This window comes from Clinocottus analis, unplaced genomic scaffold, assembly GCF_023055335.1.
Source record: "Clinocottus analis isolate CAN_PGR_092001 unplaced genomic scaffold, fCliAna1.0.p SCAF_15, whole genome shotgun sequence".
Lineage (NCBI taxonomy): Eukaryota > Metazoa > Chordata > Actinopteri > Perciformes > Cottidae > Clinocottus > Clinocottus analis.
Window position 1 is genome coordinate 4,457,985 of NW_027175876.1, and position 71,527 is coordinate 4,529,511.

The 71,527-nt window shown below is 42.1% G+C and overlaps 4 protein-coding genes and 1 non-coding gene across 7 annotated transcripts in view; all 5 read left to right on the forward strand.

Annotated features, from left to right (window-relative positions):
• mtmr9 (myotubularin related protein 9) overlaps positions 1–2,787 on the forward strand; it is a 9,256-nt gene extending 6,469 nt beyond the window's left edge. The window contains exons 11-12 of one of the 2 annotated variants that reach the window (XR_011077549.1): positions 534–751; positions 1,140–2,787. Coding sequence is in view for 1 of the 2 variants with exons in the window: in XM_068577730.1 (XP_068433831.1) it covers positions 534–697 (164 nt within the window). In the remaining variant the exon portion in view is untranslated. Of the gene's footprint in view, positions 1–533; positions 852–1,139 lie in introns of those variants that run through there. The other variant, XM_068577730.1, reaches the window with a different exon arrangement.
• A 2,292-nt stretch (positions 2,788–5,079) lies between these two features.
• Positions 5,080–11,059, forward strand: tdh (L-threonine dehydrogenase). Of its 2 annotated transcripts, none has more exons than XM_068577666.1 (9): positions 5,080–5,203; positions 6,882–7,076; positions 7,436–7,478; positions 7,627–7,697; positions 8,412–8,561; positions 8,660–8,832; positions 8,975–9,065; positions 9,382–9,651; positions 10,015–11,059. In XM_068577666.1, exons 2-9 carry the CDS (start codon positions 6,890–6,892, stop codon positions 10,152–10,154), a joined length of 1,125 nt encoding a protein of 374 aa, XP_068433767.1. In that variant the 5' UTR covers positions 5,080–5,203; positions 6,882–6,889; the 3' UTR covers positions 10,155–11,059. The 2 variants fall into 2 exon arrangements, with proteins under 2 accessions (XP_068433767.1, XP_068433768.1); XM_068577667.1 differs by lacking the exon at positions 5,080–5,203 and adding an exon at positions 6,162–6,194.
• Positions 11,060–16,447: 5,388 nt separating this feature from the next.
• Positions 16,448–35,094, forward strand: pinx1 (PIN2 (TERF1) interacting telomerase inhibitor 1). The gene is made up of 7 exons (XM_068577121.1): positions 16,448–16,471; positions 17,199–17,308; positions 17,408–17,500; positions 17,658–17,739; positions 18,606–18,698; positions 22,954–23,033; positions 33,849–35,094. Exons 1-7 carry the CDS (start codon positions 16,453–16,455, stop codon positions 34,767–34,769), a joined length of 1,398 nt encoding a protein of 465 aa, XP_068433222.1. The 5' UTR covers positions 16,448–16,452; the 3' UTR covers positions 34,770–35,094.
• Positions 35,095–37,159: 2,065 nt separating this feature from the next.
• Positions 37,160–40,336, forward strand: sox7 (SRY-box transcription factor 7). The gene is made up of 2 exons (XM_068576921.1): positions 37,160–37,665; positions 38,626–40,336. The coding sequence occupies exons 1-2, from the start codon at positions 37,434–37,436 to the stop codon at positions 39,591–39,593; spliced, it is 1,200 nt and encodes a 399-aa protein (XP_068433022.1). The 5' UTR covers positions 37,160–37,433; the 3' UTR covers positions 39,594–40,336.
• Positions 40,337–48,009: 7,673 nt separating this feature from the next.
• On the forward strand, positions 48,010–48,092 carry trnal-cag (transfer RNA leucine (anticodon CAG)). Its single transcript has one exon. It is a non-coding gene; the product is annotated as a tRNA-Leu (tRNA).
• Positions 48,093–71,527: the final 23,435 nt, after the last annotated feature.

Genomic DNA, 71,527 nt, shown 5'->3' on the forward strand with positions numbered 1-71,527 from the left:
TCTGTCATCACATCTCATGACTTAGAAGAACTTTCAAGATCTTTCTGTATATGAGAAAGAAATCCAGCAGTTCTCTACTCCCTCCCTGTTAATGCAGAAGAAGTGAAAGAGTCTGAACGAGAAGTGATGAAGTGTAATGATTCTTGGAAAAGGCCAAATTTCTTCTGATGCGATTTTTCAAAAATAGTAAACATAATACATAGCATATATATAAAAAAGAATGTATGTACTATACATAGTATTGTTTTAAATGTTATATAAGTGTTTATACAAGCATAATTTACCTCATTTGATTCATTTTGCAGTGTACCTCACCTGAGTGGCCCAGACTTTTGTATATTTTTCTGTTGGTGGCCGTCAGTGAAAAAGGTTTAGACATCCCTGGTTTAGATCTACGCGGAGCCGCCATCATGGTTGTTGTCTGCAGACTTGTAGTCTCATTGGACCATAAAAGGAAGATGAGAAACCACGTCCTCGTAATAGGTGCTCTTTTATGTCGTACTCACAGTGCTTTACTGGTTCTTCTATTACAGGAGTGTTCCTTCGTTGGAACCGCTCCTCCAAGTGTCTGGACGAGGCCTACGAGGAAATGGTACACATAATCGAATACAACAAGGAGCTTCAAAACAAAGTTAACAGCCTGCGCAGGCAGCTGGCCGAGCTGGAGACCGATGATCCTCTGCTGCAGACGCCATAGAGAGAGAATGAGAGAGAGAGAGAGCTGTCAAAGGAAGCCACGTGGAAGAAAGAGGTAAACAAATGAGAAACTATAACTAAATACATGAATGAATCAATGTCCCAGCGTTAGGCTTTGGTTAGTTTATTCTCAGACACTTGAGAACATAAAATTCAAACTGATCTAGGAAACATTTTGGTTTCCCACACAGATAAAAAAAAAATGACAATATGATGTGGAAAGACAATAAACCCAGATTAACTTCAAATTTTCCATTCCCCCGGTTATCTTTCACACAGTTCATACGACTGAATGGGCTTCAAGAGTGCCTTGATTCATAAAAACAAAAACGAATTTGACATTTCCAAAAAAAACACATTTCAAACTGTTTACAAACAAGCGTCACATTAAACAATAATGAATATAATTGTTAATTGCTTCCTTTCTGTGTGTTTGTGTGAAGAAAAAGAAACTTCGCAGCATCCTCATCAAACCCCCACGACTCACACTCGCTGACACACTCGTCTGAACATTCAGTGAAAGCCTCTATGTCCTCTAAATGTGTTTCGATAGAGCCCTCCCATATTTTTGGGGCATGGATCTTGTTCAGGAGGGAATGTGCTCCAGAGTTCCAGTTTTCACCAAAACATCCTGCTGAATGTATATACCACTGAAGCACTGCAGAGTAACTATGGCAACATATAGGATGATGTAAGGCAGCATGTGACTTTGCTGCACAATGAGATGATATAATAAGCGTGGGCGTGGTCATCACCTTCTGTGCTGTACAATGAGAGCGGAGGCTTTTTTAATAGGGACCTGAACTAAATATCTTGTATGTTTATCTGATCATTACTTGACATTCCAGCTGGAGGTACTCCACACACAACCTTATACATCTTAGCTTGCCTGGTTGTGTGTTTTTCTTTCTTCCCCCCCATCTTATTAGGCATAATAACAATGTAGTAAAATATGTTTAAGAGTGTGATACAGTAAAGAAAAGAAAAATCGATCTTGATCCCACATGACATTGGCCATGTTGGGCATATGATTGATGACACAGAGGCCTGCTTATGAAGTGAAACATTATATTCATGTCAGATATTGCTTTAAAGACCAATTTATTATTATTTATTTTAATTAAAAGTCATACGATAATTATGAAATGCACATCTGCTGTTTGCTAGTTGAAGATCCCGAATGGATGCACTTTGTGTGAAAGGCATTATATAATATCAGGAAGATCTGATGAGAATTCTTGTAGCATACTTTTTGCGGTCAGTACTCAACAGCTGTCGCCATATTAGACGATATGACGTCACATTAAATGTTAAAACATGCCAATACATCGACGAGCTTACACTCAACATTCTCTTCAGTAATTATTTTCACCATACTGTCGCCTGTGACATTAATACACTCTTGTTTCCTCCAAAGCCGCTCATGAGAGAAGCAGCTAAACCTGCAGAGTGACAATGAAGCTCATCTTTCAATGGCTGTCCACAGGCGAAGGTAGTTTCCAGTCACATAATACGATTGAGAACGCAATATGCTGCACTTTAAAATACAACATAAATGGCAGTTTCGGGGGTTTCATTAAATCCACGGTGGTCCTCCATGGTCAGCTTTGGTTTTTTTGCCAGTAATTAGCATTTTCTTGACCTGTGTCCATTTCATGTTGATACATTTAATCTGAAGGATTTGATTAACACTATGCGGAACTGATTCCAGCCACTACATAAAAATGCTTTATAAAAGGGAAAGTTGTTTATAGCTGCACTATATGCATGTTTTCCTTTTGCCAAAAGAAAAATACACTGTATACCGTTGCTTAGTGTGTGTGCATGAATGGGATAATGCATTATATGGAGGTAATGGGTTGATTTACAATTGTGCAGTTTACCTATGCTTGCATTATGCTTAAAGTTATTCCTTAAAATGATGTTGCTTTGTCAAAGTCAACAACTTTATGGTGTTTTGTGCAATGCCTTACTGCAACATCATGATTCAAAATGTACTTTTATCTACTTTTATCACTGTTTCTGTAAAATGATATTATTGTTGAAAAGATTAAATGTTGTTTTTTTTAAGTTTCAAGCCATTAAAAGTTATAGCACAAAAACAGTTTGACTTTGTAATTATGTAATGATTTCTTCTTTTTTTTTAATCTCACACCAAGATATTAAAACAGTTTAATTTGTTTCACTCTCACCATATTTTCTAATCTCTGCAACACATTTTGTCGTCCCAGCATGCAGCTGTTCTTGTGAAACAGCAAACAGTCAAAGTGAACATAGTAGAGCGTTTAGCAGCTGATAAGTCAGACAACTTGATCAGGTGATAATGTGTCAATATTGTTCATGCGCTTAAGTCGCCGATTCCAAGTATTCCTTCAAAGGGTGCCGCAATTTTCCAAAAGTAAAATATTGATATAATGTTAATACTACACTTATGATAGTATTGTGTAAATAATCCAGGGCCTTTTAAATCATTTCTGTTCATTTTCTACATGCTTTGTCATGTAGAAACACACACACTAGTATTTTGAGTATAATTTGAAAGAGACAAAACGCACAGTTCATAAAAAAAAAAAAGATTTATTAATTTTCTTCAAATTGTCTATAGATATCACAATAATGTACACAATTCCTGCTTTCTAAAGCATTTGGATTGATTGTTTTTGCTTTCAAAACAACAAACCCTACAGCAAGTGTACATACATAATGTCTGTCATGACGTAATGTCTCACTTCATTGCCCGGCTCACGTCCGCCACGGCTCAGTGACGAAGAAGCATGTTTCAACTGTAATGGCAGCTGACGCACAATTGAAATGTCCCCTTGTAGCTTGTCCAATGATTTGTAGACGGCATGCCACACAGCTCCCTAAATATGTTGCTAACGCTGTGACGCAGTGATCATCTGATGCAAACGTGATGAAATTGCCATCCGATGAGGGGACGAGGAATAAATAGCTAGGGGTCAGGTGCTTCACGGAGGCATCCGATGGCAGCCGGTGTTTACTGTGCAGCCACCGATTTCTCTTGGGTCAGTCACAACTCTGAACTCACTTGATAGCCTCCAATGAAGGACTGAGTGACCCTTAAAGGTCCAGTGGAAATATACTGTAGTTTGGTCTTTGCTGCCCAGATGTTTCATGACATGTTTCATGACTGTAAGATGTGTCGTCTCACAATCTTTCAAGCATCCATTCCCTCTCATTTTTCAAGAGAATGCAGATTGGGGAATTTAATGTGTCATCTGTGATTTTTGTTTTTCAGCAAAAGTGCGTCAGTTTGATCTTGTTTTCCTCGAGGTGATGACAGTGGAGGGTGTGCGCCCTTCCACCACTCACATGCCAGCACAGGTCGTAAGCCCACCCATTGCTCGCTCCAATCAGAGGCCTCGTCACCCCCTTGAGTCCTCCTCTATCTACTGCAAACAAGCCTCAAAGTCAAACGGGCTGTGTAACACACATCATACTTTTGTCTTGATAAGCATGAATGGATTTAGTTTCATTCAAATCAAGGAGGCGGCCTCTTTATCCTGTGAGGGTGCAAGCCGCCACAATGAGTTGATGTGCTTTTACAAACAATGTAGTTTGCTCGTCGGCGTTCTATCACAAGGATGCCTCAGGTTTTTGTTTTGTTTTGCTTCATGTGTAGTCCAGTATACGTTTAAATTACTCATTAACTTGTGTGTCAGTTTGTATGGACACGTGAGATCATTCTTGTTTTTCTGACACTCACTGGTGAAAAGTATTCAGATCCTGAAAAGTAAAAATACTCATTCAGAAAATACATTTTATGTTTTGGTTTGATTTGACTGCTGCATTTCACTTTTTATTTAGCCCGTGTCCTCAGCCTTATTTTTTTTTTGTGTGGGCGGGGGGGCAAATTATCGGCTGCAATTTGACTCTATTCATTGTGTAGTTTTTTAAACAAAATGCTAAAATGAGTGTCGTGGATTTAGCTTGATATGAATATTTGCTGGGTTTCTTATTGCCTTCTATAAAGCTATCACACAAAGTGAATCCTCAGATATGTTCCTTTTATAGTGGTACAAAAGCAACACTGTACAATTAGTGTTTAAGATGTGCTCAATCAGTCAGCATGACAAAAGAAAAAGAAACAATTAGACTAATTGACTAAATCTTCACTAATTAGCCCCCAGCAGCCCATGATCAATCACATGTCTCTAAATAAATCAGGGTGTTGGAGACGACGCCTAAAACACGTAGCCCATGCAGGGAGCTGGCAGCAGGCCGGAAGAAGCTGCCTCGGTGGGCGTGGCCTGGTGAGGGAGGACCGCACCTCCGACAGTCCACCAATCAGAGAGAAAGCCGGCTTCCTCTGAAAGCAGATGGCCGCTGATATATAGCGCGATGGCGAAGCTGATGCAACACCAGCCGGACATAACACGAGCAGCATCACTCGAGCGGCTCAAAGCAGGAAGCGGCATCTCTTTTTCTCCACGCGCGAGTTTTCTACTGTTTTTTTTTTTTTTTTTTTAGCTCTAAAGGGTAACCGGTGAGTAAACCGCTACAGTTACGTTTCCTGTATTAGTCCGCTTGGATTGGTCTTAAATGTCTCTTAAATCATCTTAAACTGATGTATTAATATATGGAATCATGTACTTAATGTGTTTATACCACGATATCTTTATTAATATGATCCCTCACCCTCCTCCCCCACGTATAATTGAAGTGTGTGGTTGTTTGTTTTTTGTTGGCCAAAGCAAATATTGGTTCCTAATTATATTACCAGACTGCTGGCGTATTGCGCTCAGGCTGTGTGCCAGGAGGCTTCACTCCGGCGCGCTGGCCGCGTTTCATCTGTCTGGAAGGCTGACTGCGTCTCAACAAATCCCCTTTTTTTTTTTTAAAAGATCCCTTGTATCTCAAACAGAGTGCGCTGGTCCCCCATTCAAAAGAAGAAGGGGAAAAAAAAGAAACGCGTCACGTTGACGTAGGCTGCTCGTCGTCCCCGTATAGTCCACGTGGAAAAGGAGATCAGCAACCCTGTGTTAAGGCAACATAAGTGCACGGGGGCCACACCTCGTGCCAAAGAGGATCAGCTCAAGACCCCTTTTACACAACGGCTTACATGCACGTAACTCCTTGCTGACACAACAGTGGATTGCACATGCTATAAGCAGGCGGAACTAGGGCGATTTTATTTAGCGCAAAAATAGCCTGAAGCATTAAGTTCTGCTGTTGATGCCTAATTTATGATCTCCCTTATTTTAGGAAGAATATTGTACACTCTGCATGATGTTTACCCCAAATGAGGATTATTCTATAAGGTGTCCAATACAAAAGTCCCCTTAAATCGTTCCAAAAATTTATTATTTCCAAACCCTGTCACAGAGATGGTCGACCTCTTCTTGGCAGTGTTTTCCTTCGCTGCTGTCCGCCCTCTCTCCCTGATTGGCTCTTGTTGAAGGCAGGGCCGTATAAATACGCTTAAGTTCTGCTCTTCCTTCCTTTTTTGGGGGGTTGGGAAGCTCGCAGCTCTCTCGGTAAGTCCACTTTGTTGTGCAAAAGTCGAGGCAAACTTATGATGAAAGGCTGCGTTTTTGTTGGAATAAACCGTCTGCGCTGTTCTTTAAATGATGGAAGGATGTAGAAGGGGAACACTTTGGAAAGCTGCTTTCAATGTGCTCACTATGTTTTTCCATCGCGTGCGACTCTAAGAAGTTAAATGCATGATATATATATAGATGGTAATGTCCCATACAGGAACACAGTGTGCGCACTCGATGAACACGTTTGGCGTTGCTCCGCTGCGCGTCTTTGGGAACAACAGCCTGTCATTTGCATTTAACTGAAGCCTACGTGTCCTCCCTGCTGGCACATTTTCTCGAACCTGCAGCCGTCTTTCATTGTCGCGTTTCCATTCTTTCTTTCTCCTTTTCTTGCCGCATATACATTTGAAAAGCAAAGCTGTCCTCTCTGACTGTCTGTCTCTTGGCGCCAGGGGTCTGGAGAGGAGCCCACATCTCTTCAAACAGAACTGTATGCCTTGCCCCCCCCCCCCCCCAAAAAAAAAAGCAGGCTCACCAGATGATGGCAGTCAAACATATAAAACAATGTGGCTTCTATTGATTTCGTGGAGGGAAAAACAGAAATTCCGGAGGCATACATTTTCTCTCATGCCCGTGGTATTTGACTGATTTGTGTGAACAAGCTGTTTTCTTCCTCTGCAGGTACCAGCATGCCTGTCATCAGAACCCTCGGCAAGGTGGCCATGCAGGCCCTGCTCAGCACCCCGGGGTGCGGCTGTCAGCCCCTAACAGTGGCTGTACGCAACATCAGCTTCTCCCCTCGGCAGGTGACATCTGACGCCAGCTTCCACTCCGTGTCCTTCTCAGAAACGGACCACCCCAAGGTGCTCATTACAGGTATGCAGCATTAGGTTTTTCTGGGGGGGTAATTTATAGCTCCTCTTAAACATCACACAGTCCTTTTTTCACACATGGAAGAAGTGAAGATAAAGGCACGTCAGATTCAAGACATCAGGATTTTTTTTTATTTTTTTAAACAAGCTTCAAAATGAAGTTTTTAAAAACAAAGTGTAGGCGTCTGGTCCTCTGACCTGTTTTCTTCTTATGGCCCACTCTCCTTCTTAGTTACTTCAGTCTCCATGGAGACCGGCACTGATGATTATTAGCTGCTGGTGATTTGTGCAGTGTGATGACACTTTGTGTTTCTCTCTCTCTCCCTCACTCTCTATCGTTCTCTCTCCCTCTCTCTAACGCAGGTGGCCTGGGACAGCTCGGGGTGGGGCTCGCCAAATTGTTGAGGTAAGATTTCTTATTGGTTTGTTTGGCGAACGCCACACATCGTTGGCGGACACCTGGCGAATGGCCAGTTTAGATTGAATCACTGTGGAAAAACCATTTCTGATTTTTAGATTTCCGAGTTGTATGACAATGACTTCCTGCTTCACAGAAAGAGGTTTGGAAAGAACAACGTCATCCTGTCCGACATCAGGAAACCTCCAAGCAGCGTTTTCCACAGCGGTGAGTCGACTCGTATACTGGACTGTTTTAGAAGCTGTAGTTTAAATGAATCGCATTCAGGAACATTTCACTTTCGAGCCCAGATGTCAGGAGGGTGCATCAGATTACACTACATCCATTCAAGTGCATTCAATCATAAACACGCAATTATATTTCTTTGGTGTCTAGAAACTCTTTCATGCGCAAAGTTGCGATCCTCCGGGGAGTGTAGCCACGACACAATTCAAGCGTTTGGAAATGAAGGTTGTTAATGTGTCACTAATGTGTCACAGCTTTATTGCCAAATAACAGGGTTGGCAAACAAAGCTCGTCCAGTTCTTATTGATTTTCTTCCGTTCATGCGTAAGAGGAAGTCCCATTTACCTGTTTTTACGTTGATGAATTCCCCGAAATCAATATGTGACGCGTGTCCTGCTAATATCCAGTAGTGAGCAGTCCAAAGGCGGAATGAATTTGATCGCGTTGAGCTTGTAAATTGAACTGGGATAATAATATTCCGGAAATTAATATTCGCTAACACCTTCAGAGCTGCGTTATTGTTCGAGAAGCGTTTTCAAGAAAAGGGGAAGGACCGATGAGCAAACCAGCTGGCACTGGCCCTGAAACACAAGGCGTACATGTTGACTTCTGCCTCACAAGAACACAATAAATACTATATACCAAGAATTGAACCGCTGATTTCATAAAACCTTCCATCCCCTTTCTCGCCGCCAGGCCCCTTCATCTACTCCGACATCTTGGACTACAAGAACCTGCGGGAAATCGTGGTGAACAACCGCATCACTTGGCTGGTTCACTACAGCGCCCTCCTCAGTGCTGTGGGAGAGGCCAACGTGTCGCTGGCGCGCTCCGTAAACATCACCGGTGAGCACTTTGGGTCACGCATAATTAGAAGCTCGTTCCCCCTACGCGTCGGTGGAGTGTGATGTCCTGACGGGATGGTTCTCCGCGTGTCCCTCAAGGTCTTCACAACATCTTGGACATCGCGGCGGAGCACGGCCTGCGTCTGTTCGTCCCCAGCACCATCGGGGCCTTCGGTCCCACTTCCCCCCGCAACCCTACGCCGGATCTCTGCGTGCAGAGACCGCGCACCATCTACGGTGTCTCCAAAGTCCACGCTGAGCTGATGGGAGAGGTTAGCGCTCGGATTTCTTTCTTTTCCTTCTTGTCGCACCAAAACACGACGCCACACAAGCCCTCCACTCCTCTGGATAAACCCGTTTTTTTAATATTTTCAATTCCTTATCAATAATGGATTCCTCTCTTGTCTTCGGCAGTACTACCACCACCGCTACGGCCTGGACTTCCGCTGTCTCCGTTACCCAGGAATCATCTCTGCTGACTCCATGCCCGGGGGCGGCACAACAGGTGAGAGAGACGCAGTTGAGATAAGGTTTCAACTTTAATGTTCGTCTATTCCTGTACCGCTCCTGTTAAGTCGCAAGTTTCTTATGTAACCGACGTAATCCAGATAGTTGTTGAAGCTTATTTATTTAGGGCAGCATATTTGTCACATTTTTTTACTTGTCAGTAAAGCTACCACACCCGTTCACACCCAAACTCCGTTTTGATAAGCATTGTTAAAGATGTTTGCCTGAGCTTTTGTTACACTATCGTTCAGCAGAATGGTAATAGTGTTTTTTTTTTGTTTTTTTTTTTAATTGTTGTTTTTGTCTCTGCCCAGACTACGCTGTCCAGATTTTCCACGACGCCATCAAAAGTAACAAGTTTGTGTGCAACCTGAGACCCGACACGCGGCTGCCCATGATGTACATTGACGACTGCTTGCGCGCCACGCTGGAGGTCATGGAGGCGCCAGTCGACACGCTGAGCATGAGGACCTACAACATCAACGCCATGAGCTTCAGCCCCGAGGAACTGGCCCGGGAGCTCCAGAAGCAGATGCCCGAACTGAAGGTCACGTACGACGTTGACCACGTACGGCAGGCCATCGGTAAGTCTCCTGTTGCACGCTGACCGACGTAGCCACTGGCGCCACATGCAAGATTGCACATTGTTTTATGTTGACAATGTAGAGTACGAAAGTCCAAAAATGACGTCAGTCACACAGCCGGATCAAATCAAAGTTAGCTACCGTTAGCCACCATAAGCTACCGGGCACAAGTAAGGCTGTAGCAGCCAAACCTCTGAGTGCATTAAGCTGAGCTCGGGTGCATTTTTATTTCCGCTGACTTGTTCTCCAGAGGAAGCTTGTGTTTCAAAAGTTGAATAATATGGCTTCACTGTAAAGAGGCTGACTTTAATCAGAAACTGATGCAGACCGTAACCCAAAACATTCTTATCTGGTTCTTTCCAGCTGACAGTTGGCCAATGAACTTCGACGATTCCAACGCACGGAAAGACTGGGGCTGGAAGCACGACTACGACCTGCCAGAGCTCGTCCAGACGATGCTTAACTTCTTTGACGCCGAGTCGCGCATGGCTGGTGCTAACTGAGGCCTCCCAACATCTTGAGTGTTCTTTGTACATAATGTAAAGACTCGCCAAAGAGAGTAGAGAAACTTTACCTGTACATAGTCGTTCTCTCGCTTCTCTCTCTAAAATCAAAAGGGCTCTGCTTGCCTGGCACAAGGCTACCGCGTCTTCAGAATGTAAAAGTCAGTGCGGGCTCGACAATCCTCCCCGCTCCTGTCTCGCTACTCCCGCTGTGCTCCTTTTTTTTTTTTTTTCCTTGTTTCTTTCTGCTTGGAGATTTGTGGTTAAGAGCAGTGTGTCCATGGGAGATCGTCATCAGGGACAACCACATGGCCTCTCGAAACTTGTTTGGATGAAAAAGACTTTCATGTTGATGAATTGTGCGAACATTTTTTTGCATTGTTGCAAAAAAAAAAAAAAAAAATTTAATTTTTTGCAACTCTATCAGGGTTTAATGTTCTGCTAAATTTCAACGTGTGGTCAAAATCCAGATGTTCTGGATATAAAGCTCCTGGGGCTGAAATCAATTTAGTTTGAGATGTGTACAAATACACAACTTGGCAATTTCTGATAAAGTGCGTCTGTATTTTGAACAGTATGACGCGAACATTTTCAGAACTGTTCTTTTTATTCCACGTGTGATTATTTATTCTGTCTATTAGTGTTAAAGTGAAAGCCTTTCTTAACACCGTTTCCAAGTACTCCTGTCCATTTTTTCACGTATGAGGTTTTTCATCAACTTTGTGGGATTGTCTTGCGACAAAAGAAAAATGTGACTCCGTCTGCCACATTTACATTCGTCCACATCTGGAGGTTTCTGTATTTCAACAGTTTGTTTTAAGAAATGCTGTAATTGATTTCCATGTGAAATCTGTTCTTTTCAATCGCACAACAAGCTTTGACAATAAAACCCTTTTTTTTCCACACTCCTCGACCCGTATCTGTCATTTGTCACTCCTTCACAACGAGTTCATCAAGCTTGTCTCTTGTAATTGTACCGCAGGCAGCGCTGCCTCAGTTCCAGCCCTCAGGGTGGTGGCTCACATACCGCAACAATCATTTGAGTACAAAATGTCCTCCAGAGAAAACTTCACTCCTGAGAAAACGGATCTGTGTGTCTTTACCGTGTGAGTTTAAGATGTGTTCAATTACTTCCTTTAGTTTTAAAGCAGCATACAGATGCCATCTTGCATCAACGTTATGCAAGTTCCGAAGCATGACATTGTTATGACTTCCTTAAACCTTTCATTGACTATTAGAACAAGTCTGCAAAAAAAAAAAATGGACGCCAGCATTTTGTGACTGGTTTAAACCAGTCTTGTCTGATTGCATAAATGAGAAAATATGCAGGAAGATGTTTCAGTGCACGGTGCAAAGGTTTGATCTTTTTTGCAGGATCAAACCTGTAATTATAATCTAGAAATAACTTTCTGACAGTTCAAATTAAAAGCGGTTCAAAGCATCGTACGACTTGAAGAGGAATCCAAGAGTTGAGACGTGCATACGTGGAGATTTAAAAAAACGCACTCAGCAGTAAAGATACTGTTTTAAACCAACCTCATATACTCATCTTTCTCCAAAAAGGTACAGCTGTGCAACTGCTGTTCAAGGTTAAAGTTTGAAGCTTTTTTTTTGTCTTGCCTCAAACTGAAATTGTTTAGTGAATCATTGTTCAGGTGCATCTGTGTTTGATTGTGCTGTTTAAGCTTGAGATAAAATGACCTGAGGACTAACCACAGGACTAACCACTGCCAATACGCTGAGTGTAAACATTTAAAAAGATAATTACATGTTTTAATGGATGAATGAACACTGAGTATTTCCAAATGTTCAGTGTGGATACAGGGTTAATTGAGCATTACCCTAAACTGCCTTCATATTTATTGCAGTGAGCCACACAGAAATTATTATACATTTAATCAAACTGTCTGTTTTTGTTCCTTTATTCATATTTCCTCCAGTGTGTGTTTAACTGATTCAAATATCCAATTTATGTATTTCCAAGAGGAACTCATGCAGTAAGGACTGAAGTTAATATTGCAAGCATATACTGATATTTAAACATACAGTCAATATAGTCCGAAGGCACAAAAAAAAAAATCCAGATGAGAAAAGTGTCATCCTCAATACATCAATAAATGCAACAAACTGCAGCTGTATTCTCTTCACGGACAATAAACTGTAAGCCTGAAGACAACAAAGTCCTTCACTAGACACTCGATAGCCTTTCTTCAATTTCTCTGTGTCAGTAATTGGAGCCGTTCCGGGTGACCTTGTTTGTTTTGCGGTTGAGTTGCAGAGAGAAAAGAGCAAAGAGGGAGAAAGGCTCCCGAGTGCAACCAGAGATTTAATATCTTAAACTGAATTCACTGTTAAGGTGGGGTGCGCTTTCCATTTCGTCTTAATCACAAACCACTCCCTCGCAGGTGTTCAACTCAACCAAATGCCAAACAAGCTCTCTCGCTAATCGGCACCTTTTCCTCTAGGTGTGTGCCAACGAAGCTGCAGGTGCGCTCTGTGGTTTGGAATGAGAAATTATAAATGTACTCATCACAAATCTCAACAAACCCATGCGCGCTTTATTACTGTTCTCACATTCAGCAGAAATTCTGCAGATAATATTCTATTTGTTTTCCTCAGATTTCACAGCTTGTATAACGTGGGAAGACATAACGATGTTAACACCTCATGGAACTGAACCCTCGAGTCCTTAATTATACTTACTGGCATGACAACAACAAAATAGCAGCATTCTTTTTTGTAGTCTTTTGTCACAAGTCAGGGAGCAGGGAGCCAAACGTTTCATTTTTGTAATTTCATGCTGGAGGGAACAGAGTGTCTTTAGCTTGACAATTAGCTGCGAGTTTGAGAAGCTCGACAAGAACGATGGGTCGCCTGTGGACGATGAGGCAGGACTGTAAAACCGACATGCAGTTTGCATAATTGCATATAGCACGGACACGTTTCTAAGGCAACACATTCCTGAATACAAATGATGTATCGCATGCCTGTGAATGTGACAGAACATGTGTTTGTGTGTTCCTCACAGACGAAGTGTTCGATTGGAGGGATGTGGAAGAAACGGAAACAAACAACCTTGTCCTCTTTCTAGTAATAGGGAACTTTGTTTCTTATGTAAGACAGTCTCCCTGGGTGTGCACACAAGCTTGCAGGCCCGCCTTCCGCCGGCCAATCAGGAGGCTTCCTCGCTCTCCCGGGCCCCCGGTGTTGTGTTCGTCATCGTGTAATAAGATTCAGCGTGCATCGGCTTACGTGGGACCCGGGCAGAAAGTGAAGGACGAGACATAAAGAAGGCGGGAGGGAGGGAGCTGGTGGGCGTTGGGCCAGAAACGCCATAACACTCTGTGCCACAGCTGTTCTTCCACATGGAGACCTGTTGCCATAGAGCCCGAGACCCCACCACCGCCTTCCTCTCACCCTCAAGCCTCAAGAGTAATGTAAAGGCCGACTGTACATCCCGCCTTTACGGTTACAGGCTGTGCAGTCTTATGCCTTCTGTATTTACTATTTTCAGATGTATTAAACTGATAAACAGAAATTTCCTCATTAAGTAACAACATTTGTTGCACTTTTAATGGTTTTGCAAACCCTTTTTATGTCATTTTCTCTGCTAGCCTGGAACACAGCCAGAATAGCCATGTTGAGGTAAGGATCCATGAGCTTCCTTTCTGAAATCATTTAAAAGCAGGACATAATGGCTGTAACTCTTTCAAGGTTAGTTGAAAAAAAAGAAAAAAACGGAGCGATACTGCACAGGATCATGATTCCTATTGTCAGCTTCTTTGTAAAAGACGCTTCTTTGTTGCTGTCACTGACCCCTTTCAGGCTCCGGACACAGTTACACAACATAGCCTTAACCCTACGCTTGAGGTGATAATTTGGACTGCGGATTTGGGGTCAGATTAGGGTTTCCCATGACTCAGCTTTAACCATTATACTAATAAACTATGGCCTGTCTCTTTAACAGCAGATGTGATGATCTTGTTTACTTTAACAAGCAAAGGTGTGCAATTAGGACAAGATGCTGTGGCTTATAAAACATACAAATGTCAAACTAACACTCCAAAGCAAAATAATTAGGATTATGATCCAACAACTAGCAAATAAACTCAAGAAAATGGATTGAATATAGTACATACATGTTATAATTATTGGTTTATTTTGAAATGTGTTGATTAGACTCAGATCTAGAGATTAAAGACATTTAAAGTAAAAGTGGACATGTCCAGTGAACATGCTCATTTAGTGGGGTGCAACATAATACAGTTTTTGCTGTTATACTTAGACACATTAATGTTTAGTTTTTGCAATTGTATTTCCCTGCAGATATCACACGTACTAACTTTCTCACTCTTACTTTTTGACAGAAAAACATTTCACACCTCACATGGAAAAAAAAAGAGTTAATTTTTTTAAATAAACATTACCTCCTTTTTCAGGCTAACAACTCCTGAAGGTGAACCGAGTCAGCCGTTTAAAAAACAACTTCTGGGGCTTATTAGCATGAATCAATATTATTGTAGGCGTTACGCACACAAGGAATGTAACTGGCAACACCATATCAAGACTAAAGTTGTTGCTTTTGATAGGGCGTCCCAAGAAAGCTTTTATAACTCATAAGTAGCTCAAGGACACTCACTTTTACAGAATTTCATGAAGCTGTAAAAAATCCGCCTCCATACTTTAACACCGTAATAGCTACTCTAAGGGACACAGACGTAACCACCATGTACCTTTTTAGAAACTACCACTGGTACTAATGTTACTGTCCTTTAGCAGCTATCTTTCTGGTAATATTGTGTCTGAAATGTTGATGACGAGAGGACAAAAGAGGACTTCAATATGCATGTTGAACCAGTCGATCCATAGTGGACGTGTTTTTGTTGGTAGCAAAAGAGCTCTAGACAACAACAAATATATTTTTCCTTTTCAAGCGAGTATGAAGTTGTGCTCAGAGAGGACAGAGTGCCTGTTTCTTTGTTCCTGTAAAAGGGTCCCGGGACAAAGGATGTTGTAGGTTGTACAATTTGTGATTTTTTACCATGAATATTATGGAGGAAACAAGTTTCAACACTAGCTTTTTCCTAAGGCTCACAACCCCTGAAGGTGAACCAAGTCTGCTGTTAAAAAAAGAAACATTCCTGGGACTTTTTAGCATAAATAAATAGTATTGCCATATCATGTGTCCTTAGACACATGATAAGACAAGACATGTAAACAAGACATGTAAAAACAAGACATGTAAAAACAAGACATGTTAAAACTGGCAGCTCTTCTTAAGGGTTTGTCTTTTTTTTTTTACCTGTTAAAGTTCCTGTATGTTGAACAATTTGTGATTTTGGGTTGTACAAAGAAATGTAATTGAATTGTATTTAATTTGTTGTGATATTTCTGTCTTTAGGCCTACAAGAAGCAGCTCTATGCCCAACAACTTTTGAAATTTGATCTCGTACAGCTGAAGTTTAGTGCATCACATGCATCAGTACAAACAGTATGACATAAGTCTTCAAGGACACTTTAAGCAATGCTTGTTTGAGTTGGGCCAATAATGGTTTGTTTTGGCTGAAACTTGGGAACAAAAATTATTGGGGTGATGTCACCTGATATTGGCTTATCCCAAATATGCCTACGTATATTAGTACAGACATATCCTGGATAATGAAAGATATTATATTAAGTCATCGCATTAAAAAAAGAAAATGATAATACATTTAAAACAATATATATATATATATATATATATATATATATATATATATATATATATATATATATATGTATATATATATATATATATATATATATATATATATATATATATATATATATATATATAATTTTGGTTCTAAATGTATTGTCATTTTCTTTTTTCTTTTTTTTAAAAACACACACACACACACACACACACACACACACACACACACACACACACACACACACACACACACACGGTGTACTGTATTACGTTATTGGGCTGTAGCTTTGGTTCATTGAACCCAGGTGACCTCAGTACACGTAGCAGGTTTTTATTCTGTAGTTGTGTGGCAGTGGCGCTCTCTGTTGGCGAAGATAACCACTCGCAGTGATAGTAATATATTATACATTATACAATATATTATACAATATACAATATTGTACATATACATTGTTACAATAAACGACTAATTAAAATGCTTTCATCCGCATGGAATATGATTTACGATAAATATCTTATCAGGAAACAACCGGTGAGGTATTCTCTTCAGGCATTTCCTGGGAAGCCTACGCGACTTACGTCAAGCTGTTTAAGGACCCCAAGATGTCCATGCTTGCTCAGCGTATGTACATTTTTGTTAGACTTTTAAGGGATATTTCCCCTTTTCTTTATAAATAACAACATGTATGTTTGTGTTTTGCGTTCGCTTAAAACAACTGCTACCCACTGTCGAGAGGCTTTGTTCCGAAAGTATTCCGTATTTCGTACTTGTCCAACTATTCGAGTCGCTAGCATTAGCATTACCACAGCAGTCTGTGGAAACCAACACGTGTTTCTGCATCTATTTCTGCCGTAACTTCTCATTTGCTTAGTTTAGCTAACTGTGTTGTCCTTATAGTCGAATCGTTTTCATTAATCTGTGTGCCTTCTTTCTGTTAAACGTGTTGGAAGCGATGACAGATTGTTCTCTCATAGCATGGGCTTACGTTGGAGTGTAAAGCTTTGCTTATGCGCTAAACGCTAACCAAAACCTTGTTAATTGCCTCAATAAGATCAGAATACTAAAAATATTTTGGAAATATACGAGCTGTATGTATTTAAATGGCATAAGGCTCTGGCTACATCTGATGTGTACATCTGATCTCTTAACTGTGTGTTAAGAGATACCGACTATCCAGCGCGTAAAAACGCATTATTTGTCATCTCTTGAATCTGCATATACACAGTGACATGTTTTCTTTTTTTGTCGTCAGCATCTCCTTTGAGTGCGTGTGGCTCGTTCTGCTAGTTCATGTGATGTTTTGTTGGATGGCAGTGATGTAGCGATGATGGTGCTGCTCTCTTTTCAGCCCGGAAGAAACAGAAGTGGTCTATTGACCCACGGAACAGCAACTGGAGTAAAGATGACTCCAAATTTGGCCAGAAGCTGATGGAGAGAATGGGTTGGTCCAAGGGCAAGGTGAGATTGATCTTTCTTGTTGGATCAACAGTGGTGATTGTTTAAGACATTTGACAGTGGTTTGATCAGTTGTATTATGTCTTCTCTTTTCATGTTAAGGGCCTGGGCGTAAGTGAGCAAGGCATGGTTGACCATGTCAAAGTCAAAGTTAAAAACGACCAACTTGGTATTGGACACAGTGTCAGCTATGAGGTGAGCATGTTTAACACTTTTTGACATATTACTTGAATATTACTTTTTTTTTCGCTTTAGATAATTTTCATAAAGGGAGAATTAGTGGTGTGGCTATAAAACTGTAAAACCATATTATTGTCAAACAATTATGTGTTAAAATCTGTCGTTTTCACAGGACAACTGGATCGCACACCAAGATGATTTCAACGAGCTTCTTGCTCAACTAAACAACTGCCACGGACAAAACAGCAGCGCTGGTATGTACGAATGGCAGATTTATTATGGAAAATGTGCATCACTGCTATCAAACAAGTTGAGAATTTATTTGTGGTGGTCAGCTTCATAGGATATTACAAACAAAAGTGTCACTTGTTCTTTGTGAACAAATTATACCTGTTACATTAAAGAAAATGTGTTGGTTGATCTTAGTTTTTACACAAAAACAAGGTCCAAAGGCCTCATGCCACATCATAGTTCACATTTTGTTTAAGTTAAGAAAGCAATATTTAAGTTAACCATCATGTTGCTTTACACATAAACAAATTCTTGTTAATTAAACAATGTTATCGCAGCGGTGCTCTTCATTGGCCGATACCCAAAGCCTCGGTATTTATCTGTCTATCAGTGCATCTCTAATTGATGTTACTATTGTTAGTCATATCTGGCCAAAGATGTGGCCAAAGATATTGTATGCAATTACAATATCTTTCACCAGATAAGCTTTATTTTTCTCTGTAATTTGTGGGTAATAATCTAGAAAAAGGTCATACGCTTAATGTGTCACATATTACTCGCACTGGAACTGCATTATCTTGAGTTGACACATGATGTATCTACTTTGTCTTACCTTCGCACGTTGGCTCTATTTCAAACATGTCTAGGCCAAGTGCAGCTATTTCTGTGTGTGTGGTCCAGCTATTGGACAGTAGAGGGTGCTGCACTGCAACATTTAGAAGAGAAAATGGGTGGATAGTCACTGTCATACAATGCACATCTTCATTGTCACTGGGAGACAAAGCACTATTTATGATGTGGTAAAGAAATGCGATGATGCTGAATGCTCATCTTAACATTTTAACTACATGTGACTATATTATTCTTGTATTTGTTTCATTATCTATAGAAGCTCCACCACCAGAGGAAGCCAAAGCCTTCAGCTTGGAAGAGAAGTCCAAGAGCTCAAAAAAGAGGGTCCATTACATGAAGTTTGCTAAAGGTGAGTTTATCTTTTGGCATCGGACAGAGCTCAGAGGGATACAAATCTCAACAGCCATTACAACGGCTACCTGAGAACCTGCTTCAGTATCGTGTAACAAGAGTGGATCCACTGTTCATGGCATCGTCAAATTTCTGCCCTGGAAATGTATCTGTATTTTTGTTAGTAAATGGTTTCAGGGCAACCATGTACTGGTTTAAGTGTGGCACTTTTTTTTTTTTTTAAGCAACTGCTAAATTGTAAGCATCTACTTCTAATCCAGCCAGACAGCCAGACAGACAGCCTCCTGAGCCGTTTGTTGAGCCATGTGCACTTGGCTCAGACCACAGTTGCTGATCAGAGCACTGTCAGGCTGTGCTGGGTCACTTGGCCCGGTCAGTGCTAGGGGAGGTTATTAATAACTCTTCCTTCTACTTTCATTACTCCTTTACAAGTCAGGAAGCCAAAATGTGCTGGTCAAGGCCAGTGCACTGATAGGCACGAGGAGGAATTTGGTGTTCAGGACCACTGGAGACCGAAATGAATAACCACTAACTCATAGTTTACTGCAGAGTTGCCTTGCTAAAGCATGGAGCATAGTTGACTGATTACAAGCACACTTTCTTAATAAGATTGGCAAGGTATTCATTAGTCATGGTGTTTGATGTTGAACTTGCAATACCAAGCTAATATTAATGGAATTAATTGTTTTTGTAGTAATTCTACAAGTCCTTTAGCAGACTAGTAGTGCAAGGTCATCAAATAACATGTGTTCAAGTAATTATTCTATAAGCGTTTTTGTTATTGGGTTCAAATGTACCTCATCGGGTCAGCATTCATGGGAAAACAAAATCTCAACTTTTGCCTCACCTGGAAGAGCCTTTTATATTTTACGTCATTCAATAGCAACTTCCTGTTTCCTGTTTGGGTCATCTGGCATGTCCATTTACTGGCCCCCCAAAGACAACACCTCCCAGAGACTGTGTGACCCATTAGATGACCCTGCCAGATAAAATGTGGCCTCCGTCTCTTCCCCAGACCCTCTCACCCTGTTTTTGTGATCTTAATTTGGCAGGGGCCAAAAAAAGACTTTGTCCCCGGTGGATTGGATCCACCATACGCACTTAAGACACAAAGCACAGATATTAATGGTTTTATAATTTTCCTCCTGAGGCTCTTTTTCCTGCCCTCGCTCTCTATACTTACCTTATCAAAGTCATACAAGTCATTCTAACAGGTAATTTGTGCTCAATGTGAGACTTTTCTGAGGCGCCTTTGATGGTGTCCCGTATTCCGAGTCTGCATCCAGCTTTAATTCTGAATCACTTACGTTTTTTTTAAAATAACATTTCAATGAAATGTTTATATTTGCATTGGAAATTAGGATTTGTGAGCAACTATGATGTTTTAAAGTTTTTCATAAAGAGGGAATATGATGCTATTTGCATAGTGCACTAAAATCCTTTTTCGTTAAAAAAAAAAGGGCATATCTTTGACAACATTTTATACCCCCAAACTAAGCTTATTGAATTGCTCCACTTCTATTTAGACATCTGTATCCTTGCATCTCTATCCACCTCCCGTCAACCGACACAGCCTCATTGACCCCATTAAAAACCTTGGAAAACAAACCCTCAAGTGCTTCTGACATTTTGACAGCCACAACTTGTTTGTTGTTTATGACAGAACATTTGTGTTGACTGTGAACTTGGGCCTCTTTGCTTTAGGATTCACTTGTGCTGCCTGTTGTCAACTAAGTAGGTCTGATCCCTCGGATTCTAATTTATTTGTATTTGTTTATAAATGACGGCGGAAACCAAAGAGCAGGTAGCACCGAACACTTGTTGCATTAAGACATTTGAGATCCACTCTCTTCATATCTTTATTTTCTCAGACTTTCAGAGAGCAGAACAGAAGGCAGTTTAGGGTAATGCAGGTGGAAATGTTTTCACTGGAATTTAATCTTGAGTAAGTTTGTTGCTCTGGAGGCATTAGTCACGGCAATAGCAACATGACACCACTTTAACGTGTTTCCACGGAAAAAAAGAGGCGGCAGCTGTTGTCATGCAACGAAACGGACGCAGGCATTACTTGTTTGTCCATAAACGATTCATAACTTGATTGGCAGCGTTACGCCTGCTATAAGTGGTCTGACGGGCATGAACTGTCAGTACAGTTTGACCGTGAAACTGTTTAAAAAGGATGTCTTCACGTTGAGAAATATTAATGGTCTTCTCAGTTGTATTGGACTGCTACCTGAAGTATTTTATTAATTGTTTTTTTTTTTTAAAAAAGCATTTTCCATTCATAGCCTTCTGTTGGCATTGTGTTCAACTCTGGATCAGCATAGGAAACCAAAAAAAGTTACCTGGCAACATAAAACCAGCCACGCCTGTTAGCATTCCTCCACCGACTGCTCCGATGCGGTTTCCCCTCCCTGTGAAGCTGTTGCCAAGTGAATGCTTGGTAATAGATTTAATGTTGCTCAGCTTGTTACATGAGAAGCTGGCAAAAAGCAAATCTGGCATAGGTCAAGCATGGAATCTACCATTTAATAACACTGATTTCATGTCCAGTCATCAAAATTCTTCTTATGTAAATGTATAACGGGCAACTGAATGAATTGCATTGCTTCTTTAAATACTAGTCTTGTCTTAATTTATTAGTTGATTGGTTAATTTACCATGAAGTTTGTAAACACATTGCTGTTGTGGCGACAGGAGCACCTGAGAACCTCCCCAACATCTCCCTCTCCGCCGCCGCGCAGGCCTCCTCCTTACTCTCTCCTGCTTTTTTATCGATATCCTGTTCGGGCTGGTTCCCTCACTGCCAAGCGCTGAGGATTGATGGCCTTTGTTTGTGGGGGGAAAGGCACCAAAATCTCCGCTGCTTAGGTCCGGGACCCTCAGCATAAACCAGTAACCCAGTTTTAATTGCTACCTCCATCTATCATCTGTCAGGGCAGCGAGGGTGGTTGATGCAGAATGCAACTACAGCTCTCCGTCCGTTGCTCTATGCGGTTGGCTTTATCGCAGTCTTGGGGCTTTTTTCAAAAATCCAAACAAATGTTTGCGTTTCAGCCGCTATGAGCGCGAAAACTAAAAAGGTTTTTGGGAAAGCGCGACGGACCAAATGCACTCCAGCATAACACCGAGCTGGAGAGCAGAGGGCTACAGGTATTGTGTTGGTTGTGCTCCAGAAACATCCCATCTACCTACAGATCAATGTTCAATACTGGTAACGCTTATTTGACCATTTATGAATTATTCTGCAGAGCCCCAGTGATCTGTTGGTCTGGTTTGGCTAGTTATCCGTACTGACAGTTGTTGTTTCAACTGTGTCCTTGGAAACCAGCATGTCTATACCAACACGTTCCTTTGCACGACAGAAGCGTGCACGCTTCCTCCTGCGTAATGGCATTCAGCCACTTTTTAAGCATTTCAGCTCCTTTTTTTTTTTTTTTGTCAGAACATTATTTGCACTTTCACCTAAAAGCCTGAGCATTTTGACAGGTACTTCCTCATCCAAACAGCAGAAGGGTCAGATTGGGCATAATTTTACATTTGACCTGAGTTCACCAAATGACAAACACAACAGACTCCCAGCCCCCGTCTTATTTCTTTCAGTTTTCTACATACTTTCTTGGTTTTACTTCTTAGACCTGCATGTGCAGTGACTTTCAAAGCCAAGAGCAGGGAAGATAGAGGTTCAAAAGCAATAAATAACCAAATGTTATCAGAGCCCCACTGAAGGAAGAGGATGCAGCTGTACGAACAGGACCTAGGCTTGAGACGGGCGACTGTGTGCTCCAGGAGTCTTTGAGGCCTGCCTTGAAAATGGGAATCCGGAGGCGTGGCGTGGCAGACCCTGTCGTTGGTTTATTTTTCTTTGCCGTTTTATCCCTGGAGCAGACGCAAACCCCGCGAGCCTCCCCTTTCTTTGCTCAAGTTATCACCTCCCCCTACTGTCTACTACCCCCACCACACACGTAAAGACACACAAACATACTCGTCCTTTCAACTGCAACCATTACAGGTTGCCCTTTTGGATGTCTTCATTTTAGATGCGTTTATTTATTTGTTGGGTGTGTGTGAGAAAATGTACGAACCCAGTTTATGCCTTGTAATATTTTGTTTTTGTTTTGTGCATTAGCAGTTTTTTCTTTATGCCTTTCTTAAAAATAAAAAATAAAAAAGTCAGAATTCAACTGCTTTTAGACAGATTTTTAAGTTGCTGTATAATTTTTTAATTATGTTTTTGTTTCTGTCCTGTTCAGGAAAAGATCTGTCGTCCCGTAGTGAAACAGACCTCAACTGCATCTTTGGGAAGAGAGGAAAACCTGCCAAACCAGAGCAGGTAAAAGGCATCAAGATAAGATTATCCACAATTAGATACAACATTTTCACTTGCCTTTTGGGCAGTCATTTTCCTAATTTCCATAAAAAAATGATTTTTTATTACTGTTTTAAAAAAAATATATGATCAGCATCCAAACAAAGGCAAATACAAAAAATAACAAACTAAATGATTTCAGTAATAAAAACCACCGAAATAAGTATTATATATATATATATATATATATATATTTCCAAAATGTGTTCAAGTGAACTAGCTTTCACTGTCAGTTCATGATCAGGCAAACTTGTCTGTATTTTGTTTTTATTATATCCGTAAAAGGAAATATTATATGCCATTAATACAAGGATTTGTCTAAGGTACAAGTCACTCTTTTTGCAGACCTGTGATCCGTCTTAACCTCGTCAATGTCGAGTATGAACGAGGGAAGGAGTCAGGTGGCTCCAGCTTATTTGCCTCTTGTCTTGATAATTACATGTGAGCATCGGTGCTGATGCCTCAATCATCGCTGCAGTGTCATGTGCTTCGACGGGGCCCAGCTCCCGAACAGCCCGGGGCCCTAGATTAGCCATGTCACATCGTGCAGCTTTAACACCGCCACCAGGCCATTGATGGCGGCAAGAGCACCTAAATCCAGTTAAGGGATTTGCACTCTTACCCCCTACTCCCCTCTCCGCAATCCCTCTCTTCTCTACTTCTGTCTTGGAGCGCTCACATCAGGTAGCCCTAATGCCAGAGGGCATTATTAAAGGCAACTCAAAAATTGGGATGAGGCGAGCGGAAATGTGAAATGATGACGCTCGCGAAAAAAGTTATCTTTTCGCTTTTGGCATTGGTGGTTGGTCACTTCAAACGTCACCTTGCCATGCGGCGTTGTGCTGGTGCTTTTTGAAACATAGCTCACAGCTTGAAGTTGCATTTAATGCTCAGTAAGTTCCTTTGGCTTCTTAAAAACAAAACCTTACTTTACTTGTTAGTGAATTCACTTCAGCGTTTAGTCTGTTCCATTTTTATGGTCTTTTTAGTCAGCTGCTTGAGTTATTAGGAATTAAACACAAAATATCTGCTAATAGAACTTGTGTACCAAAGGCACAGTTGCATTTATTTGTAAATGCAACTGACAAATAAAATCATCATGTTATATAACTGGCCACAAAATTGCAATAGTCCCACCAATAAGATTTGTAAATACTTTTTAATGGTTTGAGTGCTAACAGATGGCACTTCTTTCTGACTTTGCATGAAAATAAACTGGAATTATTATTATTACAAAGACACAATAATTGACACAAACAGACACAGAACTCTTTTATAAAACTGTTTTTATTTTTGTGTCACAAGTTCTGCTGACTCCTTCCAGAGCCAGCAGGACAAAGACAAATGTTGCTTTTGTACGCAGAGATACAGAAAAGCCTCTTGCTGGCTTCCTCTGTTTATCTCAAGCATTTGGCTTGAAGAAATTGGCATCTTAAAATCCATAAATTGCACGAGAAAAAACCTTTTCTATTCCCGCGCAGGTGCCGAGCCATAACATCACAATGGCTGCTGCTCCCTTTGCTGATTAACATTGGAAATGCAAGCAATATACACCACCATTTTCTCCCTAATCGTTTGGTTATGGGTTGTTATTTTTCAGCCAGGAGGGACACCATTGACCATATCGAAAACACTGAACACAATTACAATGGCATCCCATGAGGCCTTGTGTTTAAGCCCAGCAACGTCTGAGGTTGCTGGGATGAGGTAAAGAGGGTGATGGACCAATCAAGCTCTCGGCATTGTCCAGAATATCTCCTGCGAGTGTCCGTGACACTGCCAGTGACCCTCGGCTGCACTCTGATCTGCGCTTACAGTAATCTACTGTTACACCGCAAAATACGCTCTGCATTATACACACATGCAATAAGCTCAGGACCCAAAAGAGTAGTATTCCGAAGTAGTGACGGTCAACGTTAGGCGGGTAGTGATTTAGTGGGGAAATGGATTGGCAAGGGTTTGCGCCAGTCGCATTATCACATATCTGCATCCTGACAAGGTGAGGCCAGGAGACCCGACCAAATCTGCTTCGGCCTCTCCAGAACTGCTCTCCCCTTCCCGCTCATGAATCTTCGCCCACCACCCACTGCTGTCTCTCCAGCCTCCCCTCCACCAGTCCCACGCTGCTGGGGTTTTCCTTCCTCCGCAGTGATGTGCTTCCTGCTCGCCTCTTATCGCTGCGCACAACGCTCCCTGAAATGCAGACAGACGGACGCGCACACACACACTCAGCTGTCCCACATACCCCCCCCCCCCCCCCCGTTCATCAAAGGCAGGATTTGATGTGTTGAAAAGACCAAATGAGCACATGGGACAGATTACCAACCCCCTCATATTAATTGATCCTTAACAGTTGGCCACTAAGTTTCATTCCCTATCACGTTTCACCGGAGTTATTTTGTTTTAAGTGTTTTGGTGTAAACCTCTCGGCCTTACCTTTCAGCTTTATGGGTTAAAATCCCCCCTTTTAAATTCAAAAGATGACTTTCACATTTAATACATTTCATATTTTATGTTTTTTTTAAATGTATTGTCTCATTTTTTAAATAACCATGGATGCACTTGGATACTTGAGGAAAAATAAAATTTGAAAATGGAAGTATTCGAGCCGTGTGATATGAAAACATAAAAAGTCCATGTACAACTACTCAATAACACATTTTTTTTAAGCATATATTGAGAGATAGATGATTCAGACATCTGATGAAAGGAATCCTGCCGAGTTCGAATAATACACTAATCAATGATAAAAACACGTTATTACAGCAAAGTATTAAAGCATACTAAACATACTCGGTGTCCACTTTATTAGGTACACCTTGACAAACTAATGCAATCCAATACAACTATTCTGCCGCAAAGGGCCATTTTATTAGTGTTCAGAATATTCTGACCCCCTCATGCATGTAAATAGGAGACACAACATGTTTTAAACATACCACAACTAACTATGCCTTTTAGTAATATACACATTTTAACTCCTGATCGACAGGATAAATGGATGACCAGCATTTCACCTACAACCTCATTCCACCATACGGTGTAGCCACTTGAAAATGTATGCTTAAGACCATTATTTACACTCCCTCACCAGTGAGGGTTATCAAGTTGTGGTGGAGCACCTGTCCATCTACACGGCTCCCTGTTATCCATCACCCATCCCACGCTTGCGAGCCCCCACCATCTCTTGCCTCCTCTTGTGCCGCTCAACACAATTACTCACAGCATGACAAACGACAGGCCCTCTCTGCCGAGATATCAAAAAGCCCCGGCCACTTCTAAATGAAGGCACTTTGGCAGCCCTGTGCTCCCCGTGCTTATCGGCGGACGCGCAGTGCCCCTGGCCGTCCTGCGTCCCCCCCCCCCCCCGCCCTCCTCTTTCCTCCACCTTCTCCACCACCGTGCCCTCCTCAGGGGGTTTAGTTAGGGGAGCCGCATGGAGGGCCAGCCCGGCTTGATTTATCTCCCTTGCCCCTCTGCCCGACCACTCAGGCAGGCCGAAAGAGCCGACGAGGCTCCAACGGGCCTCAGCTCGAAAGCCCGGCATTAGCTGAAATAAACCATTCTGCCGCCCAGTGAAAAATGTCCTCTGATTGGCTAATTAATCAGTCAAAGGGGAGCGACGCGGCTTGTGACTTGAGGGACCCAAGCGGGCGACCGCAGAGGGCCTGCTGATAAATAGACTCCCCGCCGATTCATATATCAACAAAAGTTAGTCATTTTTTAAAGCCGCCGGCTCAGATGAAAGTGGAAACCAGCCATAGTTTTATTATTCTACCTACATTTGCTTCTACAAAATATAAAATTTAATTTTATCGTGTTATATTGTTTTCTTTCTTTTTTCAAATTCGCACAAAATATACGACTGTAAAATGCCATGATTTTAGAACTTACTAAATTAAAGTTAGTTTTTATTCTTGCGTAATGCAATCAGCAAAATAAAATTGTCAGCTTACCTCCCTAATAAGCCTCCAAAAAAAACCCAATAAAAATGTCTATAACTAATCGCGTTTTACGCTCAATAGATACGGCAATTTTGCAAACCTCAAAATTGTTACATCGACCAGTATGTTAGTTCTGTACTCCTTAAAAAGTGTCAGGGAAGAAAAATGGTTGAGCATAATTTGGTACGAGGCTTGTTTTGACGTCTGGATCCTCCAGTCAGACATTCGGTATGGCTCGCCCTGCTTTTGGGTCAGCATGACCTTTTGCGGCCTCTCCCACTCCCACTCCCGCTCAGGCACAAAGGGCCGAGAGTCGGGCCTCGTCGGGTGGCACCTGTTGCAAGTGTTTCCTTCCTACGCGTCGTCCGCATGAAGGATCGCACGTCAGCGGGGGGCTCCCCCGATACCGCCGTCTTAAGGAATATGGGGCAGGGGCAGCACGGTTTGGGGGCTCGAGCGTTTGGCAGATGTGTCGGCAAGGCGCCAGGGAGCTGGTGGGCGGAGTCGAGCGGCGAAACTTTGCTGACAGCGCAGAGGCAAAATGTCTTTTTCATCTTCGACTCGGGTTTCACGGGTTCCTGCTTAGGCCCGTGAACAGTGAGGTGAGGTAATGTTGAATGGTTTTGAAAGCATGTCGAGGTTATTATAACTGGGCGGGTTAATGTAGATGAGGCATACAATCGTACCATTAACATATCTTTAATTATCATTTAGGACTAAGACGAGTATTATTGCATCTTAACCTTTTACAAGTAAGCAGATGGACAGGTGTTTTACAGTTTCTTCTTCCATTCCTGTTTTTATTCTTTACATTTGTATCAAGCTCTTATAAGAACATATATTCCTCAACACTAACATTTTTAGGATACATTCACTGGGTTATTCTTTATTGACTTAATATTTTTAAGTTCCTCTGCATCTAATAATTGACAGTATAAATATAAATCCTATTACGAAGCAGAGCGTTTCTTTTGGGCTCAGTTGTCCATCAACCTCGTCACACATCTGTTGAAAGCGGTTGCCGGTGTAGACGTGTGTTGTCGTATTGTGGTTGGCGCGGTTTGAATGGGCCGGTGCACTCATGCAGGGTTGAAGGCTTTATTGTGAAGCTGAAGAGCTCTAATTCATTCTCAGATAACATCTAATTGCTTCAAGCAGAAGCTTTCCCTTTCTTGAGGGTGGTTGTTGACAGGCCCTTTTGCTTCTACCGCCGAAAAAAATATCAAGACCCGCCAAAGCCCCCCCCCCCCCTCCCATTCCCTACCCCTCTTACTCCACCCCCTGCTGCAAAGACACACACATATACACATTTACCACCTACCTCCCTGGCAGTTCTGTGGACTGCTCCCTCCTGGCATGCCAGCTCGCTGACACTTACAGATTAGCGCAGGACAAAAAAGAAAAAGAGGGCGTCTGTCTCTTAGTTACGGGCCTAAGCTAGAATACACGGGGCCAGGGTAATTACCGCCTGGTGAAGCTAACCGCCCAAAGATTTCCAGCCCTCTCGGCTGTTTACAGCCACCGACTACCATTTAATCACTGACTCTTTAGTCTAATAAATCACAGCTGGGGAAAATAATCACTGTATCTTCCCTCTCCGGGGTTGTGGTGGGTGTGCCCTCTGCACCTGAGGGGGGCATTGTCGGCAAGCGTTTGCAATGTTGAACAAGCACAGGGCCGTCACGCTGCATGCATAATGTTGTCTTCATTTGTTACTTATGATAAACGTTCTTGCACCGGCCACAAAGTGCAATTTTTCAAAACCCCATTTTTGTTGTTGTTGTTGTGTGTTTTGTCTTCACTACACACACAAAGTATGCCTTTAGCAAAAGTACAGCTTTGGGGAAGCTTCCATGTGTGGCGTTTAATGTACTTACGCCACATCATTTTCTACTTTTTTAACTTTTGTTGTTTTGTGTGAAATATAGTATATGTAAAATATTTGCATCACACTGGGGTCAGTGAGATTATTTCTGAAAATATTGACGTCAACCAAAGGGTTAGCTTATTTACCGAAGAATAAGGCATCCACCTGTTTTTCTGTCCGCCCACATCAGGCCCATGAAGGATGGGCCGCTGGACTCGTGTGCTCATCAGGGAGAGACAGCTGGCTAATCAGGGTCTGATCCATAGACCTTCAGTATCGCCAAATTTATTATTGTGGCAGGACAATGAGGGCACACTCACGCAATTACAGTCCCAACCAATATTGGCTGGAAAATATTGAAGAAGAGAAAAAAAAAAACAGCAAGTAATGCAAACGGGCAGTTTCTTAAGAAAATAAATAGGCGACTGCAGCTTTGTCAAATGCTAATTAAGATGTGAGCCAGAAATGGACTTAATATCTTTTTGAAAAGCTAATTAGTGAGACATATTTATCTTGAAGGCTTTTTCAGAACTCTTAGTAAATCTAATACGAATGGACTTCTCAACCCTGCATTCAAATCCTTAGTTTTACACTATTGCATGACTTTTTTTCCCCCCCCAAATAATGTCTTTATTATTTTAATAATACATTAGATTAAAATAGTTATGATCTTCCTTTTCCTTAAATTGCTAACTAAAAAAGGTAATGTCAGTTGGGTAATGCATAAACATGTACTTACATTCCCCAGTTTACCGTATTCACTAGTTTTACTGTGCAGCCAAAATGTTGTGCTTTGCCGCACAATGTGACCAAACCTCTGTTCATAAAAACCATTGGAGGTGATTCAATTGGCAAGGCCTGGAATTATGGCTGCATCTCACCATTACGTCATGTCAAATGCTTGCCATGAGTTGGATTTTGAAGTTATTTCATCCAATCCTTAAACTATAGAAAAATGGATAATGTCATTTGTAACTGAGACCAGAATGAACCCTTTGAGAAGCTGTAACCAGCAATGTTTTTATGTGGAGCCATATGGCACCCACTTGTTAGTCTTTAGTAGGGCAAATTAAAACATTCAACATTTACACTCCAATCTTTTGTTATGACCCATTGTGACTCCAGCTGTTTGTGGAGTTACAAACAAATTAACAGCAGATTCAGTTAATTAAATCCACCCTGAACGACGGCGTTAGTAAGCTATATTTCAGGGATCATACCCTGTGATCATACCCTCAAATTATTAGTTTGAGAATATATTCTCTCTTTAGAAAAAGGTAGACATCAAATAGCGTGACTTGCTACGTAAAGGTTTCAGATCAAGTGAGAAGTCAAGTAAAATTCTCTGCTGATCTCAGTGACTCAAAAAAAGTTTCACATGCACTCTCGTGAACATTTTCTACCGCCCCTCTGCTGGCTTGATTGACTCTCCTCCTGAATATGTTGGCCTCCGTAATTTCGTACCTTGGCACACGGCTTGCCATTGGCTTTCCGTCGGCTACATTAGCAGGGAGAGATGGGACTGGAGTGTCTTGAAGGAGGCGGCCCGGTGAATGTCTTCCCACCCTCTCCTTTTCTCTGGGACCCTCTGCGGGCCCTCCCTGTGTTCCCTGCCCAGCCCCCGCCAGGGGAGAGAGTGGAGCAGGAAGGGCCCGATAGCCAGCCAGACCGCTCCTCTGCCGAAGGAGCCTTATCTCAGAACTGCACACAGTGCACTGAGCGCATCCTTTTCCTGGGGTTCGGAGGAGGAGGAGGAGGAGGAGGAGGAGGAGGAGGAGGAGGAGGAGGAGGAGGAGGAGGAGGAGGAGGAGGAGGAGGAGGAGGAGCCACTTAAAACGTGTCTCAGATTTAAAATAGTAAAACAACTTGTTACTTTTTTTTCATGTCAAGAAACACATTTAGACCACAATGGAGTTAATACCTTGGGACGTGAAAAGGTTTTACTCCACAATGCATTTGAGTACATTCTGTTGTGCATCAGTTCAAGGAGTACAAATTGGTCAAGTAAAGCCTTTGATTTGTTTCTAATTTCATGTTTTTGCACAGCAGATTAATTTGTCTGATCTCCGCCCTTCTCTTTGAGCGTGTTGTGTTACTTCACAGGCTCCGCTTTGGCCTACTGCGTCGCTACTGCGGCCACAACATTTGCCAAATCTGATAAAAATCAGAATGTTATCAATTCAGTCTGATAACATTTGGAAAGTCTAGAAAAGCTGCTCTATTTAATAATAGTTAAGTTGGCATATTAAGAAAGTTAGCCGGATGAGCCGACAGATGTCTCTGGTGCCCGTATGCAGTCGACCCTCACCATCGATTGGTCGGGATTTCAAAGCCTTCAGTGGATTTGTCCCCAACGTTTCAGAGCAGAGAAAACTGCGTATTTAAAAATCATAAAATAGCCTTTTGCGACTTGAGTTGTACTGCTGTACTTTTGTCGTGGAGCTTTTCTCAGGAAAGATGTCTTCTGGTCAGAGTTTCGCCTGCTACACTTGCACAGAAATGTTGAATGACCATAAGAGCCTAGAGAAAACAACACCTACCTGGAAATAACGAAAGAAGACCTCAAACATTACTGCCGAGTTGTTTCTTAGTAACATGATGCCCTGAGCACCCGCCAACGAAAGTCTCCAGGGCTGCCAGTAATGCTGACTGTCTCTGGTTTTTATCCCTACTGTTGGTGTGTTTGTCCTGCTGGATCAGGGTCTAATGGAGATCCCCAGGCAGGGAGGACATAGGACCAAGTTCCTGCTACTTGGCCTGATGAAGGAGTTTCTCTCAGTCGCTCTCCTCACTCTCTTTTCTCCCCCTCGCTCGTTCACCCGCTCCCTCTCGAGAGTAATTTCACAGGCAGTTCTAAAGTGGCCCCCAGCCATCTTCCCTAATCCCAGTTACATGTTGTTTGGCGCTGTCAGCTCTAAGCCACATCTCGTCTCTCCCAAGCAGAGAGGATGCCATTGTGCAGTAACGGGGAGTATAGATTTTTTTTTTTTTTTTTCCCAGGAAGTTGGAAAGTTTTGTGTAATGGCACCTCACCTGAAGGGCCTCACCCCCACTCCCCCTTGTTAGAAGTTTTTTTTTTTTTTCTAGTCGAGGTCTGAGGTGTGCCGACAACTTTGAACACCTATTCTGTAATTTAGCCTTAATCATGTTCATGACTTTGAGGTTTCTGAATCAGTACGTGAGGATGGAATACAGTACACAGAATATGCAGTAACTCAAGAGATAACTCAAGTGTGGTATACTTTGTCAAATCTTGATGGTACATGCATAGTATATAGCCATAAATACGTATTGAATGAGATGTATATTTGCAGAGAAATCATTTATTTCAATATTGATCAATATACATTACGCCACAAAAACGACGGTTGTTCCCCTCATGGGATTTTTTTCAATATGAAGAGCCTTCCAGTGAGTTAAGACAAATAGCTTGTGCGGTTCTACTGAAGTCCCGGGTGGTTGGTTTGTCACGTTTGGTAATCCTTTAAAAACAACTAACATATTTGCAGTTTACGAGGAAGCCGTGCAGAAGTATCAACGTCACTCCGAAGTTCACTCTATTTAGGTCCCACAAGACCTGTTCCGATCTACATCCACATTGTTTCATCAACCCATCAGTTATGTTGTCCATCTCCATCAGTGTTGGGGCTCAAAGTAGTGTAATCTGAATGGAAAAGCTGACGGGGCCCATCCATGAGGTGACTCGACATAACGCAGTGTTTTCAGTTCATCTCTATAATCTGTAGGGTTTGAAAAATGCCCGTCCGCCTCACCATCTCCGAGGCAATACACAGAGCAGCAGCATTGTTTAGCGCGGCTCTCAGGAGGAGCTCCTGTATTCTTCCGGACAAATCATTATGCATTGAGTAGGCCATTAGGAAAATGAAGACAAATGGGCCGCAGGGGCGAAGTGACAAATTGTTCCTGCTGTAGAGTTCAAATCTAGACTGTTGTACCGCTCGGCTGAAAAGTGTTCCCCGCTTTAATAACGTGGCCCAAAGGCTGGACATCGAGCCCGTGACCAGACTGACTCAGATCGGAGGCAGTTTAACTAAAACGAATGAATGAGCGCTTGCTTTTTCCTCCTTTTTTTAACAACTACTGTCAGTGTTTTTTGGCAAAGGGTTCACCTTCTAACTGCCTCACTGCAACCAGGAGGAGCTTTTTTGTTGCTCTGAGCAGCTTCCACTGGCAGACACTCACAAATAAAGTAGGCACACAAAAAGTCCTCAAATCTCCAAAGAATCAATCTGCACAGTTATGATGTCATATACAGAGGTTTAACGTATAATCTGTTGTTGGTGTTGATGTTCTAATTCAATTCGCCATTTGTGGTGAAAAGGAGCCCGATATAAACACGTCAAAGTATCTGATTATTAAAGAGTAGCCTTTAGTCACAGCTTTGATTCACACTTAACTTGCAGTGTATTAAATACATTTCAATGTATACAGTATAATTAAGGGAATATATGTGCAAATATTTTTAAACGGCGTGAAATTATTGCCTTCAGTGGTATGCATGTTATTTGATGTTGGAGCAGTTCTGTAGTGTTGCAATGTGACCAAAAAAAATGAAGAAAACTACACTGTCAACACTTGTAGTTTATTTTTTAAATACGTCCTGTTTTTGGTGAAAGAGAGAGATGGCAGTTAGGCACTACAAGGACACACAGCTGCATGTGTGTGAAGCTACATTGTGTTGTGAGAAGATGATGATAAATGTCACGTGTGACAATTGGGTCCAGTGATGCTTATTTTAAGATGATCCTTTAACACCTATTGTTACCTCCACGTCCTATTTTGGGCTCTTTCACGAAAATCTGCCTGGTTAATCTATGCATGATGATTGACGATCACTTAAGCTTCTTGGACACACCATTGTGTGCGTCTGTGTGTGTTTTCTGTGTAGATTCACAAAATGTTGCATTAAATCTTAACCATCTTTCTCGTGTGTGTTTTTTGGTCTAGGAGAGCAACAGCAGTGACTCTCCGGGTGAGACGAAGGAGACTTTTACGCCTGCTGCCTTTGAACTGGATACAGAGTCCATCACCAACACTGTGACAAGTACTCTCAGTATGCAGGAGTATTTTGCCCAGCGGATGGCTCAGTTGAAGAATGGTCGTGGAGAGGCTCAGGCTGCAGCACCCTCAATGGAGACCGACGAGACATCCGGTCCATCTGATGAACCCAGTCCCGTCCTCAGCGACGACGACGACGACTCAGAAGAGCCTAAACGGCCAACCTTTAAACTGGCTTCAGAGTCCATCGCCGACACCGTGAAACCTCCTCTCAATGTGGAGGAGTATTTTGCACAACGAGTGGCTCAGTTGAAGAAGCGTCGTGAACAGGCGCAGAGTACAGACCCCTCGACGGAGACCGACGAGACATCTGACAAACCCAGTCCCACCCTCATCATCGACGACAACTCGGAAGAGCCCAAAAGGAAGAAGAAGAAAAAGAAGAAGAAGAGCAAAATGTCAGCCGACGACCTGGAAGCGGTAGACGAGAACAGTAGTGCCGTTCCGATCATCGTAATAGAGGACAATGAGGAAACACCCCAGGAGTTTTCTAGTCAAAAGAAGAAAAAGAGGAATGTAGTAGAAAGTGAAGGAGCCGCAAAAGAGAACTGTGCCTCCACCGCTGGGGTGGAGCAGGACTGTGAGGAGCTGCCTCCTTCCAAGAAGAGGAAGAAGCTTAAAAAACGCCATGAGGAACCCGAGCTCCTCAATGGACACGGGCCGCCTGAGGATCAAACTGTAGAACCTGAGGTTGCTCTCAAAAAAAAGAAGAAACACAGAGTGGAGCTGGATGATGGAGCAAAAGACGAGGAGGAGGAACTGGTAGAAAAGAAATCCAAAAAGGACAAGAAAAAGAAACGGAGAATATGATATTTATAGAACAAGCCCTCAATGACGCCTGTTTTTAGGCTTTAGCAGGACTTGGTACTTGTCTGTTGTAAACATAATGGGGACACGTGTACAGAGTAATTGCCTTTTATCAATTCAAATATCCTCTACGGATACTGTCTCATATGAATTTAAAAATAGTATCTTACCATCTCGTATGCATGTGCATTACTATTAATTTAGCCTTCACTGAAGATTTTATTTTCTTGCCATTAATTAATTTTCACTGACGAATTCCAGTTCTTCAGACAATGAATATCAATAATTGAAAGTGACCGTGGGCATTTTTTGTCAACTTTGTAAAAAAGGAAATCCCTTTTTCAATAAATCTAAATATCATTGCATGTGTGTGTTTTATTATGTCCCCCCCCTTCATAGGTGGAATGACATGTTGGTGAATTTATTCAGAAAACAAGTAGTGAGGAGAAATAGTTTGACATCAGTTGAACAGCGAGTATACGAGTTGATCAGCTGGAAAGGTAATCTGAAAACAGGGATTCACTCCTCCAAACACAGATGTATGGATCACCCTTTCCACTTCCAAATACAATTCATGAGGTTACGAAATATTTTCCTTGGACATCCAAGTCAAAATATCAACAAGCCAGTCTTGTCCACCAACGAGAGTGAAGAAGAGGAAATTGGAAACTAGTTCTGTCCAACGTTTTTCCTATTGTCTGGTTTGAATGTGTACTTTATCGAGCACATATACATGGAGATGAACACCTTCCTCCGTCTCCAGTAGCCACATGTCTTTTTTACGCTGAGTGGACAGCAGCAGGCCGATACAGCTTCCACCCACACGGCAGTTAACACATAGCCATTAGTCATTTGAGACACCATGAATATGCAGATATGATGTGAAACGTTGGCCCCTCCCATTGCCCGTCTGCTGTCTGTCTGTCTGGATGGGCACTCACTCACTGCTGTGTCCCCATCAGCTCACTCTGGTTGTGAAAGGTCTCCTACCAGCACAGTGACTTCACTTCACGTGGCCCTATATATCACTGATGTGCCTGCTACACTATCTGTGGCTTCAGGTGCCGCATCCTGTTCCTGTGGGGTGAGGAGGAGGAGTAGGGGGGGGGGGGGCGGGGGGGAGTTTCACACACAACGAGAGCTGACACTTCAGTTTGATGGCTGAGGAGGAATGACCAACCAAAAGATGTGTATTACGACGTAAGATTCATGTTGCCTGTGGATTAAGTCTGGAGGAAGGAAGTTAAAGAGTTAAACTCACAGTATCTGTCAGGTTACCCCCCTCCCTTGTAAATACTACAAACCAAGACACCTTCTGACCTCTGGTCAACAGTAGCTGTACTCAAGTGTGTGTGTGTGTGTGTGTGTGTGTGTGTGTGTGTGTGTGTGTGTGTGTGTGTGTGCCTGTGGCCTTGCTTGTGAGAGTGTGAACTACTCCATGGCTGCAGCCCAAGAGTATCCTGTCAACAGGAACTCAAGGATTTGATATGCACCCGCCTCTGGCCACAGAAGGAAACTGATTTGTTTGTGGGTTTTATCTCTTTTGTCACCCACAGATGTGTTTAGAGGTTCCTCGTGGATCTGCACCCAAACTGTAAAAATAAGAGGACCTTTTTTCCTCATCTGGGGGAATTCTGCATGTAGATGTTAAAGACGAAATATGTGGATACATATATTTAGAAAGCTGGAGAAAAGATATCTGAGTGCAGTTTACGATGGGAACACAAGTAAAGTATTTCTTCCATTTTTATATCGGAGTGTTGTGGCCATGCCGCTCTGGCCTGCTTAGAAGTTCAGTGGAAAGCTAAAATTACCAGTTTGATGTTTGAGTATAAACTGCCGAACAGGTTAGATAAGTTTGACAAGTTAGGGTTTCCTTGTTGAGGAGTTGCCAAACCCCTCTGTCGTCACAGCAGCATTACCAGCATGCACAATAAAAAATCGGTTTCCTCTCACGGCTGAAACTAAAACGACCAAGGTTGGTCCCATGTGAATTTAAACCCACGAGTACCAAAAGTAAAACATAAATAAATGCTGAAATAACCGCACAGTGACTTATTTGAACGACCATGAGTTTAGTTTGTTGGATAACTATCTGTGGAAAGTGTTATATTGTGGTAAGGCCAGGTTAAAGTAGTTAGTGGTGTTGAAATGCTCTCTCTCTCTCTCGCTCGCTCTCTCTCTCTCTCTCTCTCTCTCTCTCTCTCTCTCTCTCTCTCTCTCTCTCTCTCTCTCTCTCTCTCTCTCTCTCTCTCTCTCTCTCTCTCGCTTCCCTTTCACGGGGCTCAACTTGCAATCAAGGAGGAGCCGAGAGTCCTCCGGGGCTTCTCCTGGAACCTGCTCCTCAAATATAAAGCGCTCTCCCCATCCACCAGGAAAGACTGAATCATAATTCACGAGGAGGAGACGCTGCCTGAGCGCATACCTCTTGGTTTCGCCTTAAACTTCTACTGACATCTGATTGTATAGCCTGTAGCTCTTAGTGATCTAGTGACTGTGTGAGACACAGCTGGATTTATTTTAAAAAAAACAACAACACCAACAACCTGCTTTTAAGTAGTTTTTCAGCTTTTGAAAATCATCCGCCAAGTGTATCTCAACTTGTCAGAGCGGCAGCGGGAGAAGCGCGTCTTAGGTTTTTGGAGAGGAGACAGCGCGCAGATATAGATGGCAGCCCTCATCAGCGCGTACTCGTCGTGGCCAGAGTCCTTCGAGTGTCCTCCAGGGGACGGGGACGCGCCCGACGGACACGGCCCGCACAGGACCCCCGTGGACAAGGCGCCGGAGCCGCGGATCAGACGGCCCATGAACGCGTTCATGGTGTGGGCCAAAGATGAGCGCAAGCGGCTGGCGGTGCAGAACCCGGACCTGCACAATGCAGAGCTCAGCAAAATGTTGGGTGAGATGAAGTTGTTTTAAGTTCTATTAATTCAAGCGCTTTATTGATCTGCGGATTCTTTTTTAGTGTATTATTGTAATTAATACGACTGCTTAAAAAAAAACAACAAAAAAAAACACCATCCACACACGTATAGTTCCCGTGGGCCTCGGCTGTTTGACGAAAGTTTTAAACTTGTTTCCATTACTAATAGATACGTAAATAAATATGTAAAAAAAAAACTTGAAGAATGAAATAAAAGAAATTGACATGTTTAATCGCAGATGTTTAAACGTTAGACTGAGTAAAATAATCATTTAACTTCACAGTTATTCTAGTAAGCAGCGCGTCGCTCAACCCCTTTACATCTAAAAGGTGTGTGTCTCTGTAATAACGTAGAATTCGTTAAGACCATGGACACAGAAATGTATGATTTTGCGTTGGATTTAGGCCATTTAGGATCAGTGTTTAATATTAAACTCAAAATATGGCACTCCGGCACAAATGAAATCATATTCAAGACAATTACAAAACAACAATACATTTAAATATGCTGTCCTTATTAATGGTAAATATGGCACTTATGGTTATCTTAAATAGGACATTCGTAACTTGAAGCAAAGTCCCTTAAAACGAGTTGTTTCTGTTGATAATTAGTTTTGTTTTAAAGTGAAGGAATTGAATATTTTTGTGATGTCTGTTTTATACAGCTATTTAACCATTGTTTTTTAAACCATTATTCACAGGGAATTTCAAATCTTAATCATCAGGTTTAAGCCTAAAGCTTTAAAAGCTATTTAGAATATAAGTATGTATATTTTACAAGTTGCAGAAGAGTGTTGGTGTGTGAGTGATTCTAATTTAGTGTTGGCATAACAGACTTTAAATATAAAATTTAAAAAAAAAGGTGCACAAATAAATTGTGAGATAATCTCTATAGTTCAAATGAAACACACTAAATTCTGCCGTTTCTTCTCGCAGGCAAGTCCTGGAAGGCCCTGACTCCCCCCGACAAGAGGCCCTACGTGGAGGAGGCGGAGAGGCTTCGGGTGCAGCACATGCAGGACTACCCCAACTATAAGTATCGGCCTCGCCGGAAGAAACAGCTGAAACGCATCTGCAAGCGCGTGGACCCTGGCTTCCTGCTGAGCGGGCTGGCCCCCGATCAGAACGCCCTGCCCGACCAGCGAGTCCTCTGTCACCCCCACGACAAAGACGAGGGCAGCCCTAATGGTCTCAGGAGCGGCTTCTCCAGCCCCAGCCCGGCTCTGCCCGGCGTCAGGAGCTTCAGAGACCCCGCTGGCTCAAACAGCAGCTTTGACCTCTACCCTTACGGCCTGCCCACCCCCCCTGAGATGTCCCCGTTAGACGCCATGGACCACGAGCATGTACCCCCTTCTTATTATTCAACATCTGGTAGCTCCTCCTGCTCTTCCTCCTGCCCTGATGAGCACCACCAGAACCAGACGCACATGGGCAGCCCGCCCCCTTACCACACCGACTACTCTCAGAGCCAAATCCATTGTGGGGGCACACACATAGGTCACATCTCTCACATGTCCCAAGCCGGCGGTGGACTGATGCCCGGCCCTCCGATGTCTTACTACAGTACCTCATCTTTCCCCCAGATCCACCACGGGCTCCACCACGGCCACCTGGGTCAGCTGTCCCCCCCGCCAGAGACACAGGGTCACCTGGAGACTCTAGACCAGCTGAGTCAGGCAGAGCTTCTGGGTGAGGTGGACCGCAATGAGTTTGACCAGTACCTGAACTCCACTGGGACCGGGTTCCATCCCGAGCAGGGCGGCAGCATGACCGTTACGGGACACATCCAGGTGGCGTCTGCGGCCACTGCCTCCGCGTGTCCCAGCAGCACCGCAGAATCCAGCCTCATTTCGGTGCTCGCGGACGCAACGGCGGCCTACTACAACAACTACGGCATCTCGTAAGCACCCGTCACACTTGTTGCTGATCAGAGACACTTGCAGGAGGGAGGGGGGGGGGGTTAAATGGGTGAAGGCTTCGGGGATGATGTTGCACCTGGGTGCCAGGAAGGGAAAGACATGTCTGTGCTTTGATCTGTAAATTCAAGTCCCGTGTTAGCATATATGAGCAAAACCCACAACTGATTACTGAGCAAAATGATTGTCTGGAGCCGAGGAAAGAACAAAGAGCAATTGGAGGAATATGAAGAAAGGGAGATGGACACCTCAGGGATGCAGACACACAACACTATAGTATGCCACCTCCAGTTGTCATGACATTTCTAAACCAGAAGAACAATCGTAAAGACTTGTTGTCCACTTGTAAATGTCACTAGTTACTGTTGCCAGCGCGGCGTGTACAGATGCTCTTTAGAAGCTAATTTAAGTCCTTTGATGTTTCGCATAAATGCTAAATGTATTGCTATTATCGACGCTTAACATTCGAATGTTTGTACTATATGTTCTCTCTCTCTCTCTCTCTTTCATGAGTTTGGGAGTCTTACCTCAGTAGTTGTAATTGAATGAGGTTTTAGTTGGACATTTCTTATGCAATTTAACAAAACGGTGTATAATGAAGAAAAAAGGCGTTTATACTTCTTCTCAACTACTTAATAATATATAATCATAACCTCTACCATGGAAAATAATAATGGTAACTATAAATGTATGCTGATTTAAGTTTGTGAAAGACAATAATTTAAAAATAAAGTTTCATTTTTATACAACGCAGTTGCTACTTGGATGATGTGCCCACAGAAAACATACCACGACAAAGTCATGATGGAGTAAAGTATGTTGATAATAACTGATGCACTTGAAAGGAATTATGCAATGGCAGATGAAACACATTCCACTCATATAAACACCAACCGATGCAATCATGATTCCTCAATTAAAACAATAAAAGAAAGACAAGTATTCACGCTGTAGGTTTTCAGACACAAAGGGGCGGGTCTGAAAACCGTCTTTGAAATTCGTTTCACGCCACGTATTCTTCTACCGAGCTGTTGTACTGCAAGCGGCCCATTCTGACACCCACTCCCCTCCCATGCTTTTTCCACCCTCCATCACATCATCCTTCTCCATCCGTCTCCTCTCGCTTTCATTTCATCCCGCGACAGAGGATTAGTGTAAAACAGGCACAGCCGTCGCCACCCGCCTCCATCTCCACCGTCCTTTGTTTTCCCGGAGTCTTATTCTGGGTGCCATTCTTCGGCACTCCGGACCCCACTTCCACCCCCACCCCCTCACCCGTGTTCTATCTTGCTGATGCAGACCTTTCGTAATCTGTGCAGAATAAATAAAATAATAAATCCCAGGCCTTCGTTGACTGTTTTACACCCTCCTCATTTTTTCTTTTTTACCCCCCTCTCGTCTCCACGCCCCCCCCCCCCCCATCGTCTCACCCTCTCTGTTCTCTTGAATTTTTCTTTTTCGATAAAAGGAATTCAGGGGGCTTTTGACAAATCCTGGAGTCTGGCTGTTCTTCCTGCATTTTTTTTTTTTGGGAACGGTTGAGTCGTGCTTCTTGTAAAGAGGATGTGGCGGAGGAGCGGTGTTTCCTGACTGATAAGGGAAAAGCCTCTCTCCGTCAGGATGTTTGGGCCCGGCTGGGCCCTGCATTAAAGAGCCAGAGAGAGGGACGGGAACCCACTGTTCAGCAAGCGGGAGGAAACACTGCCGTGCTGATTAGCATCTTACTAACCCGTCTTTACCCACCATTTTTCATGAGCGGCTTTGTCAGCCCGGCCTGTTGTACCGCGACCACAAACACCCATACAGCAATGAGCTCCTCTCTTACTCTGAAACCAGAAAAACAACACATACCAGAACACTCGGGTAAATATGTAACTTTAATGACCTTTCTTCCTCTACTCAACTATGAGTGTGTTCTTTCGACACACCTTGAGATTAAACTCACCAGGATGACAACATTCATCACACACCACGGTTCGCGTCTTGCTCATTTCTTCGGGGTTAGATCATTACCCTCTGTGCCTACAGGGCTTCAAAACTCTGAGGAGGGTCCATTTGAGTTTGACTGGATTTTTTGGACGGGGTTCCCAGAAGAGCCCCAGGCGTACGGGGGTGAGCGGCAGTCTCTTGGTGCGCCATCGGGCCCAGAGTGAGGGTCAGCTCACGGTGCGGCTACTGACTCCCTCGGTAAAGACGCCCTGCAATGTCTCAACAATCACATCCGCCACCACCTCAGGGTAGGACAATGTAACAGGAACAAGGACAAAGACTCACGCGTCTAAAAGCATCATCACATTAGACTCAGACGTGTGCACACGCAGGAAGACGGAACTTAGGCACACAAAATGAAGCAGTTAAAAAATATATATATATATATATATTTTAATAGTGTTTCTCATCCAAACCAGGAATAGTAACGCCACAACAGATTTTAGGTAAGGAATATACATATGAGCAAGATGAAGAAACACAGCCCTGTTTTTATTTTGGTGTTGCTGTTTTTATAAAGTTTTTTCAGGCAGTATGGAACCATTAAGGAAGACTTATTTTTTTAAATAAGAAATTGGAAACTTTCACTGAGTACCATAATATAAATATACACAGTATATGTCTGTATACATATGTGTATATATACACATATATTTATATGTGTGTGTGTGTGTGTGTGTGTGTGTGTGTGTGTGTGCTCACTCGATGGGAGTTTATACCAAGATTTGTAGATCCTGTGACTTTTACGTTTGGGAAAGTGAGGGCAAAACACTCAACTTGTCTTCCTGAAGCCTTTCTTTCCAAGAAGTTGACTCATTGTCATCGCAACCTTTAGTCAGAGGCTCCGGTTGAAAACCTGAGACAGTCATCGCTGCTGTTTCAGCTGCAATAAATCAACAAGAAAGGAAATAGAAAATAATGTGTCGACAAACACTGGCATGACATTGTAGTAAACTGCATAAACGTGACAGCCACTTGCAAGACGTATCTTTAAAGCCTTTTCTTCTGTAAAGAGGAAGCATGATCTATTTCATTTGACTAATTGAATCTTCCTCACATCTGCACGTTCACAAGAGTTACAATATTTGCAGATATAAGGATATAGGCTGAACAAACAAATCGCCTCCTCTTGTTATTTTTTCTCTGATTGCTGACTGGCTCAGTTCCAAACTCAGGTCAAGCCTGTGGAATGAGTCTGTCAGGTACTCTGTTATGTTTCCTATTTCCTTCTCTGCAGTCATGTCACTTCCCTGGGCAAACAAACAACTCGGCGCTTTAAACTCAACACCGACTGTCAAGGTAACAACGTGAGGCTCCGTGTGTGAGGATGGGGCGCAGAGCTCGCACAGCTGTGTAAAGTATCACCCGTCTGCCGGGGCCGAGGTGCGCAGTGATCACTTTGAATATCATGTCCTCCAGAGGCGACGAGGAGGCTGACTGTCTGGATGGTCCGGCCTCCATTGTGTCGCCGGTGAGGGAGCGTCCAATCACGTCACTTGGAAGTCGACTATTTGTGCTTTAGGACGTGAATCGTTGCATTAACTGTAGGTCCAGAGGGAATTTTGATTTGATTTGGACTACGTGACTATTGTATGTTAATGCTTAAGACTGCTCTTTTAAACCTATTATATGTTAGCATGTGTTGGAGTTCATGTTTCAGTGCCGCATGAAGACAGTTGGCTTGCTCTAAACTTATATATATGCAATCACGCATATTGTATGTTTGCATTCAGAGTGACTCTGAGGGGATGTTCATCCCTTTCCTGCTAAGCCCTGCAAATAGAAACAACATACCCATTACAACAACATCATCACAGCAAATGCAGTGAACTTTACACCAAATTAAAATTTTCTGTGCGATGGATAAAGACACACTCACATCAGCGAACACTAAATGTTGTCGGAGTGCATTTCCAGTTGGAGTGTGTTACAGCCGCATAATAACCTGTTTACAATTTGTACTTGGCCCTAAATCTGGAAGGAGGAGAAGAAAAAAAAACACACACACACACACATCTCACAGCAAGGGATTATGGGTGCAGCTATTCTTCATCTCATTGTGGCTCAACAACAGGCAGAGTGTGGGGTGGCAGGCAGGCGTGTACGTTGCCGGACGAAGAATGGACCAGACCCGTCGAGGGACAGGTGCCATGTGGCAGAGGATGTGCGGGGACACAGATGGGGACCCCTGGAAAACTTGGGGGACTGCACGAGCAGCCAAGGGCCTCCCACCCGTACCTGTGCTGTGAATGCTGCAGCCGAACGGGATCCGGCACCTGTTCTAAGCAGATACAGGCTACCAGCAAAAGCACAGAGGGAGGCCAGCACATGGCTGCCAACCCAGGGAAGGAGAAGGCTAGATTTCCATTTACCCATAAGCACGGCCTGATTACCAAATCGGCACAGGCGGTAAAGCTTGTGCAGTACTGCAGGATGCACGGAAAAAGGATTTAGAAATGTCCTCCAAAACTATATGCATTTCAGTAAACTCCCCACTTTAATAAGACATTTGTGGTTGTGTATTTGAATGTCTTAAAAAATTAGAAACAACGCTGAAAAGTCAAGGGATATCAATACTTACAAGCGCAGATGTTTTCTTTTCTTTTTTAAAAACAAAATTGCAGTTCATGTTCTATTTTTACCATCTGGCCTGCATTGGTCCCTCTTTCTCTCTTTAATATCACTGGTGTATCTGGTGCAGCGCTATCTGGCTTGTTTTGGACCGCTGCAGAGTCTCCCAGGGGTGCTGTAACTCTTCACCTCAATGTGGAGGAGGATGTTCCTATTGTGCTTCCTAATTGCAATGTGGTTGTTCCATTTAAGAGATAGAACGTCCGTATCTGTTCTGCGTGAGATCCCATATTGTGGAAATAACTGGAAGAGGCATTAACTATTTGTGATTGATAGCTTTGATATAGTTATAGTACTCAGTGCGGTGTTTTTAATCTCTGAGAACTTTCTTCAATGAAGACTGGGATGATACATGCAGTGAAACTGTAAATGTTATGGCTGATTACTGCAAATATAGGAAAGCGTATATGTTGCTGTTTTCGCTTTATACAATCACATTAAGTTAATGTGGACAATGCTCTTTAAAAGGGCAAGAGCTGCATGGCTTTGATCTTAAGTAACTCTCCATCTTTTCTATTTTAGTTGGCCCACAAACTTCCATCATGGTTCTGGACCTGTTGTCCTGCACCAACACAGTTTACTCAGCGCGCATCCTGAGAAGCAGACGCACTAATGATTTAGATGAGTGATGTTATAAGTTCAGCGGTGTGAGAGAGACTCTATTACCAGCTACTGAGGAGGATAGACGAAGCAAAACAGGATGACCGGTGACAACTTGTGAGACATGAGTGTGCCTAAATTATAAATATATTAACATATATATCATACAAATCTAAATGGATACTACCTGAAAAGTTTCATGATAATATGAAACTTTATTGCATAATGCAATTCAAGTTTTGAATTGCAATAACTTAATTATTTATTATGAGTTGAATAACTTTATTATCTTAATAGTGTATAGTGTCCCATTGACAAAATCATAAAAAATAGTGTAGTAAGTCATAAAAAAGTCAAAATATAATGGGTTTTTTTCTTCAGAAAATCATGAAAAAGTAATTGAAGAGCATGTAAAAAACAGTCATGGTATAGTAGGTTTTGTTAAAAATGTCACAAAAATATCGTATGTCATAAAACTTGTAATGACAAAGTTATACATGCCATAGCATAGAATACCATAAAAAAAAGTCTGTCTAGTATATGTTAAAAATTTAAAAAAAAAAGTTTGTTTGCATTACTAACCTGAGATTAAAGTAAACGAAAAATGATACTTGTGAAATTTTATACAAATAACAGAAATCATTTAATGATCTGATTCCTTAATCATCTCATGCATCAATACACAAGGTAATGGAACCAATTAATGTCTTTTGATAATCAATTAATTATTTACAAGCACAAATACCAAAAATCCCTATTTTGAAGCTGAAATTATTTGGGTGTCAGACTGTTGGTCAGACAAATAAGCAATTTGTAGATAGACCCTTTGATCCTCAAGGAAATTGTGATTTTTTTCGGTCCTTTTTATGTAAATGATTCTCAATTAATAGCCAAGAAACTAATCAGTTGGTTAATAGATAGTTGGATTAATTGTTAGCCCTAATTCATGATTAATAGTATTTATTAGCAGAGAAAAACAAGTGCTATGTACACAACGATATCCTGGCCACATGTCTGGATGCAATAATTACCGAGGGACCTGAAGATGTGAGATGACTGACCAGTGATGCAAGTTCCTATAGTCCACAGGAACAACAAATCCCCTTATAGCTGCTTATTCAGAGATAACGTGCGTCAGTCGGGACACGCAACATTTCCGCTGCCTTGATGTGCACTGTTTACACTCAGAATATCTGGGTAAGAGGGCTCCTGTATGACCTTGGCAATGGGTCACTGTGGCATCATTTCCACGCTCACTCCCATTCCTCTGACCTTTACGTTGTGGGTCCAATATTTGGGATGTTGTTGATGTCTGAGCTCAGAGGAATCCCTTCCTGCTGAGTGCTCAGCGCAGCTTCCTTCAAGACTCAACATCAAAAATGAGATACGTGGAAATGACTCACACAGTTGTCCCCAGAGTTCAGACACTTCAACCAAAGTACCATGTTGACAAGTTCAAAACAGGATATGAGCTGGATGGGTCTGTGTTTATTACAGATGGCGGACTACTTAAGAGCACTGATAGCTGAAAGCTCTGATAAGCAAATAAAGCAGCGACAGTCACGTATCCACAAGCGTGAACTCACAAACCATTGGTCTCGACTTACAGCGCTATTCAGTTTCCAACAGACGCTACCATGTTACATAAGACGGAGTAAGACATATAGGATCCACTTATTTCATGTTTAGGCTCCCTGGACACTTCAAGTACTTCTTCATTCCGAAAACAGAAGCACATCATGTGGGTCCATTTATATCAAAAGATTTTCCAGAATCAAAACTCTTTTTAAGCAGAATGTACTAACTGCAAGTTTTGAGTTTGGTTAATTGTGCTGACACAGCTTGCACTTTCAAGAGACAGTTTTCCCAAGGTGTTTGGAACTAAGAATCTATAAAAACCCATTAATTACAATAGCCCATGACCTTATAGGCAGAGTTATGCCATCTATAAACTGATAATTCTAGAAGAGTTCCCCTCGGACATATAAATCAGTCGTTCTTTTTTGTATATTAGATTGTGGCCTTATTATGTTGTATAATGATTGACTTAATAAAACACATCCATACTAATACATATACATCAAACATTAGGACACAATATGTAGGCTATACGCTATTGAATTATCCTCCAACCACCGACAATTAAATGTGTAAAATGTCCCGCGGAGCTGCTTTTTGCTCAGATGTTTGACGGCTCAAATTACTTGTGTTGATTGGCTGCCAGCAAATGTTACTGTAAGCTTAGCTACTGATGTTTGAACAATTCAACAGCATTCATTTGTTTGTTTGACTCTCTTGGGTCAATCCTGTTAAGAAGCAACATTTCCATCCATCTATTATCTGAACCACTTTTCTCCTTCAGGGTCCTGGGGGGTGCATTATTTGATCTTTTGATCAATTTTCTTGAGAGTTGAGCTAAATGAAATGGATCTTTAAGAGTCTGACCAGCAGATTAACATAATGCAACAGGTAGACATAAGAGAAGGTTCACGCTCACCCTATAAGTCATTTGAGTTTCCTACGAAAAATGTTACTTCCTGAAAACGTTTTTTTTTTCTTTAAGGAAATGAGCTCAGGCACACAGGCTAAATGATGCATATAGTAAAACCTAAAGCAAAAACAATGCAGGCATAGATCTTGTTAATAATTAGAGAGAGTTTACCATTGTCTATAGAATATACAATATATTTTGAGTAGTTCATACTGTAATGGCTTTAAGTTCTTGTACAAGTTGATTCATTTGCAATGCTGCCTTGTTAAAATTGAGCAAAAAAAGCTAAAGTATATCAAAGTGATTTAATGTGCAGATTTCTGTGTGTATCCATATGAAGTATACCTATTAGTCAAGCCATTTGTAATACAGATTTTAAAGACAATGTGAGAAAGTAATACATGGGGACTGATAAAGAAGTTGCAGGATTCTTTCACTGATTTGATGTGGTTTACTGCGAGTGAGCGTCTAGTGGCCATGAGAGACGCTGCAGCTCACAGTCCTTCTGCATGACTCACCAATGAGCTACGAAGGTAATGTGTTGCCGACTTTTTCCCGGCGCAGACATTTCCAGTCTCATATTTTGTTTCCAGAACTATAAGTTTCCTGTCGGGTAGTTTAGATTCAAACTGACGTAATATTGTTTGAGCTACATTAATCCTCGTTATTCCTTTGTCGTTCGACGACGTAACAGTCAGGATGGCCGAGCGGTCTAAGGCGCTGCGTTCAGGTCGCAGTCTCCCCTGGAGGCGTGGGTTCGAATCCCACTTCTGACACATAATTTTTTGTGTGTGCTAAATGCATTTCCATACTCATTCATGAATATTAATATTTACTTTACTTTGAAGGAAATTTAGAAACGTGTTTGACTGGCTTATATATTTATTACAATACACAATACAATACAAATATAATGGCAGAATCTATTTTATTGTATTGGATATATTGAGTGTACTTCATTCTTAATATTTGTATGTCTCCTATGTAATTTTGCTTGCTTGCACATTCACACATATGCAGATACACATATTGGTATAATACTACACATACTAACATAATGTTGTTTTTTGTGATATGGTGATGGTATTACACATATGGAGAAATAGTGTCAGTTAATCTTTGACATCAACTTAATTACGTAAAGAAAAACATGTGAAAAACAATAAATCTGGTGATTATGTTCTATATTAATTGATTAATTGTCCATGTATAACGTCTTTAAAAATCTTGTTTTGTCATTCCAAAAGATATCAAGTTAAATATGGTAAAACATAAAAAAATCATGCAATCACTATATTTTAGAGGTTGAAAACAACCTTTTCCGTAATTCTTGCATGAAACATTATCTTTAATAATGAATCAATTATAAAAACTGTTGGAGATTACTTTTGTATCGATCAATTAATCGTTGCAGCTCTAAATCGTTACATCTGACCTACAAAAATAATAAAACAAAACAACAAATGAATATAAAACCAGACATTAGTATTCCCTAGGAGTTCTCTTTAAGTATAATAGGATTTGTCCAGCGCTTGTGCCTGCTCGTGCAGGATAGCGTAAAGGTTTTTGTCTGTTTAAAAGGCTGCTTATTTTGGTTATATTTAAATTCCCTGCCTGTGATCCTCCCTGTGATCCTCCCTGCGACCATACTCTGTGACAGGTAGTGAAGGTTAAAGAGTAACAGAGTTAAATCCTGTCTGGGCACTCCTTACCATGAGACTGGCACAGCTTCTTCTATATATTTAACTCTAACACTGAGGTCTCTTGGTTTGTTTGAATGTATTTATCTCTTTTTTTGTTTGAACAATCAACATAGTATTTGTTTTGAACTTGTATGCATAAGAATCATCTCGTCATAGGAGCTTATGTAATTAGTTTTGAAGTGCAATTTGTACTTTTTTTGTGGCCTAAATCAATGCAATTCCATACCAATGTTAGTATTTGTAACCATCATGTACCTTTTAGGTGAGACTATTTATCACATCTTCAACCTTGAACTTGGGTTTAAGTCTTACATTTAACTGGGGCAATTTATTAAAGCTTCAACTTACTTAGTATAGAGCTTCAGTATATGTAACTAACATTGCTGGAGTAGTGCCGCACAGCCGGTTGCACACTAATTAGCTCTGATATGTTAGCTGCAGCCAGGAGGGGAGAGTGCTAAGCCCTGAGAATCAGTGCTCACGTGTGAGCTTGACGGAGGATGAGCTTCAGGGCTCCCTGCTGGGACTGCATTGGCACGATGGGGCTCGACAGCTGACTGAGATGCCTGCTAATCATATTTGATTTAATTTGATGCAGACTAAAGTTTCTGGGATTTTTTTTACTATGTAGCACTTGGCTGGCAGGTGTTGCGTCGAGTCGTTTAATTGATTGATCAGAGAACACGTGGAAGCCCTTGTATCAAAACATAATATCAGAATTCAACTTTTGATGGAAAGATATACACTCTCTTCATTCAGCTGACTCAAACCGATGGTGACCTCTTTCACTTGACTTCAACTAGTGACACAATACAAGACCACAGAGAACAAAACCACGTTCTCTGCCTTCACTTACATGACTCAGCACAGGGGTCTTTCTGCTATTTTCTTCCCATGAGTCACGACAAAATAAATCTGCCCACCTCGAGTCAACTCCAGCCCACCATGACGCATTAAGCTCCTTAAGACTGAAGACAGATGGCCGCTTGGGGGCTTGCCTCACTGCGTGCGTGAGTTTGTAGGCTTTGTGGGAGTGGGCGCTCCGGTGATGAAGCACTTCTTGAAACTCCCGGCATCATAGGGAGGGATCAGCCTGCCTTCTGCGAGCCTCTGATAAGGGTAACCCTTCATGTTTTCTGTGGCAGTTCTTTTGTCTTTGTAAAAAAGTGAGCTGACCCCGTGTGATATTTAGATGGGGGAAGTACAGCTTCTGTAACAGCTTAGGTGAAACATGTGTCTTAAACATGTTTTTGGACATGTGACTATAGCCCTGTGTGCATTGCATAACACACTGAATGAAGAGACTTTGCCAAACAGGCAGCTATGATGATGTCGGCCAATTAGCCGGGGGCGGTTCCTCTTTTATGAGCAACACAGTGCCATGGAAAATAAATAAATAAGTAAAAACGCTGACCCATGAGACCACTCTTTGTTTCCTGTTTGTTACATGTCAATTTGTATCTGCGTTGGTGCCGTGGTGATGATTACAGCAATTAGGAGAACAGGTGTGAAATGGACAATTTACATTTTTGGCTGAATATCAGAAAACGTATTTTTAACTCACACAGGCTGCGCCCTCTACTGGACTCTATGGGTAATACTCCTCCAATCACAAGCATGCATTTGTATAATGGAAATGGAAATAACCATATCGCCCGCTAATCAGGTCGTTCCTTAATGTCTCCTCACCAAACATCAATTTGCCCATTTTTTTGCCCAGACCCATTTTAGATGTCTGTGTGTCCTACCAATGTATCGACGGCAAGACGTTCTGTATGCTAAACATCAAGTGGTTACTGGAACTAGTTCAGCCCAGCGATTGGTTTACCACCATTGATTTGAAGGACGCACACTCGCAAATGTCAAGGTGGCCCCGAAACACAGGAAATCCTTGACTTCCGTATTCGGGGGACTAGCCAACGAGTACAACAGGCCTCTGCTACTCCCTTGCCACACAGAGCTTCAGGAAACTTTTGGACACGGCACTGCAGCCACTGCACACCGTGGCAGGAGGGCTTTCTTTCATCTCAATGACCTCATCGCCATGGTCAAGTCCAGATAACACAGAGTGTCCATATACATTTTTCATACGGGCAGAAAGAAGGGGACACTTAAACTCTTGGCTCGATCTTTTTCTCAAGTTATTGACATAACCTATACATATTTCAAGTAAACCAACAACACAAATTATTGTAATAAGAATAAGTTTCACTGTAACAAGGCATCTTGGTATATAAAAAGATATTTTGTTTTATCTATTTTGCCTATTTTCTCTAGTATAACATAGAATTCTAACCAATATGTAGGGTTGGAGACAAAAACCCAGCAGAAACTGCATCCATATAATGATGATTGAAGGGACTAAAGGTGGCAGATAAAAGAAGCAACGTTATGCTTTGTCATAGATTGTCGCTGAGCCTTCAACTGCTTTCTAAAAGTGTGTTTAATTCCCTTTATGCAATGGTGAAGTCGAAGTCATGTGTCCAAAGCCTCAGCAGATTTCAGTCCAATCTCAGAGTGATTAGCGGGGCTTTTCATTCTATCCTTAGCTTCCCATGTATGTGATTAGCAGGTAGGCCCGCTTCTGGAGGGAGGCTTTTGAACTGGTTTCTCGCTTCTCTGCTTGCAATAGCTCTGAAGATTCTTTGCGAGTGAGTTAGTTACATGATGTGGCATTGGGACTATTTATTTTCACTTTCGTGCTTCTATGGTTCTGGATGATGTGAGTATACATACACTTAGTCCATACTCCTTACATTTTGGCTGGACTGCAATATCTTGTGTACATTAACTGCTATTTACATGGCTACAGAAATATGCACTAATAACTGAAAGAACGACACTGGAAACTGCTCTTGAAAACGATCAAATGAAGTTATAGTTAAAGTAATAATTAAAGGATTTTTTTGTATGATTCGCACAAAGAAATAATGCAATAATCCATGTTAAACTGGATTAACTCAGACTTGCCTGTATGCAGGATGTACTTTTAATTTCCCTTTGAACTTTTTTAGTTGCCTCGGTTGGCAAACACGACACCTCAGGGATAAGTAGCATTATTCTAGGCATCCAAGGCCACATACGTTTCCTGGTTATGGTGAATAAAGAAAAAGAAAACATTTATATTTGCTATCTGCTGAGTAGCAGTTAGTTTGCAGAATATTTTTTGTAACTTCATTTTACAATCTCTACTAGACAGTATAGCCTTACAGTACCGTTAGTTATCTTGACATACAAGTATAAAATGTCCCTGTAACTTTTCTATTATGATCACAAACATCTTGTGGCACCTGTATTGTTGGCATATTGGAAAAAATAATCTAAAAAGAAATTAGCCATGCATTTTTTTTTTGTAATTTTAAATTGGATGCTATGCTTTGGTTTGTTGGTGAGATCACTGACATATGATGGACAATGTCAGCATCCAGTGTCAGCAATTAAAGAGTATCAGAGCGTCTTTGCTGTCAGAAACAGATAATATGATTAATATTAAAACATTAATAGGATAAATATTTTCAAATCTCAGAATTCAGTTTAATCACTGATGCAGTATCTGAGACTACCCGTATCCATTTCTAACCTGCCCCTTTTTTTGGAGGCTATAAATAGATACTGTAGGTTCACCATAAAGACTCTTTCTTCTATTCTCTGCCAAAATGTTCAACACTTTCTTGTCCACACCATTGCTAATACAAAAACAACAGCCAAACCTCTTCTTTATATGTGTCAGTCAAGCTTAGCCTATTTTATAGCCATCGAATTTGACACATTTTTATTTGCATTTCATAGTGGGCTTGCATGCCTTTCCATCAAGCAACAATGAAGTATCTTTACCTCCTCGTATTGTCACAGTCAAAATGCATTGTGCTTGGTGCAGATATTGCTGCTTTTTATAGGTAATCCTTGGTTTATTGATTGCAGGAAAAGCTGGCTGAGGATGTATTTTCTTCATTGACAGTGACAATCACTGAGGTTATGTCCACTTTCCCTGGTAGCAGGGTCTTAAGCTTGGTATTTAAAGTCACTTAGAGGATGTATTTGTGGGTGTTTGCTCATTATCCGTGTCTTCAATTACTCTTTGATCTTCTCAGCAGTCTGTACATACAGTATGGAACAACCATGTCATGTGTATCCACACTTCAATTGCAGCAGATATTTACGATAGTGAGGGATTTCAACAGCTGCTCATTTGTGAATAAATCTATACTTATAGTCTGGATATATTTCCCTGCTTTGTGTCAAATATAATAGTGTAGTGGACTAAATATATATATGCAATGTCTATATATAATTTCTATACGTCAAACAATAATGTACTGATTACACCTACAGCCTTAACGGTGTCAGCCTTCAAACATGCTTGAGTACTCATTTAGACTTAAGTACTGAGGAGCTTGGGTTATCAGAAAGCTAATAATGGGTGCGCAAGTTCACTTCAAGTTCAAGGGTCAAAGAGGAATTGTCCTTCAATCTGTTTTTTCTACCGTTTGTCTTACATTTCTCTTTCAGCCTGGGATGAGTGGGAGCCACACAGATGTGTGGTGCAACACCTTCCCCTGCGCAGCGGAAACATGACTCCCCCTTGACAACCGGCCCTCATCTTCTGCTCACCTGAGTTCCCCCTTCAGCCAGAGCAGGGAGACTACCAACCCAAAATGGCCTCCCACAAACGCAACTTTGAGTGCTTCAATGCAATAGGCAGTGAAGGCTCACACAAGTCTTCTCTCCCCTTCAAGCATTGCACCAACCGACTCCCCAGGATCCACCACTATGGCATGGTGGCCCATCATGAACCTCTTGAGGAATGCTACCTTTGCTCTCAGTGTAGACGTACCCAGACTCTGGAAGAGATACAATCTCAGGTCACACCTTTGTATCACACTCATACCCCATATCACCACCAGTATGTTCTCAGGGGACCGAGCAGGCCCGAGGAGCACCCTGGGGCACATTCAGGCCTCTTCCATCACCATAGGTACAATAAGACGGTGGTGCTGGTGAAGAACAGCGACCCCTCATCCAGGAAGACCATCGTCTTGCACCGGAGGAGTCTACGAAGTTTTGGGCTTTTCTTGGAGGAAGTTTCTGAGCTCATGCAGTACCATGTCAGGAAGGTGTGCACTGTGGAAGGCCACAAGGTAAGGTCACCTAGAACGAGAAGGTTATTTTTAACTTGACATCTCTCACATAACCTACAGAGTTTTGGAGCACATCATGTGATAAGGAAGCTTATTTTTTTTCCAATAGGAAGTTTCTGTTTTTGACACAAAATGAATTCTGTCCATTGAGTTTCATTGAATTTAAAGGACTCCCAGAAATGTGTGTGTACATTGCTGTTATTCATGGCTTGGATTGAAAAAAACAGAGTGAAAGAGAGGCCTCTAGTGACAGGACTGATTTCTTACTAAATCACAGCTGAGAGCTTTTTATTGTAAACACACACATTTCACCCCAAAAAATGTTTATGGCAACATTCAATTAAAAAAAAAAAAAAAACCATATCTCTTAACTGCATTTTAATATCCTGGGTGTTTGAAAAAATACAATTATTATAATTGGATTTGTATTACAGAAGACTAATGCATCCTTTGCCAAGAAAATAAATAATTATGTTGAGTACTTAAAACCTTCAAAAATGTGCACCCTTTTAATTTTCTATAAATCCTTGCTTTTCAGTATTTTTCCATTTATTCCATGATGCAAAAATCCTTTCTGAAATAGGAAATCTCCCTGAAATGTCTAGAAACATCCAACAACGGATGTTACCATCCAATTCAACACAATATTCAGTTTTATTTGATTTTCACTTTTCAGTCTCTGGCACTGCAAGAGGAACCTGGGTGTGATCCCTTCTGGCAGGAGTTTGCATGTTCTCCCTGTGTCAGCGTGGGTTCCTTCCGGGTTCTCCTGCTTCCTCGCGCAGTCCAAACACAGCTTAGGTTAATCGATGACTCTAAATTGCCTCATGGATGTGATTTGTGAATGGTTCCCTGCCTTGTGAAGCCGCCCCGCGATATTCTGGCGACCTGTCAGGGTGAACCCTGCCTGTGCCCAATGTCAGCTGAATAGGAAGCGGTTATGAATAAAGGAAGGCTGTTCAGTTTCTTTCATCAGTACGATCATTTCATCTGGGAGGAATACTGCTGCAACTAGATAATGTGCAATGTGATAAAATGTACACACCGGACACACTACAATATCAGTTTAAAGTGCTTTGGATTTAGTAGTTTGTTGTAATCTAAGTCTAGTGGGATATATATTTTGAGTGTGTGCGTGAGAGAATGAAACGAGGATATTCCCTCACACATACATTCATCAGATTGTGGGTATTTCTCCAAACCTCATTAATCTTGGTCACATCAGAGCTATTTTTGAGAGAGGGAGGAAAAACAGGTCAACTTTGAAACTCCACTCCCCTACTTTAATACCGGCGGTGTCTCAGAAATGTGTCTTCCACAGTGGCAATTAATTATCTTCACCTGGGCTTTGTGTGACCACGGATGAAGCCATTCATCTGCCTTCAGCAACATCGGATTCAAATTCAAAAATGCACTTTCATCAAAACTGACTGCTTACCAGCAAAATAAAATCAACAAAAGTCTCAAAATATTAGTCGAAGTCTAAATTACGTAGCTGTCATAGTGAACAGAAGCAGCAGTATTCTTGTGTGTATGAAAATACAAAAACACTTAAGTAACAAAAAACAAATAGGAATGCAGTATTTTAAACAATCTATATGCTACTTCACCACATGATAGATACAAATATGCAATATGAATTACCCATATTATTTTAATATAGTAGTATCTGTGTTTCCTTTTTAGATGTAGAATACAATAAGGAAGTCGTAACTTTTTAACCTCAGTAAAGTCATTTCTTTAAACAAACCAGTGTGCTTTGAAAAGTGTTTTATTAGTAATCTGTCCCACCTGTAGTGGGACAGATTACAATCAGCCAATCAGCCAAAAAATCAGCCAAAAAATCTTAAGGTGCAATATGTGTTCATGAATATGGAAAGTAAATCCAGCAGCTACTTTTATTAGGCCTTTGCAACGAGATGCTCAGGGAAACAGGTCAATACACACTCACCTCCAGATTAGCATCCAGACATTTAGGCTAATCAGCCCACTGTCATGATGAATATGATTAGCATCCATGACGTCAACCATCCACTTTTTTCATTCACTTGGCAATACCAGCGGGCATAAAGAGAGACTGTTGCATTATACATTTGAGGTGGGGGACGTCTCCAGAAGCAAAGTAAAACAAAGTAATGATATTGCATTCATAAATTGCAAAAGCACAGACCCCTGTTCTGCTCGTCTATATCCTTTTGTCTACTATTTTTTCACACCCAGCAAGCTTGAAATACTGCTGAGCATTACGTGTGGCTCTTACAAATGACAAGCTCATCATGGCAATAATGCACTGTCATTGTGACGTTTTCCTGAGATCATCCTGGATTAAGATATTTATCTTGTCTTTGAGTCACAGCTTGACTCAGAGCCTTCTCTGCAAGGATTTAGAGCACTCAGTTGCACAAAAAACTGGGGAATGCATAAACCCAATTACAATAGTGTCCTGATAACATTTTTTTCGATATGTTTCTATAGTCCTGTTGAGGACTATGTTGAGTAAAGAAACAGGCGTTCACCAAAATCATGACTACAAACTAACATCAGTCGACCACATTAGTGTTGAAGACATGGCTACTGGACACGTTTCATATCAAACAAAAACCTCCACTATGACCACAGTCTCATAAAAATGCACTCAGTTGCAGGGTTACAAATGATCTAACCAATGGCATATGATATATTATATAAAAAAAACACAAGGTAACAGTAAGCATGTGGTACCTGTTAATTTAATGCAGGAGGCCTCTGTCCAGGTACAATAGTAGCTGCTAAAGTAGCACTATATACACCTTCTTCCACTCTCTTAAGCTTAAGCTCTCTTAATCTACTTAAAACTACGGTTTGCTTATGGTATTTCATTCAAAATGACTCAAACATGCTTGTAATTTCCCTGTCTAGTAGTTGTTGTGTTTTTCTTTCTATGAACTGTATTCAGTAAACAGGTGCACTCTCAACTTATACTTCCTGTTCTTCTGTTTTAGATTGATAATGTTCAGAGTCTCATCCAGTGCCCCAGTGTGCTCGTCTGTGTGGGACGCGAGCCTTCTCACCAGTCCATTGTGGAGAATTTTCAGAAAACATCTGATGACAAACGTTCGAGTGTGAGGTCACGTTCCAGCGGCTGCAAAGAAGAACATAGCGGTAGGAGAAATAGTTCATAGACTTTAGTTAATGACACTTTGAGCAGTGTTTCATTGTTGAATGATCGGCAATATACAGTAAAACATTTTTGCACGCAATAAGCTGTGTCATCTATGTTTTGTGTGTCTTTTGTGTGTCTTGATTATAAACCAAGGACTTCCAACAAAGACAAGTGTCACCAATCAACAACCGGAAACCGACAAGTCTACCAGGCAGTCTGAGCCGTCTGACAAGTCATTACCAGATGGAACCGACTCTGCGGAAAATGTGGAATCTGTTGTGCACAACGGTGACGAAATGAGAGATGACGATATAGAGAAACGGGTTCGCGTTAACAAAGATGGCAGTGTGTCTATGGAAATGAAAGTGCGCTTCCGGCTTCAAAATGACGAAACGATACATTGGTCGACAGAAGTAAAAAAGACTACAGGTGGGACAGGTGAATTCCTACAAAGACACAATAACCCCTGTTTCACACAGGTCAGTGATAAGAGCAATTCAGAAACTGAAAACATCTCTGCTCGTGAGCAAGAGGAGGCTTACATCTCAAGACGCCATCAAAGACATACAGAGGAGCCTCACTGTCCTTACTGCTGCAGTCAATGTCAAGATTATGACATCTGGAAAAATGTCCCTGGAACACAAGGGGCAACTCGCAGCATTCGAACTTCCAGCTCGAGTGCATCCTCACATACAAGGGTGTCTAGAAAGACAGTGGTTGAAAGGCTAACTAGTGAAGAGAATACAGAACAAGTAGTGCAGAGAGAAACTTGTGTGGAGCAGACTGTTGAGGCAGCGGAAATTATAGAGTACTGCACCATCCGGAGTGATACTTGCTCACCAAAGTGCAAGATGCAATCCTCCACCCCGGACAACTGTGACAATTCCCGAAATGGTCAGGAAGATGTCCAAAGTGCACAAATACCAGAGCAAAGAGAACAAACCGAATCTGCTTCTAGTGCTTCCTCGGAAGTTTTAACAGACAATGAGGAGGATGTCCCACTGAGTGCTTCAAGAGCATCTTCTCAGAATAGTAAACCTGAAAGGGAGGAGACCCCTGGAGGGTTAGGGTTAGAAACAGCATCGTCTATGCAACATTCACCTCTGAGTCCTACGGATAGAACATCCAATGCTTCAGGACAGTCAAGCAAGTCAAGGAAATCCACAAGATCCCACACTTGTATCTGCAGAGTGTCTAAAGGTCTTGAAGATGACTCAAAACGACAAATCGATGCCCAATCTGATGAGGAAAGTGGGATACAAGGAGATCAACCAAGTGCCATGTCTGTCAAATCAAATACCTCTCGCAGATCAAATGAATCTGAAGAGATACAGGATACAGAGTCGGAAGACGTAGAGGAGAAAAGACCCAAAAGTGCCATGTCAGTTCATTCAAATGCCTCTACAAAATCCAGTGCTTTAGAAGTAAGCGCTGAAGAAATGCAAGCACATGATGACAAAGAAACCCAAGAAAGACCGTTAAGCAGCATCTCTGTAAAATCCTCTAAAACTGAAAAATCAATCAAGTCAGAAGTGGCAACTGAAAAACTTAAATCAGAGGCGGATGTTGATTTGTCGGGATTGTCGTCAAATAAAGGTGAGGAGGAGGAGGAGGGAGAGGAGGAAGGGAGATCTCCAAGTACCATGTCAGTAAAATCCATGAGGTCAAATGCATCTGCAAGGCCAAGAAACTCAAAAGCATCTGAACAATCAATAGTGTCTGATCTTTCACCTGAAGAAAAACATAATGAAAATACAGAAAGAGCAACTAGTGCTATGTCATCTGAGTCTGACGCTGAAGAGGAAAGTGAAGGGCGGCCACAAAGCACCATGTCATTAAATTCAGCAAAGTCCGTGAAGTCAAACATTTCGGCAAGATCTAGCAAATCTAAATCATCTGGCGTTCCGAATATAGCAAATGATGACAATCTTGACAATGGAAATGATGAAGCTGAAGCGAGAGCATCTAGTGCCATGTCGGGAAAATCTGTCGAGTCCAAATCATCTGCAATATCCAGTAAGTCAAAAGCCTTTAAAGATATGTCTGAGGAAAACAGCAATGATGACGAAATTGCAGAAAGAGCACCGAGTGCAACGTCAGTGAAATCTGCAGTATCTATAAAATCAAGTTTGTCAGCCAAATCAGCCAAATCACGAAGGTCAAATATTCCTTCCAAATCCAATATGCCTGGAGAAAGAGCTCCAAGCAATTGTTCAACTAAATCTGCAAAATCTGCAAAGACAAATGTTTCAGCAATGTCTATAATATCGAGAAGTTCTACCGTTGCATCTGAAAACTGTGGCGATGCTCCAGAAGAAAGTGTAGTTGAAGAAGAGACTGAAGGGAGGTCAGTGACCTCAATGTCGGTCCAGTCAGTTGAGTCAAGCATTTCTGCGAGATCAAATAGGTCCAAATGTTCTGGCCATGTTCCAGCTGAAGAAAGCTCTGAATCCTCTGAAGAAAGCGCAGCATCCAGTTTGTCAGCCAAATCAGGGGAGTCGCATGCTTCTGAAATGTCGAAAAAGTCTGCAGAGAGAGCACCAAGCAATTTGTCAATCAGGTCTGCAAAATCAGCAAAGTCAAATGTTTCTGCAAAATCTAGAAGATCAAATGTTTCTGAGGTTCAGTCTGTTAAAACCCATGGCAGTCCTGATGAAGGTGATGATGAAGAGGAAGCTTCAGTAAGAGCACATAGTGCCATGTCCACAAAAACTACAAAGTCAACTATTTCTACAAAATCAACAAAGTCAAAAGGACTGAATGGTCCCGCTGAAGAACAGTTATCTGATAACGAGGAACATGCAGAGAGAGCTAAAAGCAATTTGTCAGTCAGATCAGCAAAATCAGCAAAGTCAAATGTTTCTGCGAAATCTAGAAGATCCAACGTTTCTAAAGTTTCTGGAGTTTCTGAAGTTTCTGAAATTTCTGAAGCTCCATTGGAAGACGGTGTTGACGACCCTGAGGAAAGAGTTGTTGAAGGAGAGAGTGAAGGAAGAGCACTAAGCTCAATGTCTGCACGATCTGTTCAATCAAATTTGTCTGTAAGATCAAATAGGTCAAAATGTTCTGCTTATGTTCCAGTTGAAGAAAGCTCAGAGAGCCTTGATGAAGAACATGACAAAGAGCAAACTGAAGAAAGAGCAGCAAGCAGCTCAGCCGAATCAGTTCAGTCTCACGTTTCTGAAATATCTATAAAGTCTAAAGAGAGAGCACCAAGTGCTTTGTCAGCTAAATCGGCTAAATCACATCTTTCGGCAAAATCTACAAAATCAAATGTTTCTGAGGTTCATTCTGTCAAAACCCATGGCAGTCCTAATGAAGGTGACGATGAAGAGGAAGCTTCAGAAAGAGCACATAGTGCCATGTCTGCAAAAACTGCAAAGTCAACTATTTCTACAAAATCAACAAAGTCAAGAGGACATAATGGTCCAGCTGAGGAACAGTTATCTGATTATGAGGAACATGCACAGAGAGCTAAAAGCAATTTATCAGTCAGATCAGCAAAATCAGCAAAGTCAAATGTTTCTGCGAAATCTAGAAGATCCAACGTTTCTGAAGTTTCTGAAATTTCTGAAGCTCCATTGGAAGACGATGTTGACGGTCCTGAGGAAAGAGTTGTTGAAGGAGAGAGTGAAGGAAGAGCACTGAGCTCTATGTCAACACGATCTGTTCAATCAAATTTGTCTGTAAGATCAAATAGGTCAAAATGTTCTGCTTATGTTGCAGTTGAAGAAAGCTCACAGAGCCTTGATGAAGAACATGACAAAGAGCAAACTGAAGAAAGAGCAGCAAGCAGCTCAGCCGAATCAGTTCAGTCTCACGTTTCTGAAATATCTATAAAGTCTAAAGAGAGAGCACCAAGTGCTTTGTCAGCTAAATCACATGTTTCTGCAAAATCAAACATTTCTGAGGTTCATTCTGTTAAAACCCATGGCAGTCCTGATGAAGGTGATGATGACGAGGAAGCTTCAGAAAGAGCACATAGTGCCATGTCTGCAAAAACTGCAAAGTCAACTGTTTCTGCAAAGTCAACGAAGTCAAGAGGACCGAATGGTCCAGCTGAGGAACAATTATCTGATCACGAGGAACATGCAGAGAGAGCTAAAAGCAATTTATCAGTCAGATCAGCAAAATCAGCAAAGTCAAATGTTTCTGCGAAATCTAGAAAATCCAACGTTTCTGAAGTTTCTGAAATTTCTGAAGCTCCATTGGAAGACGATCCTGAGGAAAGAGTTGTTGAAGGAGAGAGTGAAGGAAGAGCACTGAGCTCAATGTCAACACGATCTGTTCAATCATATTTGTCTGTAAGATCAAATAGGTCAAAATGTTCTGCTTATGTTCAAGTTGAAGAAAGCTCAGAGAGCCTTGATGAAGAACATGACAAAGAGCAAACTGAAGAAAGAGCAGCAAGCAGCTCAGCCGAATCAGTTCAGTCACACGTTTCTGAAATATCTATAAAGTCTAAAAAGAGAGCACCAAGTGCTTTGTCAGCTAAATCGACTAAATCACATGTTTCTACAAAATCAAATGTTTCTGAGGTTCATTCTGTCAAAACCCATGGCAGTCCTAATGAAGGTGATGATGAAGAGGAAGCTTCAGAAAGAGCGCATAGTGCCATGTCTGCAAAAACTGCAAAGTCAACTATTTCTGTAAAATCAACAAAGTCAAAAGGACTGAATGGTCCAGCTGAGGAACAGTTATCTGATCACGAGGAACATGCAGAGAGAGCTAAAAGCAATTTATCAGTCAGATCAGCAAAATCAGCAAAGTCAAATGTTTCTGCGAAATCTAGAAGATCCAACGTTTCTGAAGTTTCTGAAATTTCTGAAGCTCCATTGGAAGACGGTGTTGACGGTCCTGAGGTAAGAGTTGTTGAAGGAGAGAGTGAAGAAAGAGCACTGAGCTCAATGTCGGCACAGTCGGTTCAATCAAGTTTGTCTGTAAGATCAAATAGGTCAAAATGTTCTTCATACGTTCCAGTTGAAGAAAGCTCAGAGAGCCTTGATGAAGAACATGACAAAGAGCAAACTGAAGAAAGAGCAGCAAGCAGCTCAGCTGAATCAGTTCAGTCTCATGTTTCTGAAATATCTATAAAGTCTAAAAAGAGAGCACCAAGTGCTTTGTCAGCTAAATCGGCTAAATCACATGTTTCTGCAAAATCTGCAAAATCAAATGTTTCTGAGGTTCATTCTGTCAAAACCCATGGCAGTCCTAATGAAGGTGACGATGAAGAGGAAGCTTCAGAAAGAGCACATAGTGCCATGTCTATAAAAACTGCAAAGTCAACTATTTCTACAAAATCAACAAAGTCAAAAGGACTGAATGGTCCAGCTGAGGAACAGTTATCTGATTATGAGGAACATGTAGAGAGAGCTAAAAGCAATTTATCAGTCAGATCAGCAAAATCAGCAAAGTCAAATGTTTCTGCAAAATCTAGAAGATCCAACGTTTCTGAAGTTTCTGAAGTTTCCTTGGAAGACGGTGTTGACGGTCCTGAGGAAAGAGTTGTTGAAGGAGAGAATGAAGGAAGAGCACTGAGCTCAATGTCAACACGATCTGTTCAATCAAATTTGTCTGTAAGATCAAATAGGTCAAAATGTTCTGCTTATGTTCCAGTTGAAGAAAGCTTAGAGAGCCCTGATGAAGAACAAGACAAAGAGCAAACTGAAGAAAGAGCAGCAAGCAGCTCAGCCGAATCAGTTCAATCACACGTTTCTGAAATATCTATAAAGTCTAAAGAGAGAGCAAAATCAGCAAAGTCAAATGTTTCTGGGAAATCCAGAAGATCAAAAGTTTCAGAAGTTTCTGAAGTATCTGAAGTTTCTGAAGTATCTCAAGCTCCCTTGGAAAACGGTCCCGAGGAAAGAGTTGTTGAAGAGGATAGTGAAGGAAGAGCATTGAGCTCAATGTCTGCGCGGTCTGTTCAATCAAGTATTTCTTCAAGATCCAATAGGTCAAAATGTGCTCATGTTCCAGCTGAAGAAAATTATGAAGAGCAAACTGAAGAAAGAGAAGCAAGCAGCTCAGATGAATCAGTTCAGTCACACATTTCTGAAATATCTATAAAGTCTGCAGCGAGAGCACCAAGTGCTTTGTCAGCTAAATCAGCAAAGTCACGTGCTTCTACAAAATCTACAAAAACTTGTGAGGTTCATTCTGTCAAAACTACTGACAGTCCTGATGAAGGAGATGATGAAGAGGAAGCCAAAGAGAGAGCACAGAGTGCCATGTCAACAAAAACTGCACAGTCAAATATTTCTGCAAGATCCAATAGGTCAAAATGTTCTGCTTGTGTTCCTGCTGATGAAAGCCCTGAAGAGCAAACTGAAGAAAGAGCAGCAAGCAGCATGTCAGTCAAATCAGTCCAGTCACACGTTTCTGAAATATCTATAAAGTCCGCAGCGAGAGCACCAAGTGCTTTGTCAGCTAAATCAGCAAAGTCACGTGCTTCTACAAAAACTACAAAATCAAAAGCTTCTGCAGTTCAGTCTGTCAAAACCTATGACATTACTGATGACGAAGATGATGACGCTCAAAAGAGAGCACAGAGTGCCATGTCAACAAAAACTGCAAAGTCAACTATTTCTGCAATGTCAACTGAGTTGAAAGAAGTGGATGATCCAGCTGAGGAACATATATCTGATCATGAGGAACATTTAGAGAGAGCGCCAAGCAACGCCTCGGTCAGATCAGCAAAATCAGCAAAGACAAACGTTTCAGCAGTATCTGAGAAATCAAAAGCCTCTGGTGTCTCCAGTGAAGAGATTTCACAGTGCTGCACAGTGAGCTCAATGTCAGCTATGTCCGTCATGTCAAATCTTTCTTTCAGATCAAAAAAGTCAAAATGTTCTGATGTTCCAACTGAAGAAAGCTCTGCAAGCTCTTATGAAGATAACGACAATGAGCAAAATGAAGAAAGAGCAGGAAGTTGCATTTCAGTCAGATCAGTTCAGTCTTCTATTTCTCAACGATCTATTAAGTCACATGCCTCTCGGGTTACTGCTGATGATGTGGAGGAACACGAGAAAAGTACACAGAGAGCGCTTAGCGCCTTGTCAGCTAAATCATCTAAATCACATGCCTCTGCAAAATCTATGAAATCAAAGGCTTCGGAAGTTTGTTCGTTCAAAGCTACTGACATGCCTGACGAAGGGAATGGTGAAGAGGAGGCTCAAGAGAGAGCACAGAGTGCAATGTCGGCCAAGACCATGCAGTCAACAATGTCTGTAAAGTCAAGTAAGCTAAAAGTCTGCGAAGTTCCTTCAGAAGAAAACGTGTCAAATGATGAGGAAACTTTACAAAGACCACTAAGCACCCTGTCAGCTAAATCAGCCAGATCTGCCAAAACAACAGACACAAATATTTCTGCAAAGTCTAGGAAGTCAAAAGCCTCTAATACTCGAGGGGAAAAGGATCAAGAGGAGAATATGGAGCGAGCACCGAGCAGCATCTCCATCAAATCAGCAAAATCAAGAAATTCAAACGCTTCAGCAGTATCAAAGAAATTAAACGCTGCGGACGCTTACATTACTGATGAGAACACTGAAGAAGATACCGAGGCAAGGGCAATGAGCTCGATGTCTGTCAGATCAGGGAAGACAAATGTATCATCAATATCTACAAAATCAAAGGCTTCTCATGGTCTTCGAGATGTAAACGGAGAAGACGAAGCTGAAAAGAAAGCAAAAAGTGTCACGATTCCTGTCATAGCTATGGAAATCCCAGCTGAAGAAAATGTGGCTGATTGTGAGGAAAGCGAAGGGAGAACTCCAAGTCCCATATCGATGAAATCGTCAAAGTCAGATCTGTCCCTGAGGTCAAGGAAATCAAACGTTTCGCAAAAGGCAGCTGAGACACGTGCCGAAGAGCCAGATCGCACAGAGAGGACTCCGAGTGTTTTGTCAGTGAAATCAAATGTTTCCGCAAGAACCACGAAGTCCAACACGTCTAAAATGTCCCATAGCGAAATGACTGCACATGGTGAAGAAACTGAAGTAAGAGCACGCAGTGAAAGGTCAAGTAAATCAGCAAAATCCCAAAAATCTAACAAAGAACAAAGAACTTCTGAAGTTCCAACTATAGAATGTTCGGACATTTCTCATGAAGGAAATGCTCAAGAGAAATCTGTGAGAGCTCCAAGTGCCATGTCAGCAAAGTCAAATGTGTCAGTGAGATCCATGAAATCAAAAGTATCTGATGTTCCTGTTGATGAAAATACTCATGAAAAGGGCGAGAGAGCACTTAGCACTGTGTCTGCCAAATCCACTTCTCAAATCCCTGCTCTGACAGTTAAGGAAAGTGAAGACAGAGCACCCACGGCCATGTCCTCAAAGTCTAAGGTTTCAGCCCGTTCAAATAAGTCAACAGCATCTGAGAAAAAGGAAGGGCGGGCAAAAAGTTCTTTATCTGTCAAGTCAAATCTCTCTGTGAAATCTCGAAAATCCAAAGCAACTGATATTTCAACAGCGGAGTTTGTGGAGTCTGTTCATGTTCCTGCTGAGGAGAAGACACATGCTTCTCCAATAGCTACAGGGGAAGATGTGAATCCTGAAGACAACAGTAAGCCCCCATCTAGTTTGCATGAGGAAGAGAAGATGGTTACAGTTGATAAAAGGAGTAACTCTAAGACGAGCAAGTCCAGCAGGCAAGACAAAAAGCATCAAATTTCAGAGGTTACTGCCAAAACTGCTAAATCTGCTGAGTCAGAAACCTGTCAAAGTGCACAACAAACCAGAGGAAATAAACATAGAATGATGTGTCACACAGAGTCAAAGGAAAGTGATTTGTCGCAAACTCTGTCCAGTTCAGATATGGTCAAGGAGACGTTTGAACCTCCAGCAACTGGAGAATCTAAATCCCAAGTTTCTAAGAAGATGACAAATGGTCAACTGGAAGCCACGGACATTGGGAGTGCCAAAGATAACAAAAGTGACAAAAGCAGCAAATGCAAACGCAAGAACACAAATGCTGATGACTTTGAGATGGTCCCATCTAGCCTTCCAAATGCATCTCCCACTGAGGTTGTGAGTGAATGGCTGAATTCAATACCGGCAGACGGGGATGCGTGCATGTATGACATGGACGAATTTAATGAAAACCCTGATGGAGAAACAAATGGCCACACAACGAAGGAGATTAAGAGGATGGACGATAATGAAAACAATGACTCTGCAGCTGCGACTACAAAAGACACAATTGAAGGAGTTGTGGTGAACACTGTCCCGACAGATGACAATCAAACAAGCCCAGAGGCACCGAATGCAGACAATACCTGTATTGAGAGAGACGACGCCTCAAAGGTATTCAACTCTTCCGTCCAGGTGATGAAAGTACTTTTAAATCCAAAGCTCGACAGATGTAACAGTTTGCCGGAAATTTCTTCGGTGTGTGGACGTAAACTGAGCACTTCAGCTCGAGGTCTTCTGGACTGCCTTGTGAAGTTGCAGTTGATAGACCACAGTCCTGAAAATGCAAACGAAAAGAACGAAAGATACCAAGAGCTGATGAATATTCTTAAATCTCTTTGGCTTTGCGAAACTCCCAAAATTGAAGAGAAGGTATTAAAGAAGGGTGATCACCATTCTGTGGACGATGAATTCAATCACACCTCATCTTCTGGTGTGGATGTCAACAGCGGCTCTACGGGCTCCGGGAACAGTAGTGATGGTGTGAATGCTAACGTGTGTCAAGCACAAGCAAGAACAGAAACGGTAGAGAATATAAAAGAAGCTTGTGAAGATGAAGCAGAAGCGGTAGCTCAGTGGACATCGGAGCAAGACGTTGTAGAAATGCATGAGGAGAAACAAAAGGAAGATGATCCAGCGTCAGATGACACAATTAGAAACAATGATAGTCCAAGAGAACTATCTGAAACACCACCCTCCTCAAACCAGAGTTCGGGAAATGACAGCAAAAGTACTCCTCAAAGTCCCAATCCTGTTTGGGTCTTAACCTTATTAACTAAAATAGAAAAGCAGTTCATGGCACACTATATTGACGCAATGAGCGAGTTCAAAGTCAGATGGAACTTGGATAGTAATGAGCAGCTTGACCTGATGATAAGTGAGCTTAAAACCGAGGTCCAAAAAAGAATCCAAAAAAGTATAAACAGGGAACTGAGGAAAATTCAAGGTCAAGTAGGTGCACCAAGACCCCCTAAAGAAGCGATATCTCGTGCTTCAGCCACACGAACAGAAGGGAGAAGACGGAGGCTGAAGATTATGCTCGAACAATCCACTGATCCCCAAGCAGAAAAAAGTTATGACTCAACGACAGACACATCTTACAGTGACCAACGCACCGAGAACGAAGATGAATATTGTCCATGTGAAACATGCACGAAGGACAGTATTATATCTAGGCCACCACTTCCTGCAGAAGTTAAGAATGTTGCACCTGTCATTAAGGACTTTGACCTGAGGAGGATTCTGGTGATGAAGAATGATGAAGCTGGTAGTATACCTGCAATCACCTGTACATCTCACTTTGAAAATGATAGTGAAAGAAAAGCAGCAGCGGCATGTGTGGGGAACATTATTGTTAAAGCTATAACAGAATTGGAAAGAGAAAAGATACGCCATGATTCTAAAGATGACTTTGCAGTTGCAGCAGATGATTTGTGTCAAGATGCAGGCCAAGAAGACGAGTCTGAAAGCAATGAAGCGAAAGAGGACACTTCAATAGAAAAGTCTGCCACAACTCAACCAGATGCAAAGAAGAGATGGTTGTCGATAAAGAAGAAATTGCTGCCAACGATTCAGATCATTCTGCAGGCGAGAATGAGAACACAGCAGCTGATGAAGACAGATGAGGACGATGCAACATCCACAGCTGAGGAATTAGCAGGAAAGGAAGAAGCAGAGACTGAAGATGAGAATGAAGTAGAAAGAGAGATTGGAGCAGATGAGTCAAAGGAAGAGACTGATGAAGCCGCCACTGCTGAAGAGGCAAATGCAGAGGAGGAGGATGTGGCCGCCTTAACGGAAAATGAATCTGACAGAGATGATGCTGTGGAAGCAGAGATGGTTGATCAGGATGAAGCGATTCCTGCCACAAGTGCAGATGAATCGGAAGATGAGAACGATGCCGCAACTGACGCATCGACAAAAGAATCAGCTGAAATAGCAACAACTGAAGATGAGCTCGTTGTGGAAAAGGAGACTGCTGCGACAGGAGAGGACGAACTCAAGGAAGAGGCTGCCGAAGATGAAGATGCCGATGCAGATGCAGAAGAGACCCCTATGGCAGTCACAAGTGAACATGAATCTGACAAAGATGAGGCCGTGGAAGAAGGGGGAGTCGATGATGATGAGGAGGTAGCCGTGGAGGAGGACAACGACACAGCTGATGAATTGTCAAAAGAATCGATTGAAGAAGCAGAAATTGAAGATGACATGTTGGCAACTGAAAATGATTCTGACAATGAAGAAGCTGGGGAAGAAGACATTCTGGACACCACTGCAGATGATACCACGGCCACAGCTGATAATGAATCATCTCGGGAAACTGAAAAGGCAGAAATTGAAGGTGAGATTTCTCTTGAAAACGAGGTCGCTGGCACAAGTGAAGAGGAATCAAAAGAGGAGGCTGCTGAAGCCACCACGGCTGAAGATGTAGCAGAAGATGTGGCAGACGAATCTGAACATGAGGAGGCTGTGGCAGCCGGGACAATTGAAGATGTCAAAGAGACTGCTGACACCAGTGATGGTGATTCTGCAAAGAGTTTAGATGCCACCACAAATGCAGATGAAACAGCGGAGGAGAGTGATGCAACAGGTGATGAATTGGCAGAGGAAACTGCTGAAGAACCAACGATTGAAGATGATCTTGTTGTAGAAAGAGAGATTGCGGTTATGAGTGAGGAGGAATTTCAGGAAGAGGCTGCTGAAGCTGCCACAGCTGAAGATGAAAATGCAGAAGAGACCACTATGGCAAGTGAACATGAATCTGACAAAGATAAGGCTGTGGAAGAAGGGACAGTTGATGATGATGAGGAGGATATTGCTGCCACAAGTGAAGATGAGTCTGGAGATGAGAACGACGTCACAACGGATAGATCGTCAAAAGAGCCAGCCGAAGAAGCAGGAACTGAAGATGAGATGGCTGTAGAAAAAGAGATCCCGAGTGAAGATGAATCAACGGAAAACATAGCTGAAGATGAAATTACAGCAGAAGAGACTGCTGTGGCAGCGGCAAGTGAAAATGAATCTGACAATGAGGAAGATGTGGAAGAAGAGTCAAATACAGAGCTCGCAGAAGCCGAAAATACTGCAGATGACTCTCATGTGGCAACGACAACTGAGGATGAATCTGATGAGGATGAAACTGCCACAAACGATGAAGATGAAAGTGCTGGTGCTGATAAAACAACAACAGCTGAGGAGGAAAGCGCTGTAGAAAAAGATGTTAACGTCACGAGCGACGCTGAAGATAACAGTGCAGCGGAACAAGCAGATGTTGAAGCGACAACTGAACATGAATCTGACAAAGATGACGCTGTGGAAGACACCCAAGCGGACGAGTCTGGGTCAGATGAGAAGGAAAACGCTGACAAAGCAACAAGCGAAGATGAGATTGCGGAAGAACAAGAGATCGCTGTCACGAGTGAAGATGACGTGAAGGAAGAAGCTGGTGAGGGCATGACGGCTGAAGAGGAAAATGCAGCAGAAGATGTGTCCGCCGCAAGTGAACATGAATCTGACGAAGAAGAGGCTGTAGAAGCAGGGACGAATGAAGATGCGGAAGAAACGGCTGATGAAGAAGATTCTGCAGAAGACAAGGATGCCACCACAGATGATGATGAAACCACAGAGGAGCACGATTGCGCAATCAAAGCTGGCGGACTGTCAAAAGAATCATCCGAAGCGGCAACCGAAGACGAGGTTCCTGTGGAAAAAGAGGGTGCCACCACAGAGGAGGATGACACCAAGGAGGAGGATGCTGAAGTAGTCGCAGACAATTTGGAGGAAAAAGAAATCAGTGACCCCGATAATGAACCGAATGAAGAGGAGTTGGAAGAAACTTCAGAACTTGTGGAACAGGACGACGACGTAGAAGCTGAACCTGCAATAGACGGAAGCTCCAGAGCTGTGACGGAAAATGAATCAGAGGAAGAGAGCGATGAATCGGCCACGGATGAAAACGAATCAGTAAATAACACAACAACAGATGCCAATGAAACTGCAGGAGAAGAGTCATGTTCCAAAGTTACACATGACAATGAGTCAAGAGAGGAACACTCAGAAACTAACCCTGAGGATGAGAATGTAGATGAGAGTGCAGGAGAAGATGGCAACACAAACGAGGAAGAAGAGGCTAGAAATGAAAATGAGACTCTAAGTGAAGCAGAACATGACACAGTGTCAGATTTTGTTCAAGAAGAGGAACAATGTGAGGAGGACGGCAATGATAAAGAGAACGAGGAACTCGACAAAGGCGACACAAATGGAGAAGAATCAGGAAGTGACGGGGAAGAATGTGATGAAAATGAAAGTGCTACGGAGTCTGGAGCTGCGCAAGAAGATTGCACTGAGGCTGCAACACCAGGAGATGAAGAATCGGGAGAGCTTGAAACGACGGGGAATGAGATTACTGAAAGTGACGGTGGGGAAGAGTGTGGATCAGAAGGTGCGTCTGCTGGAGAGGAGGTTGGAGAAGTCCAAACAGTAAAGGCAGATAACAGTGAAGATGAAGGAGAAGAAGAAGGGGACACGACAATAGAGCATCGAGAAGATGCTGTTAATGAGACCAATGATGAAACAGTAGGGCCTGATGATGTGGTGGAGCTGAGGCCAGAGGAGGATGCAGAGGAATTATCAGAAGACAATGGTGAAAACATGTTAGTGGAAGATGTAGATGAAGATAATGAGGAACAAGGAACAAATGTCACACAATGTGAACACATTAACATCACAAATGAAAGCCCTGATAATGATGAAGATGTCGGAGCCTCCGAAAAAGAGGAGGAAACTGAGGCAGCCAATGAAGACTGGGGCGGAAACCAGGGAGATTCAGCTGATGGAGAAGACGAAGCAGAGGAAGATGAAGCAGAGGAAGATGAAGCAGAGGAAGATTCAGACGAACTGAAAGAAGGTAGTGATCGTAGAGAGCAAGATTTTGTTCCAAGCGAGACAGATAAACAAGACGCGGATACAAAAGCAGCTAAGAAAATGACATTGATCACACTTGATTCCTTGAATAAAGTGAAGGCAGAGTCTGAGGATGGCGCT

What these genes read in the sequence shown, in the direction of transcription:
- tdh (XM_068577666.1), top strand. Translation starts at nt 6,890, where the DNA reads ATGCCTGTCATCAGAACCCTCGGCAAGGTGGCCATGCAGGCCCTGCTC. An exon ending in GCGCTCCGTAAACATCACCG is followed by an intron (nt 8,562 to 8,659) that starts GTGAGCACTTTG and finishes GTGTCCCTCAAG; the next exon opens with GTCTTCACAACATCTTGGAC. An exon ending in ACGCTGAGCTGATGGGAGAG is followed by an intron (nt 8,833 to 8,974) that starts GTTAGCGCTCGG and finishes TGTCTTCGGCAG; the next exon opens with TACTACCACCACCGCTACGG.
- pinx1 (XM_068577121.1), top strand. An exon ending in CGGACAAAACAGCAGCGCTG is followed by an intron (nt 17,740 to 18,605) that starts GTATGTACGAAT and finishes CATTATCTATAG; the next exon opens with AAGCTCCACCACCAGAGGAA. An exon ending in AACCTGCCAAACCAGAGCAG is followed by an intron (nt 23,034 to 33,848) that starts GTAAAAGGCATC and finishes TTTTTGGTCTAG; the next exon opens with GAGAGCAACAGCAGTGACTC.
- sox7 (XM_068576921.1), top strand. Translation starts at nt 37,434, where the DNA reads ATGGCAGCCCTCATCAGCGCGTACTCGTCGTGGCCAGAGTCCTTCGAG. An exon ending in AGAGCTCAGCAAAATGTTGG is followed by an intron (nt 37,666 to 38,625) that starts GTGAGATGAAGT and finishes TTCTTCTCGCAG; the next exon opens with GCAAGTCCTGGAAGGCCCTG.